The 72,089-nt window shown below is 42.0% G+C and overlaps 1 pseudogene; it reads right to left on the bottom strand.

The window, feature by feature from the left end:
• Positions 1–27,622: 27,622 nt before the first annotated feature.
• On the bottom strand, positions 27,623–53,147 carry LOC114225022 (dynein light chain roadblock-type 1 pseudogene; annotated as a pseudogene).
• Positions 53,148–72,089: the final 18,942 nt, after the last annotated feature.

Genomic DNA, 72,089 nt, shown 5'->3' with positions numbered 1-72,089 from the left:
ATTTCTTGTCCCACCTGCTTTTCCAGAACACAACCCTTTCCTCTTGCCTTGGAGTCTACTTCCTCTCTTTTTGAACCTGAGCAAGCGTTTGTAATTGCCTTGATGAATAGAACATTCTGGAAATACTGCCGCTTCATGACTTATGAAGCTGGGTTTAAAAAGGCAGAACAGCTTCTTACTGTCTCTCTCCTTGAGGGGATTCTTGCCCTTGGAATCCAAGTGCCATGCTGTGAGGAAGCCCAGGCTCCATGAAGAGGCATAGGTCAATTTTCTGACTAACAGTGCCGCTGTAGGTCCCAGCCAACAGCTGGCATCAGTCACCAGATATGTGAGAAAACAGGCCTTGGAGTCATTCTCATCCTCCCAGTCTCCCAGCTGAGGCCCCAGACCTTATAGAACAGAAACAAATTTGCCCCCATTATGCCCGTCCAAATTCCTGGACCATGGAATCTGTAAATGTGACAAAGAGGTGTTTTATGCCACTGAGTTTTGAGGTCAGTTGATACACAGTGATAGGTAACCAGCAAATCAAGGCACAGACATCTGGTAAGTGACAGCCCTTGGGTTTGCATGTGACTCTATCTCCAGAATCAACTCTTAGCCGGTAGGCTCCATCAATGGGAAGTCTATTGTATTAGTTTGCTAGTGCTGCCATAACAAAGTACCACAGACTGGATGGTTTAAGCGTATTTTCCTACAATTCTGGAAACTAGATGTCTGAGATCAAGGTGTTGGCAGGGTTGGTTTCTTCTAAAGCCTGTCTCCTTGGCTTGCAGATGGCACATGGTCTTCCCTTTGTGCTTGTCTGTGTCCTCATCTCCTCTTCTTATAAGAACACCAATCATATTGGATTACAACCCACTCACGTGGCCTCATTTTACCTTAATTACCTCTTGAAAGGCCCTATCTCCAAATATAGTCATATTCTCAGGTACTGGAGGTTAGAAGTTTAACAGTGGATTTGGGGAGAACAGAATTCAGCCCATTAAAAACTACCCACAGGACATTCTGGTGGTCTTGGGCCTGTAGCTCTGGCTCGTGTCTCATTTATCTACCTCCTGCCTTCATCTACGTGAGAGTCCCAGGGCAGTGGTTTTAGACCCTGGCTGCCCATCAGTATCCGGTGAGTTCCAAACAGAAGTTATAGCTGGGTCCTACCCCAGACCACCTAAATCACAATCTGTGGGGCAGGCCTGGGTATCAGCATGTTTTAACCATGATTCTAATGTGCAGCTAGGGTTGAGGATGACCTTTCTGGGGAGCAGAAGAGGTCTGACAAGAGCAGTCAGTGAGCCAGCCAGGAGAAGTGAGGGTCACTTGGGGCAGCAAATTGTTGTTTTGGTTAGAAGGGGAGAAATAAAAAATCACAGAGAATCCCTTCATGTTTCACAGTAGCTTAGGTATGAGGAGAATGGGGTAGTAAGTGGAATAAAAAGCAGAAGATGTGGGGAAATATCCATCCCACTAGTTAAGGTGCAGAATTTTATTACAGGACATTGGAAACCAGATAAAGGAAAACAGGAAAGCACAAGATATTTAATGGAAGTGAAGAAATGCACATGAATAACTAGGGTTTGTTATTGCTAGGGCTGCCAGCTCTGTTGTCGGGTCTTCATGATTTACTTTGGAAATTTGTAACTGAGCAGGATTTGACTCTATTTTATGAAATGCAAAAATCAACGGCTGGCGTTATCGTTCAGCATGGGAGCTCATTACCCACATGCCAGGAATCACAAGTTTCCATCTCTGCTCACAATCGGAAGTCAGAGCAGCCCCGACCAGTCCCCACCTCGCCTTGCCTTGACCACAGACACTCAGCAGACCTCGATTCCGGACAGATTTTTCTTTCCTCCTGACTCCCATTCTTCCCCTTCGGCTGTTTTTGGGGCTGTATGTTGCTTGCGCATCGACATGGGGGATGTGGCCTATTCCTGAAGTCATTTATATTGGTATTACTACAGTAAATTCTTTATGAAATAAAAATCAATAGTCACCGACATTCTGAGTAGTGAGGAAAATAATTGTTTATGGCACTCAGCTTAAGCTGTTCTGGTAATCACGTTGAAAAATACAATATTTATTCATTAGATCAAATTTAATGAGGCCTCCTGGCAGTAATTATAAAAATTACTGTAGCAGTAAATTACTAATGAGTTGTGATGTGCTTCCTACCTGTGAAGAAGGACTGGGGGTTGAAAAAGCCTGCTACCCAGATGAGGATGTGAGGGAGGGAGCCCCACAGGCCCAGCACTGCTCTCTCACCCAGGCAGGAAAGGATCAGTGTACCCAGACCACAAAAGCAAACAAGAGAAAAGACCTAGGGCACGCAACCGGAGGGGGGGGTGGTTCTTGCAGCTTCGAACAGGATCAAGATTAGAGCATTCTTTTCCCCAAAGGTGAGCATCATCTCAGCGACTTGGAGTTGCCGGCATGCTGGGGTCACAGAGGAGCACTAATCTTATGCCTGGGAAGGACAGAGCTTCTTATTAAGGCTGGAAAATGATTCCAGAGAAACGCCGCCCTTCAAGTCTGAGGGCTTGACTCTGACCGCGGAGGTGCAGGTTCGGCTCAGCGTTTTCAAAACCAGCCGCTGAGCGGGTGCCTGCTCTAATGCAAGCACAGTTGATGGTTTTTACAAGCTCCTGGGGGTTTCTTCCTCCTCGGAAGGCTCAGAACTAGGTAGAATCTTTGCTCTTCTATTTATAGCATGGAGCTAAGTTGTGTGTGTGTGTGTTTAAGGGATGTGAGTAATTTGATCGAGAGCCTATATGTAAAAAAGCCAAAAAAAAAAAAGTACATTGATCTGAGGGCAGGCACGGTTTTTAAAAAAAATACTGTAACAGTTAAATGGGAACATTAAATCTTGACAAGGTATGGTTCAACATAGCTTGTTACTATAGTTTTCTGGATTAATAGTAGACAGTGGATACCAGCCTTACCCCATAACGGGGATGCTGTGTCAGTTCACAACAGTAGCCTTTGTTCGCTAGACACAGAACCATGGCCTGCCCGTGAGGGACCAGCTACACCAGGTGAGGGCCTCCCACCAACCAGCAGCTGGAGTCTGGAAACCAGCAGAAACGCCCACCGAAGCCTCAGCTTAGCGTCCCCCTCAAAAGCACCGTCTCTGAATAGCAGGCAGGCTGTCGTCTGGAGTGACAGCTATCTATTCAGGTAGCGGCTGCTATTGTCTTCTTACTTGTAACACCAAGAGGATTTTTGTTTAACTTTAAGAATTCTGACAGCATCTCAGAATGTCGTACTCCAGGCGGGTTCAGCCCCTCCTCTCATGGGGAGGGTGCAATGACATTAGAGTGTACATTTTTTTCTTTAAATTGCAGATGCCTTAAAACGAGATTGTCAGGTTTGTTGGCTTGTCAGACTAAAGTATCAAGATTGTCACAGTGTATTATATCACTATAATATGATCATTGTACACGGAACTCATGAGTAATATTGTACTTAGTGGTGGGACTGAGTCACATTAACTTAAGAATGGTGAAAGCCTTGCATTTTACCAGAGAATCTGGGAGGGACAGCTGGCTACCTTGCGGGATGTCATCATCCAGGGCAGGGCAGGAAACCCTCTGTGAAGATGGAGGTGCAGTGGTGGTGGCAAGCCGAGGGCTGTGCTGGGAGACCAGAGCAGAAGGGAGTGGGGGGCTCCTTGGGGAGGCTGATAGAAGCACCTGATAGGAACTCAGGAAATGATTTTCGAAGGAAGGAGTAAATGTCAATTTGTGAGTTTTCTCCACAATTAAAATCACCTGTGGCTAAACTAGAAGCAATTTGGAGAGGGGTGTTATTTTAGTATCTGCCCTGCCCTCCTTGGACATTTATTCACTTAGTCATTCATTCATTCATCTGGCCATCCATCAGGTGTTAATAAGCCCTACCATGTGACAGGCACCAGGCACCCAATGGTGTGGGTAACAGGCACAGGCCTGCCCGCAGGCTCGCAGGGTAGGAGGGTAAGTGTTGAACAAGTACAAGTACAAATGAATACCCACCGTCCATGTGGAGGAAGAACTGGGGAGGCTTAACTTATTTTGAGGAAGTGATGGGGAAGCTGAGAACTCGGGGGGAGGGGCGGGGGGGAGGAGCAGGAAGGGTTAGGTTGGGAAAGGTGGGGGAGGAGGGCTTTGGAGGCACAGGAAACGGCATTCCTGGGCTGAAGAGTGCTTGGTACCCATGGTAACTGGTGGAAGGTCAGAGGAACTGGAGAGAAGAGCTCACCTCTGGGGCCAGACAGACTTGAGTTTCACTGGGGGCCAGTCAACCTGTCTTAGTTGTGAGGGACTAAGTCACAATCTGTGAAGGCCTCAGCACACAGAAATTTGGTGCAGGGAAACAACCAATCTTGCTATTTATTGCTATGTGGCAGTGTGAAGACACCCAACTACCTGTCCTGTGCTAGATGGACTTTGGGGGCAGGGGTTGGATAGACAAAGGTAAAGGCACGTGCAAGTAAGCCACCGCCATTATACCCAATCAGGATGCTCAAGAGAACAGAAGAGCAAGTACTTAACGTTGTTTCAGGAGAACAACATCCCAAACTAAACATTCATTTACTTTGTTGGCGTTAAGCAGCACCTTCACATATAGTAGGTTAGCTCGTACATCATAGTTTATTTGAGCGGTACCCCCTGGATTTGTTCAGTATATAAACTATACAACCATACTCAAAATTCCTGAATCCAGTACACTGTTCTTGAAGTGCCTACAAAGTGGTCAATTCGAAGTCTATTCTTTTTTCCAAGGCAGACTAGTCTTGTGCCTACTGCTATTGAAATGTTCCCCAAAACTGACAGGATTTACAGGGCTTATCTTTCCCAAAAGATGCATGTAGATTCCTTTCACTAATGTTATGGTGAGCTGTGTTCAGATTTGAAGAAGAAAGTTTTCCTTTAAGACTTACTAAAGTTAAAAATTTATACCCTGAACCCTTCTAGAAGTCAAAGATAGCAGTGTTCAGAGTATGTACAGTTGGTTTTTTGACACCCATGAACTCCATTTCCCCATACTCAAGAGTTACATGGTAAGGATGAAGTGTCAAAGAGTGATCTTGGCAGTCCTACTGTAACAGCATATCAAAGCATGGCTGAGATAATTTTCATGGGCGAGTTGTGAACATATTTATAAAGGACTAACCTAGGCCTGGTATTCTAGGAAACTGGCTTGGTTAAATGCATATTTTATTCCACTTGTCTTCTTCATCGATATCTTCCCCTCGTTTTTCTTCATATTAGTTGTTGTTGAGGGTATAATGTACTCCATTAGTATTCCTTCTAGGTGAGACATAGCTTTTTCCAGCCTGTACTTCCAGAAGATTATAAAGCTCTTACTTGCTGTAAATTTTTGTCTGGAGGCAAAGCATTCACTGATGAGTTGACTGAGCTTTGTAACCAAAATGGCTGAACAAATGAGATATGGGGATTCTATACTGGCTTATCACTTCAGAATGCGTAAAGCGGGGAGTTCTGGGGAGGGGAGAATGGGGAAGAAGCAGGAGGAGAGCAGAAACAGGCTGGAGACTCACCAGTCCTGCCAGGCACGGCTTTGTTTGGCCCGGACTGTCTGTGGTAGGCGAGGGCACACGCATATTCTCACACGGCTACATGCTCCCTTGCCTGCAAGCCCGCTGCCCCTGACTCTTTTTAGAGTGCCCGGTCTGAGTGTGGCTGAAAGAGCCGTCTGCAAGGCCTGCCACGTGCACATGGTCAGCTTTTTGTGGAAGCTGCTTATTGGGGGTACTTTAGAACTCAGCCTCTTTGTCCCACAAACAGCATACTTCTGTTGGTTTTTTCCCCCTAAATTGAACCACTCCTGTCCCTAATTGTGTCACTCCTGCTGTCACCTCCTAGCCATCAGAGCCCGTGGCATGGTTCTGATTGTGTTGCAATGCGTCCTTGAAGCATTCTTTTTGTTGTGTTCAATGGCTCTCCTTCAGCTCATAACACAGTGGTCGCAATGGTTTCCTAGGGTCACCCATTCTCTGCTGAGGACCAGCCCAGAAAAGCTCAGTCGTAATGAACGGGGCTTCAGACAGACAGACGCACACACAGGCTTGAGAGCCCTCCTGGCTTCGGCCACTCTAACAAGATTTTGTCATTTGTGGCTTTTGCACATTGGAAAAACTTTCATCTCTGAGTTTCTATGGGCTATAAATACTTGGTAGGTTAAAAAGGAATCATTCAGAACATGAAATAAACATAACCTGGCACGTACACAGCAACACACCTCAACGGAGCCCTTCAACTTGTAGGCCAGAGCTGCAGGAATCCGAGACAGGGTTTCCTTCATCTCCTCTCTCATTCACTTCCCTCCGGGGCTGGACACTGCTCTGGTTGATGACCTCTTTTGGTTGGATATTTTCCTAATGAGGCAGGAGGATTAGGTCTCCATGTTACTTACACCTTTTAACCATGAAGTGAAAACTGTTGATTTAGTTGAGATTGGGGAAAATTTTTACAATGTATAGAAAAAATGACATGGATAATCTACATCTACCGCCAATCCAGAAATGAGTCGGCCCGTGGGACACTCTATCATGATTCTGAAAAATCACTGCAATCCTGGTCTCTTTGACTTTATTTGTTTTCTCAATAACTGCTTTTTTAATTTTTTTCAGATTATAAAAGAAATAGGTAGCTCTTGTGAAAAATCTAATAGAGAAAGATAGACTATGAAAAATAAAAATCAACCCTATTTTCCAAAGATAGTATCGTTAATACCCTGGTCCTATGTTTTTTTTTCATTGACATATAAAATACATGTAGAAAAGTGCACAAATCATAAGTACACATCTCAATATTTAAAATATCTTTAAAGATAGTGTACATCCATGTCACCACCATCTAGATTAAAACATTTCTTGTGCCATAGCAAACTCTATTGTGCCCTCTCCTAGTCAGTACCATTGCCGTGGTCTCTCTTCCAACATGTGTAATAAACCTATCACATCTTTATACTCTGTTCTCTCTGTATTATACTGTTGATACCTTGTTTTACGTATATCAGACAATTTTACAAAAATAGATAAAATTCTTTATGGAATATTGCAGTCAGATCTCACTTTATGTAGTATAAAATGTACATTTTAAATATATAGTATTTATAGGGTAAAATATATATTACCTTATAAAATATCAATAAAATCTCATGTTTACATTATTACAGATATGTAATTTATATAATTACTGCTTTATATAGTGTCGTTCTATCTCAGTAAACATAAAACATCATTTGTAATGGCTGCATCCCATTATTGTACCATAATTTGTAAACTACTTCCCTATGGGTAGACACTTAGCATTGTTCTCTTATGATTATATTTACAAATTGCCATTAGGGCAGCATCTATGGTCAAACTTATTCCAAAGGCTTTGTAATCCTATTTTCTTGTTATTAAGTTTGAATATTCTTAAATACTTCCACATTTTTGTATTGTCCATCTCTTTTGTTCTTTTTCTAGCACTCAGTCATAGCACAGCCAGGAGGACCGTGTGCGCGCGCACGCGAGTGTGCGTTCTGTGCTTCTGTTACGCAGCAGCCCCAAGCCAGGCCAGTCCTGGAGCAGGGGACAGAAAGTGTGTTTGGGTCCACACACCATGTCAGGAGGTTTTAGAAGTCATTTAAAAATTCTCATCAGGTTGCATTTCCTTTCTTCCCAGATCATTCTAGTCTTTCAGTGCACAGGAGCAAAAATTAAAGTATCTGGCTCAAGTCCTCTGATGTGGTCAAATTGTTGTAATGTCACCTCTTCCACTTGACTGGAGAGCACCTCCATGGATACACACAGTGCACTTTTTTTTCTACTCTAATCCATGAATATCACGACCCTTGTTTCTCAAACCCCGCCCCCAGCTTTTGGTATAATACTCTTTGCTTTTTATTAGGACTTAGAGTCTCTCATACAAAACTCCAGTCCTGTGGGTTGGCACATTTGCCGAATTTTCAAATCAGGGGTTCATTTAAAAATTTTTATTTTTTAAAGATGTCTTTCATTTTCAGTCAAAGGACAAGTAAAAATAATTCTCAGAGATATGTGTTTAAAGTAAAAGGGGTTTTTATTAGGATGTTTGTTTATATTGACTCTACAGAATTCTTTTTAGTCTAGAAGCCATAGGGATTGTTATTTCTTTGTCGTGGAATCCCTAGATCTTTGTGGGAGGCCTACAATAACCAGTTTCTCTTCCATTTAAACAAATTCAATTCAATTCACTTGCATTGGCAGAGCACAGCAAAATCTTGATTTTTCTCAGCCAAGGAGAGCAAAGACTGCCTGGGAGTTTTTAAAACATGGATTTTTTTTTTTTGGCCCAGAGATATAGTAGGTAGGTAGATAGACAGACCGACCGACCCTCTTCTCCAAAGCAACAAAAGCACATGAATTTTCTCTCTAAAACCCTTCCTGTCTCAGAAGATTATGTATGAATGAAAGAAAGTAAAATTTTCTTATTGGCTTAAAAGAAATAGCCAAGCAAATAAATACTTGTCTTAAAAAATTTAAACATCTGAAAAGTAAAAAAATAAAATTTGTTCTTTCATGGTCTCATTACCTGAGGGTTAATCATTGTGAAGAGTTGGTATTTGTATCATGCTTTTGAAATCAAATATGGGATTGCACTATACATATCCTAAAGCAGAAAGCTGTTTTCACTCCACACCAAATTGGATACTGCTCTGTGGCAGTGAAGGGGAGCAGAACATGTCACCCCCAAATATGCCACTTTGGTATATGGATTATATTGAGCCTAAATACCACTGAGACCCAGGACACTCAGGAACAACTTTTACCCCTCCTGTGACTGCCTAAAAGAATTTAGATAGGGGGTCCAGCCCAGAAAGAGAACTATTATGAGAGAACTTTTTATCTGAAAGACCTATCTGCATGGCAGGGCAAGCTTCTAATTACCAAACATCTGCTCTCCTTATCTTCCTGTGAATTGCCTTCTCCCCCTTTGAAGCCCCAGGCCCCTGGCTCATTCCTTAGCTCAGGATGGCACATAAGGCTCAACTGCCTGACTTGCCCTTGAGTCTCCTATCTTTGGGGCTCCTGTATGTACAAAATTAAATTCTTCTCCTGTTAATCTGTCTTAGGTCAATTTAGTTATTAGACCAGCTAAAGAACCTAGAAGGGAAGAAGAGAAAATGTTTCCACCCCTATAGCAGAGAAGCAAGATCTACCTCATTCTTGAATGGCATAGGAAGATTCCATAGTATGAATCCCTATAATTGTTTAATCATTTTCTATCAGTGGACATCTAGGTTTTCTACAGATTTTTCTCTTTTAAAATATATATATATTCTAAATGTCTCACATGGCCAGTTAATAATTCTAGCCACAGATCTTAGCCAGGCTCAGGGATAGTCACAATAGGTGGTTAGTGTTTTTTTTTTTCAATCCATTTCTATTCCTAGAAAGAAAGGAATGGGGCAATCCACAGCCAGTGCCTGGCCTGCTTACCCAGTACAAAAATGTAAATACAAAATCTCTTCTTCCCTTCTCCATCCCAGCCTCCCCAACTTCTTCCTCCCACATGTCTTTCCCTTTTTTCCCATCCATCAGATGGGAAGAAAAGGTTCCAAGAGAAAGTTTGGGGCTTGAACTAGGCTGATGTATACAGACTCATTTGGAGAATTGACCACATTATATTTTTCTGGCTCCACATTCCACATAGTTTTCCCATATAATTCTCCAAAGTCTTTGGGTTGTTCTCCATCTGGAACGTGGTGACTCTCGTCTATGAGAGGATTGCCAGTTGTCTGGAAGGTGTTTGTGGTGGGTGATGTAACTTCGTAGCAATTTCATACCAAGCCCAAACATTTCTAACTCAAGGAGCTCTTAAACCAAATGCATGGCATTTCGAGTCTCCATGTTTGTGTCACCCTTCCTTTGTCATCAGTAAGCCAGTTGAAAGCTGCACGCAGAGGTCAGGTTCAGACTTGGGTGTTAAAATGGCAGAGTTCTGGGTGTTGTGTTTATATTGTCAACCCAGGAAAAACAGACAAGGTTTAGGAAAAAGGAAGGCTATTTACTAGAATAAAATACACGATAGTTCACATCACATATTTTCTTGATGGACGCAAAGTGACATCCATACTGATTGACTGTCGGCATGTGCCTCTGCTCTGAGCCAGGCTCTCTGTGATGGATCAGACTGGCTCAGGCAAGTGTCAGAAAGATGATCAAAAGAAAGAGCTGTCTGTAGTTGTTCCATTTCTGAAGAGATTGACAACTCACCCTAACAAAAGGAAACATTAGTGTGCTATTTGCGTCTCCAAAAGAGACTGTGATAAGATGACGTGATAAATGGTGGGGTGGGGTGGGGAGGGAGGTTGCCATAAAAACACTTAAGGTAGCTAAATGGTGAAGAGCAAAGAAAACCTCAGCTCACACAATTGATGAGGCTTGTTTATTTTAAGAACGTGAGAGGATCTGAACCTCAAGAGAGCCTGGAGATATCTCAGAAGACAGCCTACTTCTCTCACCAATGGTGCCCACAGCTTCAGGAGAAGTCTTAAATACTCCACGCCTCCCCCCCCTTGCAGGCTCCCCCCCCACCGAGGTGCTTTATTATGACCATTGATAGCTTGCACAAGAAGACACTGTGTACCATGGAGCAAAACCTACCCCTCCTGAGAAACCCAGAGTGGGGTGTGAGGCTGGCACAGACCCAGGAGTAGGAATTTGTATATTGGATTCACAGAGGGCGTTTTTTATGATTCTGAAACAAACTGGATGAACTTGAGTGTATCCAAATAGGAAATTGACCCCTGGAGAGGCTTTTCCCACACCTGCGGCCTCCGTTACCCCTCATTAATTGTAGGGATGGCACCAGTTTCCAACATTTTCAGGTCATCTTGGCAGGCTCGCTTCCAGAACGTGTGGGAGTAGATTGTGGTGAACAGGTTGCATTTGGAGGTGAGAATGCTTTGACAAACGGCTCAAGTCCCCCACAGGGCACCTGGAGCACCTGTTTTCCTGCTTGCTGACCCTGCGTTTTCACAGCATTCCCAGCCCCCACAGGGCTGCTAGAAGTTCTCCAGCCCTTGGCAAACTGGGCCATGTCTAGCAGGTGACGGGGCTTCTCCACCCTGGGCATAGGTGGTTCCCAATCTCAACTGCCTGCTGTAGGAACCCACCCTTGGGTCAGGCTGTTTCTACTCAGTGTCCTCAGAGTCTGGGCTTGAAGTGGGTCCTCAAGAAATGCTTGCTGAACTTGGCTGATTCAGAGGAGCTGAGGGCTCTAGAGTGCTTTGTTTAGCATGGATCTCAAGACAGAATTCTGACGGAGCCTGGGCCTCTTATTCTAGGCCCCAGGGATCCAAGGATCTCTGCCGCTCTTTCCCATTTGCACAAACTAACTTTTGCTTTTGGAGCTTAAGGGGGAGGCTACTAGTGAATCAAGACAGGTTCTTAAAAATGCAGCTGAAAGGCCAGGCACTAGCTGTGTGGAGAAGAAAGTCTTTTGAACTTTGTGTACTGTCAGTCATATAAGCACCGAGTAGGTGGGGAATGATATTTGTTGGTAGAAAACATGCTCACTATCAAATACCAATATATGACAATGGAGAAGAGTGGTGCTCTCATTTCTTAGAAACTGTTTCTTCCTGCTCTGTGGGTGCTGGCCTCTACTATTACATCCTATTTAATGATGTACTTCACTTTATTTTTGAAATGCCATACTTTCTCCTGAGACTTAAAGCAGTTTAATCTCAGTGTGATTAATCTTTAATCCCTGGGTGGTTTACATTCCATTTAAAGCTGTTCTGTTAAAGATGACTGGGTGGGAGGCTGCGGAGAGCCTTCTAACTCGCAGTGATGGGAGGGCTACGGTGTACAGTTGAGCTCCATCAGTGTGTCTTTGCTGGTCAGTGCGGGGGCGGGGGGCTGACATGATGAGTTTGTGTCAGTCACTAATCTGGTGCCTTCAAAGACATTGGGAAGCCCTCACCCTGCTCACAGAGGAGGCCAGACACAGGTCTGGGTCTTTCCACATTTAGGTGACCTCTGGGAGAGAAATGGACTCCTTTTCCCTGGGGCCAGTCTTTATCTTTTGAAAGATTCTTGGACCTGTCTGAGCCCCTAGAGAACCCACCTCACAATGATACCGCTTTGTCTTCTCTTGAACTTTGTCTTCGTGACCATGAAAAGCCATATTCTGTAAATAAAACCCAAATCTACCTTTTCTACCCTGGGCAGGCTCCTGAATCCGTGACAGGTAACGTGACCCTCTAACCCCTCGAGTACTGAGGCAAACCAGCAAGTTTTCAGGAGGGCCTACAACTAAAATGATTTAGAAACAAGTAGTTGAGGGAAATGGTGAATAAGCAGAAAGTCCGAGAAGGAAACTCTTGCAAGAATAGGAAAAAGAAAGGAGGCAAAGAAGCAGGCTTCAAAGAGGAATCAGGGATACTGGAAAGGAGAGAGACAGAGAACAATAAGAAGGGCAAGTAAAGAAATCAAATTACTTGAGTGAAAAATAAAACAAAACAAAAATGGCAACAACCAAACCCAGACAACATCAAACCTGAGTCCTCCCCACATTTCCTGAGGGCAGCAACACCCACCAGGTGATCTGACAGTGACACCAGGTGGCTGATGAGGCCACACAGAGGCGTTAGCCTAAATTATTTTACCTGAGTAAGCCAAACTTTGTTTTATAAACCAAGCTTCCGATTGCAGCAGAATTGTAAGAAACCTAGAAATCATGTAATTGTGTTCAAGTTCCTCATTTTGTAGCTGAGGACACTGGGTCCTCAAATTAGCAAAACCAACAGAGCAGCCAACACACACAAATGCAGAGCACTTCATTTTAACCAACTCCATGACAGCAGCTTTTGTTGCTATTAATCTTTAAAATATAAAAGCTACCTTTGGGGCAATAAGGGGCAACTAATATAAAAACACAAATTGTAATGATCTGGGTGTTATATTTGATCAATTTAGATGCACACAGGAGATTACCATAAAATGTTAAATCATGAGGAAGATAATCACAAACATATGTACAGTACCTGTTGAGATAAAATAGATTATTGAAGGCAAAGCAGAATTTGACTTGTATTGTTTTCTATTCTGGAAATTTACAGAGAGCTATCTGCTATTCTGGGAGTAATGACAGAGATAGGTCATGTGCTTCTGGTAGTTTTTAAAGAATGCTATGCAGAAGAATCATCAAATGTAAGAGAAAACAGAGGAATTCTAAATGTTTTTGGTGTTTTATGCAGTAAATTAGAATGCAGGGGTCTGTTTGTCCTAGTTATGTATGAAGATGGTTTCATTTAAATTATATACCAAATGAAGCATTTGAATGAAAAAAAAAAAAGCCATGTTCAATATTAGAATGAGAATCAGCAAATGCTGAGCATGCTGAATATCACCCTGGACTTTTATAAAACAGTTTGGCTCTTGGAAAAAATATTCTTACAGGGAGGAAAATGAAGAAATGAAAATATTTGGGGAAGATACACTGATGGCATATTGAGACCTGGTTCTCTACCTTAAACACAATTTCCTACGTGCCCATGTCTTATAAATTATTGAAAATAAAGGAAAAATCTTTATGATTTCAGAGTGGCTTATGTAGGTTGATTTGTTTTATTGGCTATTTTTTTTTAAGCTGTAAAGCCATTTCCTGCTTTGCTTTTGTCAAATTAAAGGGAAAAGAAAAATCAAGCAAGAAAATAGCTACATTAAATGAAATCAATGACCATACTGAAGAACACACACGCTTTGCCACTTTTGTGAACTATTTCCCATCCCTGTGTGTTTACAGATCTTTCTCTCTGAGCATCTCTATTCACTCACTGCCAGGGATGTCCCCTCATCAATGATGAGGCTATAGAACAGGCTACCCAGTGTCACTGTCAGGAGGGCAGTAGGGTACAGGACACACAGGGTCAGGCCCTCCTGAGGCACTCTTTCATTCCTGCACCTAGTTCAGCTCTGGAAACCCCTCAAAGAAGCCACCACAAAGTAGGATGGGGAGGGCAAGAACTCATTGCCTTGTCCAGCTCACCCAGCAAAACCCCAGGTTATTTTCATCATTGTTCACAGTAGGTGCCCTGGTCGGATGCACAAGCCAGTGATTCTGTTGGAGCAGTCATGTTGATAACGACCCAACATTTATAATATGTCCGTGCATGCCTAAATGAGTCCATATCATTAAAACAACGTGCATAGAACACAATCATGGACTTTTCATTGACAAACATTCTCACTTGGGCTGCTGCTGGTTCTCTGAACTGTCTTTTAGCTAAATTGTTATTAAATACAAACATGCCCCCCTTTTTTAGAGGGGGCACATGTTTCCTCTCTCATTTTTGAAGCACTATCTCATTGCAAAACATTATTATTCCATTTGTCCCAAATTAAGCAATTTAATATTTTAGAAAAATACTTTCCCTTATTTAAATGAAAACAAGCAATGTAGTTTGCAAAGTAAAAGGCAGGGTTTCATCTTTTAGACAAAAAAAAAATTAAAACAGAGAGAAAGAAAGACATGTATTGTCTATTTGACAATCAAAACACTCCAATAAAATAAAATAAAATCGTGGTATCATAATAATGAGTTCTCTTTCAAATGGTTCACTCTGAACTAAATTGTGTTCTTTATGTAATAGAATGACAAATGGTTTAATTCAGTATCAAATATTCATGAGCTGTAAATGTGCTGCATCACCAGAACGGGTGCAAAATCATAAACAAATACTGTAGCATGAAGAGAGATGGAAGTGAACAGAAGTGGACATCTGCGTTGGTTTTTAAAGGCATTGTGGCTTTAAGTCTAAGAGAGAGAAGAGAAAAAGAGTGCTGCTGTGGGGAGAAAGAAGTGTAAGAGGACCTAGGTACAGATTTCCATAGCTCCCTTTCAAATCAGAAAGCTACAAGCAGATCAGAGATTAGGCCACAATGTGACAGAGATTTTTAGACATTTCAGAATGGATCCGGATAGTATTTCTTTATTAGAAAAGGCACTGTGTAAACTCAGTTTTGGTTTTTTTCCTTTAAGGTTAGAATGGCTGATTACCATTACCAAATTACATATTCAAATTACCATTTGAATCTAAATGTAAAAATGAAGTGGATTTCTGACCAGTCAGGGATCTAGATGAGAGATCATCCTCCTTATCATCTACTTGGCCATATTGTTTGCCTTTATGTGGCAGAACTTTGTGGGGAGACGTGTCTGTGGAAAGAATGGAAATTGCAACTAGAAAAAAACAGCTCTATTCTGCAAGCTCTGAGAGTCTTCTTAGACCTCTGTGGAACAAATTGATTAATTTGGAATAACAGATTTCTTCTTTTAGCCTCAGCCATACTGTCTCAGTGCCACACAGGTCTGTCTGTCTCTCATCTAACAGTGTTTACCTCACAGCAGTGGAGGGGCAGCCGTTCAGAAGGAGAGGGGGGTATGTCAGTTGTCAAGGACAGTGTGCAGAGTCCCTTTGCCTCGCCTGGGGCCAGATTCCATCATTTCCCATCTGCTATGTTCACACTTTTCTAGGACTCTTAAGTTCAGAAAAGGTTAACCACCACCCAGTATATAAGGCAGTCCATTGGAGGAGTTCTGTTTCCATACTTGTGAGCAGTCATTTGGAGTTGCCTAAGAAATTCCTAAAACTCTACAAAATTGAAATCAACTCTCCCAAATGGCATGAAGAGTTTTTGGTTATTAACTCTACCATCTCCTCTTAGCTAAGCTCATTTGTTTTCCCTCCAGAGAGAAGAGCTCTTGCATCTAATCATACCTAATCTTTTTGCAAAGATGTTTTCCAAAAAAAAAAAAAAAAAAGTGTAAATCAAGTTTTTCTAAATCTAATCATATGTTTTATGCATCAGGGGAATTTGGAATGTAAAGGAATCCCATGGTGCATCCTTCTGTAAAATGAAGATTTGCTCCCTTATTATTCATTTTTGTAAATCTGAATAATTATTCATTGGGTTGAAGGAGGTATGCCTTTATTTAGGTTTTTGCATTTGGTGTCATTCCATTTCTTATTTTCAGGGAGCTCTCAAATGGGCACACATTCCACCTTCAGAGGAAGGAAACACAGCAAACATACTCTCTGATTCTAAGGTCTTAAGGAGCCTCCAAATTCTGTGTCAGTGGATTATCATCTGATGGAAAAAAACAGCAGAAAACCTTGCTTCTATCTTGCTCCATAAAGCTAGATATCCATTTCAGAGTGTCTTGGTTCTGTTCCTTCCTTGTTTCCCTCATCTTCCCTTTTGGAAAATAAAAAGATACACAAAGTTCTCAATTTAAAATAGGATGGTGTCTATTAAAGTTTTATCTAGTAGGAATTCTCCAAATCAAGGGTCATGAAATTATTCAACCACCAAGGATTCTGGAATATCTGGGCTCTGAAGATGAAGTTAGAAAGGAGGGAAGGTTTATTGTGCATTCAACTCAGAGACCACAGGGTCCCATGGCAAAGAAAGGCTTAGCAATCAGAGCAGAGTGAAACCAGATTCTCAACGTTTGTGCTATAGACCTCACTCCAAAGGGGAACTTTTTTGAGGTATTTTTCTAACCCCCATCTACTGGATCCCAATTAAAGGAAACAGTTTTTAAGATCTGTCTTGTTCCTGTGATAGAAAAGCAGGGCTTTTTCTTTCTTCTTTCTTTTCTCTATTTCTTCTTTTTTCCATCTAGATGGGCAATGAAAAGCATCTGATATTTGAGAAATGTAATTTTATAATTAGAAACCTGTCCTACAAGGACTTCCAGGCTCTAATTTGGGAAATTTCCCAAACCTAAATCCCCAGCCTAGAGGAGTCCGGTTCTATATGGAGCAGGCAAACTGGACAATCTTTGAGTAAAGAAGAAATGGCCAAGGGGAGTTAAGATTCACAAATGGCTGAACATCGATGTCAGCTCAAGTCCTTGGGAAAAGCCACGATATGAGAATAAAGTGGCTGACTGAAAACTGACTCAAGCAAGGCTTCTCACACTCGTGCAGGAATCAAGCAATTCCGGGCAGGGTTACTGGGTGCTTTGGATGCCAGCAGGGGGAGCTCTAACTCTGGAAACCTGTCAGTGGTCACGGAAAGCTATTTACTGGGTCTAGACCTTTCCATGTACTGTTGTTCAGCACTCCTGTGACTTCGGTCACAGAGGTCAGTAACAAGATGCACAGGTAATGTCACTGAACCAGAAACAGGTTTCCCTTCTCATGGTCCCTGGTTGAGGAAAATAGTTAATACCTTTATAGAAACAGAGCTGACTCCTTGGCAGAGTAAGAGAGGCATTTTAGGAGCTGGTGACCAAAGTCTTCCAAAGACAGCAAAGAAAAAGCCCCTCCTTCCTTCTTTTTCCTTCCCTCTGCCCCAGGCACAGCTCTTTCTCTGTCAGGTACTTGGGTCTGATCCGACAAGTAGAAAATCCATTTAGCAGAGGGGAGCCATCCCAGCTTGTGCAAGCTGCCTGTGGTTGGGATGAACTAGATTTCTCCATGCCATCAATCAGCTCCGGGTCACTGCTGGGTCCCTGCTGCTCTCACTTTGGGTTCCTAGGAAGGAGAAACAAAACCGTTAAGCTGTAACTGTATCAGGGCCAAGAGACTCCACCTCTTGTGTCTTCTGTGCTTGGTGCAGAAGGTTCTACAGAGAGAGGAAGAAAGCCCCACAGAATTCAGACACGTAGTATAAAAACCATTCCAGGCCATGAAATATCTGAGAAGCTGTGTGGCTCGGAGCAACATTTCCCCCTCCCCCATGGAAACTTTTACAAGTCCTAGGAATTCTATAGTTCAAATGAATAAATGAAAAAAAAAAAAACCCCACTGAATTTGCTTGAATCCAGCCTTTCCATGATTTATCTGACCATGAAATACCTTTTCCTCTCCAGAGAGTACCTACACCCCAGGCCCTTGTGTTCTATGGAGCACACTTTTGAGAAATGCTGAGTACGGATTAAAAAGCAAAATTCTAGGGGTGGAGAAACATGTGTATGCTGCAGATTGGCTCCAAATCTAACTGTTATTATTTTTGACCAGTCACCTAGCCCCTCTGGTCCTTAGTTCTCTCTTCTGCGGAGTGACCATTCCTCCAATTCTACAACCTGTGTAGCTCTCCGCTGGGAGGGGAATGCCAGATCTTCAAAGGCATTCAGAGTTCCCTAAAACTTGTGCTTCTGAACATGGAAATTGATTGCACACTTATGTTGGTGAAAGGAAGTTGTGGACTTTTGTTTATGAACAGACAAAATCATACGGCAAGAGGATATTCCTCTTTCTCTGTGTTTGGCTTGTAAACCATGCCAATTCTGTGGCTCCTTCTATCTGTCCGCTTTGTTTACTCCATAGAACAATTGTACACTCTTTGCTTTACATGTGTAAGACTGCAAGGGTTGTGTTCTAATTTATGTAATGAGTGGATTTTACTTTTCTGGGGACATTTATCCAGAATTTTAACAGGGATTCCATGAATCGCAAGGATTTGCAGGCTCCTCTGAGCATGATCCAGAGCACCTGCCTGTGGTAGTTAGGGACCGACATTAATGAAATGGTGCAGGTTGGAAGGCATACACCTGAAGGTCTATTTCTAAGTAGCTGTAAGGGACAATGGTTAGCATGATCGTGTCCTCTGTGTTAAAAGGACCTTTCTGCTCATTCCCCAAACCCTTGCCTCTCCTTCACTTGGGAGTGGGAATGGTATTACCTTGAATGCTGTTCCTTGGGGATGTTGATCCAGGTGCATCAGAAGGAAGAAGGGAAATGGGGTTTTGCAGTTATGAAGTTACTGGACATCCATCTGGCTCATCCACATGTGCTTGTTCAACAGTGTTGAACAAATCGAACAAGTATTGACAAAGTGCCTACTATGTGCCAGGTGCTTATTCCCATTAAGTGAGAAGTCCTCTCTTCCAAGCTGTGACTCACATTCTGGCTCCTCTCTGGACACATCCCTGATATTTCCAGCTTTCACAGAATATCTGCCAAATGCTAAACTGTTCTAGCTGGGGGGGTTGGTCACACAATTTAGCACTCATTATATTCTGCCTCGTTGCTGTGGATTCACATGAGTCCCTAACTAGGCAGTAAGCTTCACGAGAGCAGGGGCTGCATCCCAATACTCTTCTCCTTGCCTGTGGAGCCTCCCTAAATACAATTCACCAAATCATAGCAAATCACAACAGAATCTGGGGAATCCCTCTGACAACAGTCCTCTGCACCTCAGACTAATAAAATGTGCATTTAAGCCAGTGATATCTGGTGTGCAGTATGTGCTCATAACTATCTGTTATGTCTACTGTCTGTTTCAGTTGGTTTCTCCTTCAGAATTAGAGGGTCCGATTTGGAGTTGCTTCTGTTTGTTATTGATAATGTTGTGCATTAAGATTTGTTGAACTCCACAGAATTAAGTGCCTTCCTGGGTGGTCTCAATTCATCTGCAAAGGCAACTTCCACTGACGTGGTCTTTTCCCTAGCTTTCTGTTTCACTAGTTTGTGGCTAATTATGAGGGTTTCAGTCAGTTCAGCATAGCCCACAGATGGCACCAACACCCCAGGTGGCCCAGAAGAGGATTTGTGGGGCTGTGGCGTCTCGGCTCCTTCAGAGAGACCCACAGGGAAATTAATGATGTGGTTGTGGTTTTGTGTCTCTGTCCCTCTCACACCTCTCCTCCCGGCACCCTCATATCTGCCTCTGGAGCCTCACCTCTGCCTGTCCTGGAGCCCAGCTTAGGTGTTCCCTGCTACAGGGTTACTGCCTCCGTAAGGTGGGAGCTGGTAAGTGTTGACCAGTGGGACCCCTCCCCAGCGTGTACTTGCATGAAAAATTGATCTTGGATGTCCAAAAGTCCTTCACAAAGCTTAACTCGACTGGTCTTTCCCAGTTCTCTCAAATTGTAACCTCACACGTTTTTACAGTCAACAAAATGCTTTCATGCCCGGTGTCAGTTGAGCTGCCGAATCGCCAGGTGAGGTCGGGGAACTGGTAGGGAAGCCAAGGGCAGGTGACCTGGGCAGAGTGTGGAAGAGGTAGCAGGGCCAGAACCAGGTTTTTGTGAGCTCTCCCCCCACCCACCCTGCCTATGTTTTGCCTTGTATCGTGGTTCTTGACAGATCCATCCCTCATCCTCATAGCCTGTAATGGGGTGTAGTAGATGAGTGTTCAGTCTGAACACCTGGGACTAAAAGTAGGTCTGCCCCTCACAAGCAAGTGGACAATGGTGACAATGACAGTAACAGCTCCCCTGTATTCAGTACTTTCTAGGTATGAGGAATTACATGCACATTATCTCATTGTCTTAATCAATTTGGGCCACTAATCCCAGAGATGAAGTGGTTTCTAAGCAGCAAACATTTATTTCTCACAGTTCTGGAGGCTGGGAAGTCTGAGATCAAGGTATTAGCAGATTTGGTTTCTGGTGAGAGCCCGCTTCCTGGTTCACAGATGGCCATCTCCTCGCTGTGTCCTCACCTGGTGGGAGGGGCGGGGGGGGCTCTCTGGGGTCTCTAATAAGGGCACAGTCCTTTTCATGAGAGCTCCTAATCACTTCCCAAAGGCCCCACTTCCACATACCATCACCCTGGGGGTTAGGTTTTAACTGATGAATTTTGGGGGACACCAACATTCAGTCTATAGCACTCAGGTAATACTCCTGACAGCCCCAGAGGCATGTGCTGTTACCCTGTTCTATAGAGGAGCTTAGAGCAGGGTTTCACGGTCACTAACGGATGCTGCTCGGAAGAAAAGCCATGCTTTGTCTGCTTTTAGCTTGTGATTATCCAGTTTCTTCATTGGTCGTTGAGAGGTTTAAACAAGATAAACAAGTGTCTAGCATGGTGCCAGCCAGACTGACCCGTGGTGAGCTCACAAGAAACACTAGGTCTTTCCGCCCTTTCCCTTGAGCCTAGGGACTTAATCACGCTCCGCCCCCCACTCCCCCCACCCCCCGCCGCCCCCTGCCATGTAGATATTCCCTGCAGTATAGTGCTTTGCATAAGTTGGTTCTCAGTAAATGTTCATTGAGTTAATTGGAAATCAAAGCTGAGAGTGAGGAAATCAGTTTGCTTTCCTAAGTAGGTGGAGGAAATAAATGAAGCAGCCACACTACGGAGGCTGATGGTATCTGTGTTGGAGCACAGTGACACCAGAGTTGTGGCTTTGGTCCCTAACCACTGTTTCCTGGTTCTTTGCCCACTGCTCTGACTGTCCTTTCTTGGTCTCCTTGGTAGGCTTTCTGTTCACCTTCATCTTCCTGTATCTGATGGTTCTGTCTATGCTGATAACTCGCAAATCCCTTTCACAAATCCCTGACCTCCTTCCTGCAGGCTCATTTATATCAACACCTCCTCAGCCTGGAGCCCCACACCTCATACATAGCATATCCTGTATTGAGTTCATTATTCCCTCATCCCGCTTAGCTGCTTTTCATTTTAAGCTCATTTGAATCATTTCAAGTAACGATGGTTTTATTGTAAGGATACACATGTGAGAGAACCTGTTAAAGCTGAAAAAACAAAAAACAAAGCCAGGCCCCAGGGGAAGAGAAACCAGAGTGGATCCGGAAAAGGGGGACCCCAGAGCAGCAGCTCTTGGAACATTAACAGCAGGACCTAGCATGCTTTCAGTCTGGTTGCCATTGCTAACCCTTATTCAGCTATCCTCCAGACTCTGCCCTACTTTGTACTTGTTACTGTGTGGCTGGTCCACCCTACAGGCTGTGTGGCTTTTTTTTTTTTTTTTTAACCTCATAGCCTCTGTTAACTTTCCTCTTCCTCATCTTGCCCATAGTGTCTGCTTCTGCATAACCCTGGCTTGCCTTGTCCCTTCACTCCAGGTCGTGGAGTCTCTGTGCATTCTGCCAGCTTTAGCTCTCACTGAGTGCTACCACTGGATCCCCCTGAATCATTCTCTCAGTATTTTTGCAGTTCAAATTTGAGAGAATCTGACTGCCAGGCACATCTTTTCTTGCCAGGCCACCTTGCTAGCTGTTGACCAGCATATGGATTGTCTATCACTGGGTCAGATCCAATCCAGTCGGCTCTGGCCAAGGGTAGGACCTCGGGGCTGTGTTTCTCCAAGTGTGTTTCTACAACCCAGATGTCTTATGCTTAGTGAAAAAGTCAGTTGTAAAGGATTGCATATGGCATGATTCTACTTATGTGAAATGTCCAGAGTAGGCAAATCTATAGAAACAGACCAGAGATTAGTAGTTGCCTACGGCTGGGGGTAGGGGCGGGAAATTGGAGGATGATGGCTAAGGAGTGTGGCGTTTCTTTTGGGGTCATGAAAATGTTCTCAAATCAATTGTGGTGATGGTTGCAAAATTCCATGAACATGCTAAAAGACATTGAAGTGTACACTTTAAGTGGATGAATCGTATGGTAAGTGAATTGTATCTGAATAAAGGTGTTTTAAAATAAGAGTGTTTGGTAGGGCAGTTTTCCATAGAAGGGGCTGAGGTCTAGGCAGATATTATATCCTCCTTAGTTGTTTATCTTAATAAGTGCCTCCGCTTTTTACCCGTTTTGCTAAATCTTAACTCTGAAATTCATCCTGACATCCCCACCTCTTTCAATTTAATGATTACCTACTTCTCTGATGCCAACACTGATGAGTGCGGTAGTTGGGCCTCCGTCTGGATCAGGTGCCCATCCTCTGTGCTCCAAAAGCATCTCATGCTTGGGCATCTCATTTATTATTCCATATCATAACTGAGACCCTGCTAGCAAGTCTCTGAGGGCCTTTCATCTCCATTCCTATCATTCTACCTGATGATCTAGGTACCTATGAAATTTTATGTGGATGTGATGGGTGGATGGGTTGGAATGAAGGGATGAATGAAAGGAAAGGGCCATTGTCTCTACCCATGACCACTGCCTGCTTTTAGAAATCTTACCAATTCCCTAAAATATGTGTGCCAGTGGGAGAATGAATGAGGAATAGGTAGATCAGTGTAGCTCCACCATTGTGATCTACAGAAGAATCCAAAACACAAATGATGTTAGCGTGGTTTAGCCTGTTACTGTTGGAGTAGTTATCTGGGGCAACTGACAAACTTCCAAGGACTCAGTTTCCACTCACTGTGATTTGAGTTGAGTTTCCAGCGTGCCCTGTGGTTTGATATGCTCCTTGGGGTAAGGGCAGACTCAGTGCTAACAACACATTATAGACCCGATGTTTCCAGTCATTTCTCTTCCGTGCCAAGCCCCTTGACTGAAAGATCTGGGGCTTGGTGGAAAGGCAGGAGAGGGAAGAGAGGAATGGACTTCTCAGAGAACAACGATTGATTTGAAATACGAAACATCTTATTGATAAAAGCAAAGCCTAGACGGAAGGAAGCAGTTTGATATAGCACACTATCTGAAAAAAATCATGTGCATCTGTTTAGCACAATATACAACATAATGACAGCAATCTTCCCTGTTTGTATCTATTCATCTGATTATACAGAATAACAATTCTTTTAGTTACACATTTATTTACCCAGGGATTTTTTTAATGGATAATAAGTTAGTAAATCAGATAGCATGTGTTCTGGATAATACTTTAGTAAACTGTCTACCACACAAGACAGTTGCAATTCACATTTTATATAACATCCAGTGTTCCATTAATACACATAGCACAATGTGAGGCTATGAGCAGCTCTTCAAGAAGGACAAAGCAGATTTTAATGATTATTTAATATTGTTTGATCTAGACACATATTATGTTGAAAAGCTACAGACTTCAGTCCTGCAATGCACCACAGATGTGATGAGAAATGTGGACGTATTTGAAGTAGAATCCAGTGGCCTTCTTTTGATGCAGTTGCCATGGTTGTTGGTACTCAAGTTCCCTGTCTTTGACTCAACAATTACATTATGAGCTTTTTCTAACTGGTGAAAATGCAAACTTGAACCCCAAGATACATATATTGCTTCATGGCAAGATAATGAGCACTGAAGAAGAGAGGATCGTGTTTAACTTAAGTCATTGAAATATGATAATAAAAATATAAATAATTCTCTCTTTCTGAAGTGAACACAGAAGTCAACACAATTTCTGTTCCTTTCCAGAATGTTGAGTGGAGCAGGAAGTCTTACTGTTTAAGACTTGAATGGAAGATGGGAAAAGGGCCCTGCTAGGAAAAGGGCTTGCTGCCCCCCCTCCCCCGGGGTCGGGCTGCCAAGAAAACACAGCTGCTGCCCTTGCATGGCCCACATGTAAGGATGACCTCTGACTTACCCAATAGCATCTACTTCCTCTGTGCCTTGTCACAAAGCTCATGGGGCTTCTCAAGGTTATTAAAATGAGATCTGCTGTGGTCTTAATGCCACATTACATATCTTATTTTAAAGAAAATCCATTGGGTCAGATTCCCATTGCACCCTGGTATCACCGGAAGGGGATACTGGAACCGTTATTATTCAGCAAGTCATTGAACAGGGATCATTTGCAGGCATTCTCTGGGCTGCTCTGAGGCATTTCCTAAAGGGAGAAGAGTCTACATGTTAGATGTGATCAGATATAGACAACAGCAAGACCTTTTTGTTCCTCCCATGAGGAGGCACGTGACGGTATTATTGGATATGGACTCGTGGCTCCAAAATGTGGCACTCACACTTCGCTTGTTCTTGCACAATCCCACCAGACAAGCTCCTTAGCCAGGGACTCCACAGCTTCGAGAAGGCAATTCCTTGGGACAGGATGAAAAGACATTGGATATTTGAGCTACTTTCTTGAAATAATTTAGCAAAATCACATTTGTTTTAGAGTATTAAACAAATTGAAGATATATGGGGGGAATTTGGCATTAATAGTATCTCCTGTTTACCAAGCATTTGCCACATATTTTCTTATCTAATAGTCACAGTGGCCCTTGGAAGTAGGTATTATCCCCTTCTTTTTCCAGACAAGGAAACAAGATTCAAATCTGCACAGTCAGGGGCAGTGCCAGTCTCTGAAGCCAGCACTAGCTGCCTCCAAAGCCTGTGTAGTTTCTCTGTGCTTCAAGCCTCGATGCAGAGTAGTGTTCTCTGTGAGTTAAAAATATACCATTGCCCCTGTTCCACACCTAGAGATTCTGAAGAAATTGGTCTGGACTTGGGCCAGGGCATTGGCATTTTTAAGAAACACATCCAGTGATTCTACTAAGCAGCTAGGGTTAAGAACCACTGGGTTACAGCATACCACCCACAAAATCACAACCCCGCTATAAGTTACATATATTCACCTGAACTATGTAAGGTCACAATTGACTAATTCCATGCCATCTGTATTGGGGGACAGATAAGAAAAAGTGGATGCCCTTGGACACAATTATCATTCCTTTCTATAAACTCCTCATGCATTAGGCATTCCATAGGGAGATTTTGGATTGTATGGGCCTCTTTTTTTTTATCATTCCAATTCAGCAAGTGTCTTAATATGTTTTAAATAAGCTCATTGAGCTATGTTCTAGTAGTGGCTGTATTGTACCAAATCCATTCAAGAAACTCAGGAAATGATCAAATGAAACTGTATCTTTGACCACAGGGTCAAAAAATTGGGTTAAAGTTTAAAATGTAGACATTTCCGATTGTTAATTTCTTTTCTTCATTTTTATGATCTCAAAACTCTCATTTGATTGGATCTTTGTTTTAATAACTAGAATCTAGCTGTTCGCCTGGCAAGCTATTCTGGTGCTCCAGACGTCCATTCTGTGGATGAGACATGGTAAAACCTAAATGCTATTAAAAGTGGATTTGCATTGGAATCAAAACTAACTTCTTTTTGCTGGGTTTTTTTTTTTTTTTTTTTTTTGGTGCCATGAGTACTTTCTTTTAACACATTAATACCATTACTTTCCCCAAGGCCATGAGGTCTATTTCTAAGGCACAAAAATCCTCCACAAAAAAACCCCAAACCAAAAAAACAACCTACTCATAATCTAAGAGTTAAATGATGTAAGCAATATGGTTGTGGTTAGAAGTATTCATGCTTATTGGAGGAAATGCTCCAAAATGTCAAGAGTGACCATCCTTGTTGATTAGAGGTACATGTAAAAAAAATCCAAACTAAATCCAAACACAAACATTTCTTAGATTTTTAAAACCGTTTATATTTGTAGTCCTATTTATCATTTTCTTGGAAGACAATGGCTCTGGGTCATTTGCAAGAGTCTTTTTTTTTTTTTCCCTTTCCTTTCTTCCTTTTCTTCCTTCCTTCCTTTCTTTCTTTCTCTTTCTTTCTTTCTTTCTTTCTTTTTCTTTCTTTCTTTCTTTCTTTCTTTCTTTCTTTCTTTCTTTCTTTCTTTCTTTCTTTCTTTCTTTTTAAAATTTCATCTTAGTTCAATGACTTGCTCTAATAAAAAGCCTTTTATTTTAAACATATGGGAGTAGAGATTAAAAACACTGGCATTTTTGCTGAAAATCTTCTAAAATGAACAAAATATGCTTCCAAAGCTTTCTCAGACTTGAATTTCTTTGAACTACTCTGTTTCAATATACATACATACACATAGATAGATAGATAGATATGTATATTACCTGATTCTGATTCCAGATTTCATTGAAGAAATAAAAGCAAAGCATTATGCATGGTTTAACAAGAAAGAAGATAAGCAAAACTAAGGGGGCTTAATTCCCACAAAAAGCTTTTAACATCACACTATATCAGGATTAAGAAAACAGATACTGTAGCCAGAATGACGGTAGCTGATCCTGGTCACATGACTTGAGCAAGCCACTTTACCTCACTTGCCTCAATTTTTTCATCTGCCAAACGGGATTCATATTTGGAAACTTCCCAACAGGGTTGCTGTGAGGACTAAAGAAGTTAATATATGAAAAGTGCTTAGAACGCTACCTAGCACGTGGTAAGTTCTCAATATATGATAGATATTTTTGTTATTATTTTAGATGGAATAGATACTTAGATCAATGGCAGAGTTAGTTAAATTATACAAAGTCTAATGTGGCTAGCCTATGTTTTAAAAAAGATTTTCACTCTTAATTGAATGTTCCTAAGCAAGGAGAGGGCTCACAGGAGGCAGGTAGTGGGAAGTGGAGAGCCGCTCACTGTTTCCTCTCCTTGCTTCAGGGCAATGCAAAAACTTCAGTTGTTTTTTTTTTTTATCCCTGAATGCTGCCCTGGGAACTTCAGTAGATGCTGGAGACAAGTTCAGAGTTATATCCTGATGGTCAGCAGTTTATATTCCTGACCAGGGCCATAGGCTAAGAGTTTAGCAAGAAACCATATTCTGAGCCTAGACTTGGACAACACAAAGACCTTTTACTTGGGGTACAGAAGGGTTGCAGCACATTTTCTTCCCTTCTTCCTCCACTTCCTCCTTCCTCCTCTCTTTCCTTCCTTCTCCTTTCTTTCTCATTCTCTTTTATTTTTTAAATTAATTATTATTATTTTTTTTTAGCATTTCAGTTGTTTTTAAAGAAAAACAGCCGCTTCCAAGGATGACAAAGTGAATTGAAAGTCAGAAGGAAGCAGGGTGTGGGCTGCTCAAAGCTCTTGCTCCAAAATCTAGAGGTGAGAAGTCCCTCCCAAGAACTCAAGGGTGATTGGCCAGCAGAGGGGTGACTTTGATGACTTTGGTCACCGGATTGGTCTAAATAGACTCTAAGGTGATGTCCACCTGCCAGTTGGTTGACATTATTAACATTATTATTCTTGGGGGTATTAAATAAAGGAAGCCAAGAGAGTGGATTCAGTTAGATTCTGAATCACAATCAGGGAATAGTCTTAATCTGGTGCAACCATAATTTCATTTTTCTTGGAGCTAATTTGAAGGAAGGTGAGGTCATTCTGGGGGTTGATTTCACGCATGGCACTCCAGGCCTTCAATATGAAGTTGTGCATGAGTTTGGCATGCCGTGTAGTGGTGGACTTGTCTATGCTGCTCTTGACGGGAATGCTTTCTATGTTCACCATGATGATTCCCTGTACTCCCTTCTGTCTCTGAAGTGGCTTCAGTGTCTCCTCCGCCTTGCCATCTCTGACCGATCGGGTAGCTCTGTGTCACCAGCACTTAGTCCATCATTCTCTCTCTCTCTTTTTTTTTTAAAGATTTTATTTATTCATGAGAGACAGAGAGAGAGAGGCAGAGGGAAAAGCAGGCTCCCCGCAGAGCAGGGAGCCCAATGTGGGACTCAATCCCAGGACTCTGGGATCACGACCTGAGCTGAAGGCAGATACTTAACAGACTGAGCCAACCAGGCACCCATCATTCTCTTTCTTTAAAAAAATTATCTATTCTAAAAAAAAAAAATCCCTTTATGTCCCTGTTTGATCAATAAAAAGCAATGAATAAAAATGCAATGTTAACTAAAAAGTTAATTCTATTGCTAATGTAGCAAATAGCATACACTGCTTGTTCAATGTTGGTATTCTGTGCATGTATACTAGTATTGTGGGGTCTCCCTGGGAGATGAACTCCCAAACATGCATAAACATAGAGTTCATCCCCCCTTTCCTTTTCCTCCTCCTCATCCTCAGGAATCCTCCTTCAGCCTGATGGGGGGAAGGGGTGTTGAGGGAGAAGTTGCTAGCTCTTTTGCCTAGGATTTCTCACCTTGCTCCAGCTTGGAGGGCCCCGTAGAGCCCCTGGACTCCGAAGGAATGCATTTCTTAAATCTCTATCAGCTTTTACTTAACTACTGCATTCGATTACAACATTCTTTCCAGCAGCATTAAATATTAGAATAAAAATGATTTTCAAAAATACTCTTCATGTCTTCTTTTATAACTTGGACCACATTTTGAGTGCATGCAGCTAACTACAAGGCATTCTTTCCTTGGCTGTAAGTTCAGATGTCTTGTCTTCATTATGGAACAGTCCCACACAAACCCCAGATTGCTCATATTTCACTTTTATGTCTTTCGATTCACTTAGTATATTATTCTTAAATCATCTATTAAAATTCTTGACTAAGTTTCCTTTAAGTTTTGCGTCTACACTTTGATATCCCCTCTGCCCTAAAGCTTATACCTATTTTCTCCTTAAAGAAACACAGTAGGCCTAAATGATCTTGTTTTTGCATATTTTCCTCCCATGATAGGTTGTTCTTTTAGTGATTACCAGTCCTGGGCTTGCCACCTACCTTAGGATAGAGAAACTTAAATATCATTGCCTTATGTTTGGTTGAGGACCAGTAAATCTGATTAGTCACAGTTAAGTCATCAGACCAGGAACCAAGAAAAAGGGCTTAAAAATGATGCATGAAGCCATCTTTTATTAGAATATAGGTTTTTGGGGTCTGGGTGGATCTCAGAAATAAATGAGGTATGTCAGACATTTTCTAGATAAAGAAACCAAAGACTTAGAAGGTTACTTTTCTTGGTCAGGTGCCACACAAATCGTTAGTGGTAAAGTTAGAACTAAAGTCTAAGCATCCTGACACCTCCTAGCATAGCACTTTCATTCATTCATTCATTCACTATCTTCTTTCCTTCCTTCCATATTTATTCATGCCTCCTGTGTACATGTTTCATAATAAACAAGGGGCCAGTAGTGATTTATCTTTGGAATTAAAAACCTGGACAAACACGATCTGACAAGTCGGAGAGTACTAAATAGACACATAGAAATAAGAACAACTCTGGAAAATCTGATTAGTGTGGTCCCTGCCAGTATAACGTAATGTTCTGTTCTAACACATACTGCAACACTCTTACTGTAATACTATAGAACCTTGATCCAGAACAAGGCAAAAAGAACCAAAGGACAATAAGAAAGTACACATACACTTTCAAACCCATACACAGAGATGGAGCCGCCTCAGATGTAATTCAGCAGACAATTAGTACGCTGACATTTTGGCAAAATTTCCAGGCATTTCCATAAATCCTTTTTAGATTCTTTTTCCCTCCAGCTCAGCAAGACGGTCACATTTTTCTGGGCCTCAGACAAACAATAGCCTCCAAATGATATTTAAGAACAACCCCCTAACATGACAACGGAGGCTCAGCCCATCTCGGAAAAAGGAAGGTCACCATATGCCCTGTGCTCTTTGTGCATGGCCTCGCTGCCATTTTACAGCTGCCTTAGCCTTTGTATTTTACTTTGGGAGACAAGGGCTCAACTAAAATGCATAAAGGGGATTTAGGATTAAGCATTATCTTCTATCTCTCTAACCTGTAACATCTTTCATCCTCACAAAGGTGGGAGGAGCTGAGGAGAGAGCTGGGGCTAACAGGAGGAGAGCGAGGAGGAAACCAGCAGACAATGGGGGGGCAGGGGAGAGAGCCATCTTTTCTAAACTTGCTGTCTCTCTCACCCTCATTTTTTCTTCATCATACAGAAGCACCATCTGTTCACAGACTTGATGCGTTTGCATTTGTTTTCCATTCAGTAACAGCTTATATAGGAAGCAGATTATGAAGAGACCAAATATGCCACTGACTGGATCAGTGACTGTACATTGTTCATACCCCTTAAAACTTTGCAAGAACACTGCAGCAAGCTCTGTGTGGGTCCTGACCAGGGCCTAGCTCCGGTGTGCTGGCCTTGATTAGCACCACCTGACTTTGTTTAGCCCCTTTATGTCAAAGCCTCTCAGTGTTTATGCACTTCATTTATACTATATTCTAAAGTAGGCTTAAATGATGTTTTCAAAATTTTTTCTAGTGTGCTAGCTTAACAAGAGCATAAACAATTTGAGAACAGGGAATTTATGGTCTATTTTCTGCTGTATGCCCCTTTCTCTGGTCAACCAGAGAGTCGACTCTGTAATACATTGACATTTGGCAAAATATCCAGGCGTTCTTTTAAATGTGTAGACTTATTTGATCATACTTTCAGAACTAACATGTAAGAATAAATTACAGGAGAGAGAAGTGGTTATAGCTATCAAAAGATCACTTTTTGCTATCTCAAAATAGAAAAGATACACTGTACTGTCTTTGACATTTTTAGACATCCCTGAAGAAATGATCCAGTTGCAGTGATCTTCACACTGGGTCAGAGCATGTCCCAGTTATGTGACTCTGATATGCAAAAAGGGCCACATATAATTCCATTGAACTAATATACTCAAGATCATGTTCCCAACGTCACTGGACATTTCAGTTATTTTAAAACTTTCAACTATAAATAATAATGGGTCAAATCTTTGTGCACAGAGCGTTTTCTATTTTTAGAATTAGTTTCTTAGACAGTATTACCAGAAATGGAATCATAAAATCAAATGAGTGATATTTTGAATTAATCTTCAAACTCTACTGTTTAAGAAAAGTTTACTGTTTTGAGTAGTGATATGGAAGTCAGGACCCCTAATTTATCATTGCATTTATACATCTTCATCCAGACTTTGTTGAATACTCTTGATACATCATTTAACTAGAGTTTGCAGCTGTTCAAACAAAATTTAATCTTTATTTACCTGAAGTACCCCCTTTTTTTTTTTAAAGAAAAGATTTATTTCTTTTAGAGAGAGAGAGAGCATGAGCTGGGGAAGGGTCAGAGGGAGAGGGAGAAGGAGAGAAAGAATTTTAAGCAGACTCCACGCCCAATGGGGAGCCTGATGTGGGGCTAGATCCCAGGACCCTGAGATCATGACCTGAGTGGAAATCAAGAGTTAACCTCTTAACTGACTGAGCCACCCAGGTGCCCCTATTTACCTGAAGTACCCTTAAGATCTAAGAGTATAAATTTCTATTAAGATTATTCTTTAGGGGGTGCCTGGGTGGCTCAGTCAGGTAAGTGTCCAACTCTTGATTTCAGCCCCAGTCATGATCTCAGGGTCCTGAGATCAAGACCCGTGTGGGGCTCTGTGCTTGACATAGAGTCTGTTTAAGAGTTTCTCTCTCCTCTCCTTCTGCCCCTCCCCCCACTCCTGAGCACATGCATTCACTCTCTCTAAAAAAAAGGAGATTATTCTTTTTCTTAGAAATTCCATGAACATTTATTTTATTTTATTTTACTTTAAAGATTTTATTTATTTATTTGACAGAGAGAGACACAGCGAGAGAGGGAACACAAGCAGGGGGAAGGGGAGAGGGAGAAGCAGGCCTCCAGCAGAGCAGGGAGCCCGATGTGGGGCTTGATCCCAGAACCCTGGGATCATGACCTGAGCCGAAGGCAGACGCTTAACTATCTGAGCCACACAGATGCCCCTTCTGTGAACATTTAAACACTGCTAGAGGATATGAGTGAATGGATTAGATACTTACTTAAGACTTGAATATAGTATTCTGGTATTATAATACATTCTGTACATACCATAAATTGGCTAGACATCAGATTACAAAAGGGCAATAAAGAATTGTCAAATTTTAAACTTTAAAGGTCATTGATTAATGATTATACACTGATTTTTTTAACGAGCCAAATTTAACTGATACAATTTTTGATCCTATTTCATATTTCCTTGGGGACTTTTACTGTGTTTTAAAAATTTAGATTAGTGGAGCAGAAAAATCTCAGATATCCATTTCAAATTGAAATTGCCTTGTAGATTTCAAGAGTTATTTTATGTTGAACTACTTGTAGACTCAAACTTTTTTTTTCAATTAATGCACCTAATTGTCTTGTTTTGATAGTGTACACTTCTTGGTTAATAATTTCCCTTTCATTTCATTTGAGCCTAAACATTCTTTTGTTTGAATAGAGCTTTTGTTTTTCACTCAAAGTTATCTGTGCATAATGTGCACAGGACAACTTTTGTGACATATCACATTGGCCAGGCTTAACCACAAATACGCTGCTGTATCACTGGATCCCCTTCCTATGTGTGCTTCTGGCACAAGTACGTGCTCTGACAATCTACTGAGAAGCATCAAAATCCTTGAACTTCTCACAGAATGGCCTTGGCCATTCCAGTGTAAAGCTTATAATAATTAATGTAATAGCTCCCAACGATCAGACAGAAGATAGTCCTCGGGCAAGATTGTGAATGTCATTAAATCTTGTATTTTCCCCAGCTTGACTTTTCTTGGATCTGCTCTAATTTCTTTTGAATGCTGAGCCCATGCTAGTGTGCACAACTGAGATGGGGTTACGTAGAGCTAGGTGAGTTGGGGAGAAAAAACCTGGCACAGGTTCCCTACTGAGCAAAGAAGTGCAGACATTTTTCAACCAATCCTGCCAACGGGTTCCAGTGCTTAAACACAGGAGGGGATCAGATGTGTCCCTTTAAAGTCTTTCGTCTGTATCAGCTCAGAGCATACATACAGCCATCGAGGCAGGCCCAGGGTGTTATGGGAGCCTGGAATCACCTCTTGGGGTCACTCACAAACCTGCAGATTTCTTTTACTTTTCCAGAAATTTGGAAAAACAGAACCCCTTGTTCCCTGCTTCCATCCTAGCCTGGAGAGCGTTGCAAGTGAGAGTATGAATTCCTGCTGCTTAGCCCCATGAACAAAGCAACTGCTCTTTGGATGATGCCGCACAGAAGGTACTCCAGACTTCTCTACTCTTCTTAAGCCCAGTCCCTTTAACAAGCATTCCCCTTGACCCGCTTGAATTTGAGTGCATGTGATGTCACTTGGATGTTGTCTTCTCTGTCACTCACTCCCCTTTCCAGGCCTAACCTCAAAACATTCCCTTACCAACCTCACTCCCTCCTCTGCATTATAGCTCATTTGCTACAGGGGGATGGTGTGTGGATGGATTCTGTGGTGCTCACACAGATCCCCCTTCAAGGGCCTAGAATGTGCTGCTGATGACTCCCAGCCAGTCTTTTGCAGGGAATTGCCGTTGACCAAGGTCATGCATGCTTGTGCCTGAGGCTGCCTGTATGCAGTGACTGGCCAAGGAGAGGAAGAGGGAAATAGCCCAGCAGCCTTGGCCGGCTGCTACCACATCACAGTTCAACCTCTCCCCCTGCCAGTCCCTCTCCTCTCCCTCCCTCACAGGTAGTTGCTGCTGAGAACTGTCCCTCTTGCCTGCAAATCTGAGTCTTAAGGTCTGTTTCCAGGGAATCTGACCTGTGACAGGGCATAATTCAGGTGGTGCCATATGGTACTTTGTAACAAGATCATTTGTACTGATGATGTCCTTTTTAGGTGGTGCTAGAACTCGACAGGGACCAATAAATAGTTTTGAACTAATAGAGAAATAAGACAGACAAGTTAGGCAAGTGTGGGATCAAAGCATCACCTTTACTGCTGAGAAAGCTGATCGCAGAACTAGAACCTCTATCTACAGAAATGGGGTGGAAATGCCTCTGCTCCCAGCCCCTGCAGTGCTGGAGCCCAGCCTGCCCCACAGAACATGCATGGGTAGGTGCGAAGCAGAAGGCATGCTTCCTGCAGGCAGACCCTTCCTGAGGATGACTGAGGCTTTGTTCTTTGTCTCCCTCGCATCCCTGAGTACAACACTCCACCTTCCCAGGGGAGGAAGGAATTGAGAGGTGAGCCCAGGAATGGGATGCCAGGTAGCTTCCTACCCATAGAAAGTAAGGAGTGGGGAAACAATTCTCTCCTCAATAGGTGGCAACCTCTCTTTTGAATTCTTGGGAATTCGGTCCTTTAACAAATAGTTTTCCAGTATCCTTAGTACCTATCATGTGACAGGCACTGTTTTAGGGAACTCAGAGGTAAGCAACAGGCAAAAATCCCTGTCCTCGTGGAGGTTACAATCTAGTAGGGGGACACAGAGATAAACAAGGGAAATAAGGAAAATATGTAGTGGGAAGGGTAGTTATGAATGAGCAAGAGAAACCGTAAAGTGGGGAAGGGTGGATGAGAGATCGTGAGAGATGGTGCCAGAAGGGATGTGGAGAAAGCCTCCCTTCTGCTTGAGTACGATGGGACCAGGGGGTGAATATCTGCCACTGGAACTCTGCTGCCCATTCCAAGTCCCATCCCCTCCAACACTCTCTCTTTCACAGCCCCGCCTTCATCTCCAGCCCCACAAGATTCTTAATTGCTCGGTGAACATGAGCGTTCATTGCAGCCTTGCAGCCTTCTAGCCCATCCTCTTCAGGGGCAGCGACAGTCAGTGGCCTTGACTGTGGCCTTGACAATATGGGCATTCTGGGTGTTTACCCCTGGCAGAAGTTCAACATTCCTTCTCTGTCTGCAGTTTTGCTCTTTGCCAGAGCCCAGTGCTGGTCTAGCTGGCTGACTCAGAGCCAGCTAAAGGGACCTGTACCACCTAAATCCAGTTAGAAGTCGGCTCACGCAGCAACATTTGTACCTTCAGCTTTGCTGCTGTAATATGAACCCCGGAACAAGAGAGTCTGTCGGTGGTTGGGAACTAGGAATGGCCTGGGGGAGTCCTGGCATGGTGGATATTTCTTATTTTGTGTTCCTCCTGCCTTCTTGGAATAGCACCCCCTTTCTTTGGGGGAGCTGTTTTCTCTACCCTATATAGACCAAATGGGGAATTCATACTTTTACATGATCCCACTTGCCTGTACATAGTGTTTGGTCAAAAGGTAGGCTCCTGGCCAAGCTGGGCTAATCATGGAAGTCACTGCCATGGCCACAGTGACATGTCCTCAGTACGTGACTCAAGAAACCAATCAGAAACTCCCCTAAAGTGTCAGTAACTAGACCTGGGTGGTAGAGAACTTTTTTCTCTTGAAGAAAAGCTGGGAGATGTGAGCCCATAGTTGCATCAGCCGTGTCTCTGTTCTGTGAGGAAAACTGGGCTGTGGTAGGAGAGAGAGAAGCAGACCTACAGAGAGAGGAAGACCTGAGAGTCTGATTAGCCTGTGCCCCTGGCTCCAGGCATCTCCAGCCACACTCTTGCCCTTCAGGTCCTTGAGCCAGCACCTTCCCATCTTCTCCTAAACTGGGTCAGATTGGGTCTCAGTCACTTGGAGTCAATAGAATCATGACTGCTGCCATCCTGGGGGAGAACCCAAAGAGTTCCCGTTAGCTTCCCTACATCTTCTGCCTACCCTTCTTTGGAGGATTACTTCTTCCATGAAGCTTTTTCTGACCGTCCAAGTCTTCCTCCTTCCTTTGTGCCCACACAGCTCTCTATTTCTTCATTCTCATCTCTTCTTCTCTTTGTGGGGTTTATAATCCTTAGTGCACTTAACTGGTTTACCCATCTGTCCCCATGGAGAGGGTAGAGATTGGTCTTCCTCTTATTTGTATTCCCAGAGTTGGCACACATGTGCTTTAGTATATTTTTGTTGATTGAATGAATACGTGGATGGACCGATGGGTAAGTACCAGCACCACTCAGTGGGTACCTCTATATGCCAGTCCTTTAATGAACATTTCAAAATCCAGAGATTCTCTGGGCATTGAATTAATTCTGGGATTTTGGAAAGGATTTGAGGTGTCTCTCTCGCGCGCGCGTGCGCGCCCTCCCTCCCTCCCTCTCCCTCTCTCTGTGTTTCTCTCACCCCCCTCCATACCTCCCTCCCCCTCTCCACCTCCATCCCCCACTCCCTGCCTTTTTCCTTCCCTCCCACCCTCCCTCTCCTTCCTTCTCTCCCCCTCTCTCTCATCAGCACACGCATCTCATTTATGACATTCGCTTCTTTGTACCTGATTTTTTTTTTTTTTTTGTCTTTTGAATAGAAGCCATGTGCTTTTTAAGAGCAAGAGCCATATGTTATGCATCTTTCTACCCTCTAGGGCACCCAGCACTGTGCCTGGAGGAAATGGAGTTAAATGTTTTTTGAATAAACTCTCTATTTCCATATTTGGGTTTCTCTAGTTTCTTCAATTCGGATCATTTACACAGGTTTCTCCAAAGGGATCTATATGGGAGGGAAGTCATTGACTTCCTCATTTCCAGATAAATTTTATATGTAATAGCATTAATGAAAACTGTGAAAAGAAAAAGGGATCTATGCACAATACCACAGTATCATGTCCAATGTATGTATTACTACCATGTGGCGAGGCACTCATCAAGAAACATCAGTTGGTGGGACAGTTCTTCCTTGACATGCCTCATGTCCAGCATACTGACCTGTCCTTTCAAATGCCAGCAGATCCCTTCATCCTTGTGGCAAAGCAAAAATGCCAGTATAATTAATTTTTCAAAGTATTAACCACAAATACATCTTCTGCATTAAAAGAAAATTCATCAGGTGCTTATTTATTTACTTTTGCTATTTAAAAATGTTTGCCCCTTATTATTGTAAAAATAGTATACGCTTATTATGGAAAAGTCTGAAAAGACAAATAGAAATGAAAAGTATCCATTCTTCCACCCTTTTAAGGTTAGCCACTTTCCCACCTTGATGCATGTAATTCCACTTTTCCATCCACATGTGTGTAAACGAAAAGTGCATTGTGCTATATGTTTTGTTGTGTAACCTGCATTTTCTCTTAACAATATATTACAAACAGCTCTTTATTGCTGATAAGACATTTATCTAACATTATCTTTAATGACTGGCAGATTATTTTATTTTCTGAATATACTCCAATGTATTTTCTCAATCCCCTATTGCTGGACGTTTGGTTGCTCCCAACATTTATGATTATTAACAGTGGTACAGTGAACCTCCTTGTTCCATCTTTTTGTAACTTCTCATTATTTAGTTATGATGATAAGCTCCTAGAGTGGAATGTACATTTTAAAATCTTTTGAGACATACTGACAAATGCCCTTCCCCATAGCCTTTAGTTTGGGCTGCTTTTGTAGGTTTCTTTGTAGCCACTGAACGAATTTCTTGTCACCCTGTGGTGACTCCAAAGTAGTGCCAAGAGAACGCTGTTTTCCCCAGACCTCCTTAAAACCTCTCCCAAATCCCAAAATTAATTCTAGTTTTTTACCACCATTTTTCCTCAGAGTGACCTGTCTTGTCGTTTAAGGACCACCCTGAAAAATTGGGGTACAAAGGCACAAGAAACATTTTAAGTCAGGAAAAGTAGAAAAACCTATAGAGAGCCTCACAGGCATGCCATAAAATCAATGTAATTTGATCATTATGTCTCTTAAATACTACTTTGAATATACTCATTATGTATCTTTAAAATGCTATTTTGAAGTGCTACTTATTACTACTTAAGATGTAAATAACCAATTCTAGGTTAAAAACTGTATGGTTAGAAGGCTTCAAAAATAATGCCCTATGTACAGTTTTCGAAATATGGGACACAATGGCTATTCACCGGTCCCTTGCTGGCAAGCCTGAGGCCGCCAATACATGAAGCTGACACACATGTGTCTCTCATGGAAGCTTCTAGATCACAACCCTGTAAGGCAAGGCTTAGACCCTAAGTCCTATGCTCAGTTGACTCACAGCTGTGAGTCACAGTTGACACACAGACCCTACTTATCTCTATGTGAGGTCAAAATACAAATGCCAAAATTTCACTTTACCCAATTTTCTATTTTTGCTAATTGCATTTACCTTGCTCTTTTCCTTTATGTCCTACACACGTTTGACATTTTAAAAAGGTGTTTTAGCCTCTGCATTTAAGCAAATTTGTCGACAGAACTCCCCAGTGAGTCGCAAACTTGGAGTTAATATTCATGGTGTCCTAAATTTTAACACTACCATCAAAGCAGCTTGGTGTGCCTTGGCTCCAGCTAAGTTTAAACTGTATTTAGAGTTACTTGCCTTTTTTTTTTTTTTTAATGAGTCAGTTAACTTTGTCAGTTATTTCACTACTCTTCTTTACACAGGACAGTTAAATTATAATGTAACTTTTAAAAGCAGAGAATCCAGAGTAGGTTTGTGTTTGGACAAGAGAATGCTTTTCTGTCAGAGGTAAGGATCTTCTGGGCCTTAAGTTCTAGAATGCCTTCTTTAGTAAAGAAGAGCAAGCAAATCTCTGGAATTACTGGAGAATGTCCTTCATTTTTGTTTTTAAAAAACGCTTGCTTATTTAATACTCTGTTAATGAGAAGGCATAGAGGACCCCGAAGTTGAGAGGATTGGTCACAAAGTATGTAATATACTTTGACTTGAAAGTGACTCCGAAAAACAAGGTTATGATAACTTATCAATATGAAATAACAAATGCAGTTATCTCCAGGTATATATGGGGTTAAAATACTGCATATTACACATTCATATTTTTCTTGCTATTAATCCCTTCTTTGAAATTCCCACAACACATTCACAAATACCCGCTACCGTTCATATTGTCATCCTTGCCAAGAAGAAAAATACTAGACATTTCTATCAAGATGATATTTTCTTTAGAACCATTGCTGTTTCCTTATTTGTCAAAGAAATATATGAGTGATGTCTTGTATTGAATGTGTATCCCAAATGTTCCCAATTCATCGCTCCAGGGTTTCCATCACATCATCTGAGGCCCCATTCTGTTGAACAGTCTTTAATTTCCACATATCTCTTCCAGCTGTCTCTTGTCTAATCCAGTCGTCTGGCTCCTGACCACTGTTCTGCTCTCCCCCCATTTTGTGACCAGCTTCCTTCTCTGAAAGTGTACACAGACCCTTCCTGCAATCCCCCAGTGGAAGTTGACACCAGGCTGTAACTTTTGAGGGCTTGGGAATATGGGAAATGAATTAAATCCCAGAGGCCAGGACTGCAGACAGAATTGCTTTCAACATCTATCACCCCATCCATCACAGCGATACCCACCTGGACACCTTTCTTCCTAGACTCTGTCAACAACCACTTTGCAGGACCTACTTCTCTTTCTTAAAAGGGAGATAGTGTCCCCTTTCCCCACATAGCATGTTTATGTTTCTCTCACTGGAGTCCAGACCCAACCTCATACAGGTCAAGAAGAAGGAAAATGTTCTTCTTTAACTAGGTCTTCCTCCTCTTTCTTTGTGTAAGAATTGTTCCTTCCCTAGGTTATGGTTATTTGAATATGTTTACTTCTTTTAGGGGCCACTCCACCCCCATGACTTGAAAATTCACTGGTTTGATGTCATATATGTCCCAGATTTTGGGTTAGTGGCTCAGGTTTGGGACTTGGGCGGAGGGGTCAAGCTTAGGCTATGTCAATTCCAGTCTTCCAACATGAGGCCACTTTCTGTAGCCTATCTGGAGTCTATGTTGCCTAAATCCGTATTTACTAAGAAAATATTTTCCCTGAACAAAACCTAACTTCAGAAGCATAGGTCCTATTAAAAACCACATTCAACTGACATTGAAAAAGACACTGAACTTCGCAATCAGAATATGTGCATTCTGGTCTTTCCAAAGAACAGCAAGAGTATTTGTCTGACATTTGCCCACATCTGAGTGATGGGTCTGGAAGCATGTGGAGGCAGTACTAGAAAAGAGGTTTTATTGTCCGTCACTCTACAGCAATTTTTCCCCAAATGCAAACCAAAAAAGTTTCTGTAAATCAAGTAAGTATGAGAAATACTAGCTAAAACTAGATTTCTTTCAAATCAGATATGTCTCAAGACTTTTGATTTGCTCTGTCCATTATATATCCTCCAGGGATAATATAACATGTTTCTCAAAGTTTTGACCCTTAAATTTCTCCCTCCACAGAGAGTTACATTTCTAGAGTTCTAATCAAGATTGGATGGATAAAGATGAGACCCTCTGCCTTCCTTGGTTAAGGACACACAGTTTATATCCCATTACTAGGATATGCTTAGAATTAAATTTCTAGCCTGCCCCAGGGAATAGAGAGAAATCCCAGAAATCCTGTGATCTGGCAGCTTTAACATCGTGAAACAATCTGTTCCACTCCAGATGGCTTTTGTCCAGGGAGCCCATATGGCACGGCAGACCCAAGCATCCAGGATCTCTGGTTTCCTACCTTGTTCTCTTGTTCTCTCCTTTCTTTCCTCATCCTGAGAAGTTCAGGCACAAACACTTGAGAATTTTTCCCCCTCTTACTTATGACTTCAGAACCCTTCCTGATGGTTCATTGCATTTCATTGCATTTAAAAAAAATATTTTCTTTTTGAGGAACAACTCTGCCACTATTTGTCAGACTTGAGAAGATTTTAAAGTTTTGGTGAGGCAGTGATCATGTAATGTCTGGTTTCTGGTAATAATCACCCACAGTAATTTATCAGCAGTCAATAACCCATTCATGCAAAATACAAAAATGTAAACATTGTCATACTATAAATGTTAATGTATAACACTTTGCTTCAGGATTTCCTCTACCATCCTTCATCTTTAGAAAATGAATCTTGTATAGTGACCATAAATGCTTCCTCAGTAAAAGTTAAACATTTTATCAGAGAGGGTCAAGTTAATTCCATGTCAAGAAGGCATTTGGTACTAAAAGTGAAATTTGTAATCATAGCTGCTTTACTGTAACCTCTTGGAGACCTGTAAAATGACCTGTCCCCAAGAAATATGAATGAAAGACTAATGTGAGAGAACCTATCTGTGCTAATAAAAAACTGGGGAGGAGCATCACGGTTTACTTCTTTAATGCATGTGGTCCCAGTATGTACATACATTCATCACAAGTATTTTATTTAAAGAAGTGGGAAAACAAGATACCTACTGAGTAGATGTAGTCTCAGTTAGACCACAGTGGACAAAAATGAAAGTGAAAAGGAAACTCATCCATCAGGTTGTTGATCTCTGTCACAGTGTTGGAGGAGTCCCATCTACAATATTGTTTTGTGGTGGGATTAAGGAGGGAGAATTGTTGTGGGAAAGAGAGAGAGAAAAGTTGTAGGAAAGTCAGTGAATAAATTTTCAAGAGTAAACAAGCTATTCACATAATCACTTAGATCTGCTCTTGTAGAGTCAACTGGAATAGAACTAATATGTTTTTTTGGTCCTGAATTTATAGAGCTCATCTATGAGGAAATAGAACAGTGAAGACTTTATTTCACTTATTTGTTATTGCCCCAGTGATATTACTTCTAAAATTTGCCAGTGACAGAGACCGAATGAAAACAAGAGAGTTTATTCTCCACTATCAGAAGGAAACAGAAAGTGGCAAGAGATCAAGGGGGTGGGGATTTCCCTGTTGCTGAAAATAGAGAGTGCAACACATGTGAGATTGCTCAATATTAGTAGTAATCGTGTGTGTGTGTGTGTGTGTGTGTGTGTGTGTGTGTGTGTGTGTGTGGTGCTCTCAGAACAGTTTAGCGAAACCTCCAGGGTAACACATAACCCTTTGCATTAAAATCTTTTATTTGCAGTCCTCAGATAGCTCTGTGAACAACTAGGTCATATCGAAAGACTTAAGATCGAAATTTGTAGACCTAGAAAATCTCAAGCTTTCTTCTCCATGGGACTATGAAGTCTCTCAATACTATGGAGATGCACGTGTAGGAAAGGTGTGACTGAACACAGTAGGTGGTAAGGAGGCAACAATGAAAAGAATATGATCCCTGTATTGGTTAGGATGTTTTTGGCTGCAAGTAACAAAACAACCTGACTAATGGCGATTTAAACCAATGGGGGTTTGCTTTCCTCACAAAGCAAAAGGACAGAGACTGGATGTCAGGTCAGCAACCCAATATGTATCTAGAATGTTCAGCCTTTCCTTCATGGTGGTAGGATGGCTCCTGCAGCGCCAGCCACCACATCCACATTCAAGGTAGTGCCTGGACAAAGTAGTGCAATTGTTGCTTCTAGCAGTCATTCATTCATTCAACAAATATTTACTGAGAAGCTGCCATGTGCCAATACTAAAGTAGGCACTGGGAATAGAAAGATGCTGAAGACCAGGAGTAGAAAGGAGAACATTACATGTCTTCATCCTCTCTGTCAGGAAATCAGATGCCTTCCTAGAAGTCTTCCAGAGGCTTCTCTTATGTTTCATGGACAGGAAAGAGATAAATGCCTCCTCCTAGTTCAATCACTGGGAAAGAGTAGTTGGAAGATTATAGCCTTACACCAGTCATAATCTTCTGAGGCTAAAGGAGGGACTGTTCTTCCCTAAAACATATGACAATCATAATTCCTGGATTTCATCTGCAGTTGCTGCCCCTAGTACCATTAATTCGTTTATTCAACCAATAATTATTGAGCACGTGCTCCGTACCAGATATAACCTAGGTCCTGGGAATAGAGAGGTGCATAAGCAGTTCCCAATCTCCTGGAAATGAACACAGTGCAAACAACTCATTGTAATGCAATGTGATAAGATGAATTAAGGTGATGTTGGGAGTGGAGAAAAGCCCAGAAGGGGTTATGAATTTTCAAGCAGAGAGGAGAGGGACGGATTGAGATAAACGAAGACTTCCTAGAAGAGGGCATATTACAGCAGGCCGTTGGGGAATAAATGGGATTCCATAGAAGGTTTGAAGGTGGAAGAGAGGTGGTGAGGGACTCAGGAGTCTCTGACCTAGTTTCAGTGATCATAGGGTGTTTGGAACCTTTATTTCTCCATGGAAGTCAGCCTTTGCCCAGTTCTGTATATTGGTTAATCCTGCCACTGGTTCAAGGAGTGTGAAACAATGAGTAGTGGGTTCAGGGGAAGGTTGAATCTACCTTGGAGTCTCCTCTTTGAACAAAAATCTCTTCTATTAAAGTTGTAATCTCTTTAACTTTTCCCTTGTCCTGCCAAACTAAGAGATAGAAGAGTTAAAGTTCTCCATGTGGCACCGAAAGATCAAACCTTTCAAAGGATCAGAAGGGAGGGGACAGCATTCCCTTCATTGTTCCTGATATATTTCTAACCTGTCACCCTCACTTCAGTAACTTTATTGGCATGACAAGGCACACAAAGAGCTTTCCAGCTGCAGGCTCTACTGCTCACAAGAAAGGGGAAGGCCTGAGGTTCCCCATTATATTCATGAGGGAGCTTCAGAGTAGGAAGGGGCCCAGTGTCTGTCTGCATTTTAGGCGAGTCCAAACAGTGCCCGACAAGGAAGACTTCCAAGTTCCCCCCAGTGCTAATCGATAAAAGACCTGGTTGGTCTTCTTTATAAACCTAATCCTTCTGTCAATAGCAGTTAGGAGTCTGAGTACACAGCTTCAGAAACACTGGGTTTACCAGCCCCTTTAGTTGCTGAGCAAGTACACAGCAAGCCCTTTAGAAAGCATGGGGTTATGACATCTGACCTTAGAGAAACCAAGTGACATAATCCAACTCTACACAACTCTATTTTGGGTCTGACTAATGAAAATCCCCTACTGTGGAAGAAGAAGGATCTCCAGCATTAAGATGTATCTGAGGGATGTATCTGAGGGCATAGGAAGAGATTAACTCTGACAGTTTTATTTTGACCTAAAGATATTGTAGCTTAAAACATATTCTTGATCCCTTTGAAAGGTAAATTAAATGCAGTTTTGGGAGGAGTATCTTGAATTGGAGTAAATATTGGATGCTGTAACCTGGTAGGCTGATGCCAAAGCTCAGACTCCCCGCATGCTTTCTCTGAGCTGAAAGAAGGGATGCCAGGCTCACTAGTAATGGTCCTTAGTTAGCATCAGAGACTATAGATGCCTCCCAACCTAGTGGGCAGGAGATTTCGTGGAGACCAGAGGCACCAACTTTTCCTTCCACTGCATGTTTGCAAGAGGCCACATTTTCCCTCAGTGCATCTGGTCACCATCTAGGAAGTTCAACTGGTAAGGGAAGCAGAAAGAAGACTGAGCAAATTGAGTGTCTGAAAATAGTTCTTTCTTAAGAGAGTGAATAATATTTAAAGGGATTTTTAGTTAAAAATAGAACTACACTATGAACCAGCAATCACACTCCTAGGTGTTTACCCAAAGAATACAAAAATACTAATTTAAAGGGATAAAAGCACCCCAGTGTTTATAGCAGCATTGTATACAATAGCCAAATTATGGAAATAGCCCAAATGTCCATCGACTGATGAATGGATAAAGAAGAGATGAGATACACACACACACACACACACACACACACACACACACTGGAATATTACTCAGCCATAAAAAATGAAATTTTGCCATTTGCAATGACATAGGTGGAACTAGAGAGTATAATGCTAAGCAAAATAAGTCAGTCAGAGAAAGACAAATACCATATGATTTCACTCATATGTGGATTTAAGAAACCAAACAAATAAGCAAAAGGAAAAAAAAGGCAAACCAAGAAACAGAGTCTTGGGGCACCTGGGTGGCTCAGTCAGCTGAGTGTCTGCTTTCAGCTCAGGTCATGATCTCTGGGTCCTGGGATCAATCCCCGCATTGGGCTCTTTGCTCAGTGGAGAGTCTGCTTCTCCCTCTCCCTCTCTCTCTGTGATCTCTCTTGCTCTTGCTCTCTCTCAAATAAAGAAATAAAATCTTAATCAAAAAAAAAAAAAAAGAAACAGACTCTTAACTATAGAGAACAAAGTGATGATTACCAGAGGAGAGGTGGGTAGGGGGTGGATTAAATAGGTGATGGGCATTAAGGAGCATACTTGTGATGAGCACCGGGTGATGAATGGAGTAAGGAATCATTATATTATACACCTGAAACTAATGTAACACTGTATTTAACTAATTGGAATTTAAATGAAAACTTAAACAAAATAAATGATGAACACACCAGAAAAAAAAATATAAAGGGATTTTTAAATGGTAGGAACAGACTAAATTTTGAATGACATAAAACAAGAAGTTATTTTTCCCACCAGAAAAAGTAAGAAGTCAAAAGGAAGATTAGCAAGAGCCAGAAGGACAGAACTCTACTCTCTTTGCACAATTGAGGTATGCATGAGTTACATTTGCAAACATGATAGAAAAAGGTGAACAAAATCTTATACAATTCCAAATTCTACAGATCTGTTTTTCAGATTTGAAATAGGAAACCTTAGAATAAGTTTTTTTTTTTTAAGATTTTGTTTATTTGAGAGAGAGACAGAGAGAGAGCGCGCACAGTCGGGGGGAAGAGGCAAAGGGAGCAAGAGAAGCAGACTCCCCGCGGAGCAGGGAGCCCGACGCGGGGCTCGATCCCAGGACCTGGGGGTCATGACCTGAGCTGAAGGCAGACGCTTAACTGACTGAGCCACCCAGGCACCCCAGGAGTGCTCTTTTGATAATCATTCTCGTAGGTTTTGTTTCACTCTTGTCATTTTATATGTCCTTTTCCTTCCTCTCAGTAGGAGCTTGGAACTCTGTGCACAAATAAGAGAAATCTGCTTTCCATGCTCTTCTACTTGGAAGTTATAAAAAAGAAAAACCTTTTGGCACTTTGTAAAAGAGAATAGAAGCAATTACTTTTACTTAGAGAAGTATCTAAAAAATCTCTCTGCACATGGACTAGGACACATGGAATTTACTATAAGGCTGGAAATTGGATCACCATGATGATAGCTATTAATGGAAGTGGCAGTGGGCCAGGTGATGGGGTCATTACCTCTTCCTTCAAGAGTGTGGACCTTGAGGACAGTGCTGGGGTGATACTTCATTATGCTTTCCTGGTATTTGAGCATTTCTGTAAACTAATGCTTGGTTCCCACTTTTCCAAGAACCAGCTGTAAGATATTGGGTCAATCATTTCACATTTATTTGTTTGTTTGTTTATTAATTTATCATTTATGGTGGGGGCAGAGGGAGAGAGAGAGAATCCCAAGCAGACTCCATGCTGAATGTGGAGCCCAACTTGGGTCTGGATTTCATGACCCTGAGATCATGACCTGAGCCAAAATCCAGAGTCAGATGCCTAACCAGCTGAGCCATCCAGGTGCGCCTCATTTCACCTTTAAACCCTTAGTTCCACATTGTCATATAGGGATGCTATTACCTATTTTACCAACTTTAGTGCGTCTTTACAGATGCTCATGAAATTTGTGGGTGATGCTGCATTGAAAAGGATAATATAGGTGTATAAGCTCTTAGCCATAACTCTAAAATTTAAAAAACATTTCTAAAAACTGAAAGTTATTTTATAACTCCCTTGGCAGCAAAACATGGCATGACCTGATATTGATAATTTTTATTTATTTCATTTAGTACAAACATACATTTAGTTGCAGAAATATGAGTGTGTTTAATTATGGAATACTACCCATAATGCAATGGAGATATTATATAATATATGACATATGTACTCAATTATAGTTCCAAATTCCTAACATTTCTGAATTCTGAAACACACCCGGTGCAAAGGAGCTCAGATAAGAGATTGTAAATCTCAGTATGTCAAGGTATCATTATTACTTCCCGTCATTAGGTGGGACTTCTCTACTTGCTTTTTTTTTTTTCTTACTTTGTGGAGAGTCATAGTAAACTTCTCTATTTATATTTTCATTTGTGGTATAGTCTCAAAATTCTTCCATATGAAAGCTAAGAGGTATAAGGTAAATGTTATGGTTCTAGATTGTCAGATGGGTGCTTTCCCACTAGTGGTGACCTAGGGCCCAAAGCATGTGCACAGAAGGTCACCTGGCAGTAAAGAGGTGTCACATTAAGTCAAAAAGTCACCTGACCCGCACTCCCACATTCTACCTCCTGGACGGCACAGACTTCATTCCTAGTTGGTAATCTCTTCTCTGTGATTCAATCCATTTGATGGTACATTTTAAATCAGCTTTAATTGGACGCTTGCTGTGTTTTCAAAATACTACTCTCCCTGGGGCGCCTGGGTGGCTCAGTCGGTCAAGTGCTGGACTCCTGATTTTGCCTCAGGTCACGATCTCGTGGCGCTGGGATTCAGTCGGGCTCTGCGCTCAGCGTGGTGCGCTCGGGATTCTCTCTCTCCCTCTGTCCTACCCACTCCCACTTGCTTGTGCCTTCTCTCTCTCTCTCTCTCTCTCAAAATGAATAAATAAAATCTTTTAAAAAATACTACTCTCCCTTATCTATGTAATTTTTCTATCTACCCTATCATTTTTTTAAGCAGAAGAATTTTTATGTGTGTGTGTGTGTAGGTGGAAACAGTATATAAATTTGGGGCTGGTTCATTATTATCTGGAGGCAAATTTGTTTTCCCACTTACTTGGTTAACTTCACCTGTTGATAGTCTGGGAAGCATTATAAATGTTTTTAAATCCTATGTAAAGAACTATCTTAATTAAATGCAGTGCATCCCTTAGAACATCAATGAGCTGTAAAATCAGCTCTTCACCTTCAAATGCCTGATAGCTAATTTCATATGATATGCTAGCGTTAAAAAGTTAAATAAAGTTGAAACCAAAACAGGGTCCTAGAAGCGGATAGAGAAAAGTTTTATGTTGCTTTTTTTTTTTTTTTTAAACTTTCCATCTTAGCTCTTAATTTTATATGGCAAACCGGATATGATTTGACCTCTGAATTTTATTCCCCTTGTTTTGCCTTCCAGATGGCTCTGGGTACAAATAATAGAAGCATGAAAGAGACACTTCTGATTAATAATTTGTGCTTTCTAGTGAACAAATGCATCAAAATGTGGATGGGAATGTAAAGGCCACAGTAGATCTATTAGCCCCATGTATTCACAGGAGGAGAATTGATTGGAACTAGCTCTATGAATCATGTGTAGATTATGTTACCCTTGAGTGGAGTTATATGTGTGTCCTAAATATAATGCTTTGTTACAGTTTATTGGCCCTGATCCTACTTGTGAGACCAGAGTTAAATTGTTCTCTTTTAGGGGGGCATTAACTCTTTCAGTTTGCCTTGATGAATCATAAAGCAAGTAAAAACACAGCACTGTATTTTTCTGGATTTTTACATACACATTTATACTCACTGCTTGAGTCTCTCTAGGGGCCTTTGTATATTCAGAAATTCCTAAATGACAAGGTAAAATCACACATAGGTGGGAATAGCTAATCTGTTCCAGACAAATTCTTTAATCAACCACATCCAGCTGGTAAGAAAACTCCTTCCTAGTGAAATATTTTTAGCTAAGGTCTGAGTCAAGAGGAGAGTCTTACATTTTGCAAGATTACTCCCATTTCCCACAGATCACATTGTGTGTGTGTCTGTGTGTGTGTATGACAAACACAAGTATTCTGGCCAGAGATCACTGAGATAGTTGTGAAAATATAATATACTGTCTGTCATCTAAAAAGATGATGCTTGTGACCCTCTCCCAGAAGGGTATGTTCTTTGAGTTGGTTTTGCTGTAATGGAGGAGTAATGGAGGAGAAAGGTGTTTCTCTGATGTGTCCACGTATTCTCTTTATGTTGTCCCCATGACCACCTCAGGATGGTCCTAATGAAGTTTCTTGGTGGTTTCCCCATAAGCATCTTTGCTGCAAACATTTTTGCCCCATAACTAACTGGCATAAGGCAACTGTGCAATAAGACATTGAGAAGAGCTGGTTGACAGTTGGTTTGACACTTTGTTGGTTCCATCAAGCGGCTGGCAGTTTGGTTTCATTTCTCTATTGGTGCAGTTACACCCATTTTGTGTTATATAAATCAGCCCTCATAACGGTCTGTACGGTGGCACAGAAGTTTTAACCTGCATTTCCCATAGAACTTTGGAAAGTATATCAACAGACACGTGGTAATAGGCCAAGAACAAAGAACAGTGAAGAAGGCTTTCACAGTGCAATACAAAGCTCTGTTGCAAATATGCACCCTAGTATTTGTAAGCTGATACTTCTCTTAACAAAGAAAGGAATTTTAGTAAGAAAAGAAAAAGTGTGATGCACAAGGAGATGCATCAACAAGAAAAACATGCACATGGATATAAAACACTAGGAAAGAAAGACTCTGAAGACATGTGCTTAGGTACAATCCACATTTGCACAGTATTGCCGTGAATCTACACCCATTTTAAATGTGTTCAAATATTTTGTGTTTCACAGTAAAATCTTTTTAACTTTGTTGTTCCTGTTTCATGTTTCGATATGTCCTTTTCAATGAATGACTCTTATATTTTGTGATTTTTTTTCTTTGATGGCAGAATTGCCTTACAGCCAATTAGTGATGTGGTAAACATGCTTCTGGAAAAGATGCTGTCTGTGAAGATACTGGACATACCTGAGGAAGACTGAGGGACACAGACTGAGCCTCCTTGGAGAGGGTCCTGGGGTGGAAACTTAGGTGGCTCTTGAGAAATAACAGAATGTACAAGGAAGAAAATTCCAGAAGAAACTGGGGCTGGCAAGAAGCTGCCAAATCATGTTTTAAAGAAATCTTTGACTTCTTTCTTAATTCTAAGTATTAGTGATTATCATACATTTTATTTATTTTTTATTTATTTAAAAAATTTTTTAAAAATTTTATTTATTTATTTGAGAAAGAGAGAGAGCACAAGTGGGTTGAGGGGCAGAGGGAGAAGCAGATTCCCCACTAAGCAGGGACCCCAATACGGGACTCGATCCTGGGACTCCAGCATCATGACCTGAGCCAAAGGCAGATGCTTAACCAACTGAGCCACCCGGGTGCCCCAATTTTTATCATATGTTTTAAAACTACCCTCCTCCTTTATGAAATTAGAGTTTTCATCTTTTGTTACTACAAAGCATCCCTTTTGCATGTTGATTAAGGTACTTTCTTTTCTTTTCTTTTTTTTTTACTTCTACATTTGTTACTCTTTCATACTGGAAACTGGAGAATGAGGTGAAATAAATTCAGGCAGGAGTCTGAGAAATCTGAGACGTCAAAACAAGCATAAGAACCTTTCCCTCCCTGAGCCATCCACACATCCCCTTGCAGGTTTGCACCCCAGAGAATGGTACACGCAAAGCTAAGGGCGGAATGATAACACACGCTGATTTGTATCCATCTTGAAATCTGATGCTAAAACCATCCATGAATTCGATGTGGATGAGGAGGAGGAAAGTTAGATCCTAAGCAAGCATGGGGCAGCAGCTCCGGGACTCAGTCATTACAGTGAGATGCTGGTGGAAAGGGCTGTCATGAGGAGTCATTTCTGGACTATGCAGAGATCTATTTGGGCAGCTCCCAGAGATCTCTGGTTTGCTCTTAGGTCAAAGGCTTCGTGCAGCCTTGCCCATTCCTCCTGTTCAAATGTCTCGTAATGTTGCAGTGGGTGTACGGGCAGTAGGATGTATTGTTTGCCAAGGGCACTCAAAAGTGAGGAGGGGAGAACCACTGTCTTCACTCTATTAGTTTCCTAGGACTGTCATAACAATGTGCCCCAGACTGGGTGGTTTAGAACAACTGAATTTATTGTCTCACAGTTCTGGAAGCCAGAAGTTCCAAACCAGGGTGTCAGCAGCACCACACACCCTCTGAAGGTCCTAGGGAAAGACCTGTTCCAGGCCTTTCTCCTAGCTGCTGGTAGTCCCTTGTCTGTGGTAGCCTAAACTTCAGTCTTCACATGGCCTCTTTCTATGTGTGTGTCCCTGTGCCCAAATTTTCCCTTTTTAGAAGGACCACTGGTCATAGGGATTAGGGGCCCACCCTAGTCCATTTTGTGTTCATCTTGTTTAATTACATCTGCAATGACCCTATTTTTAAAGAAGATAACCTTCTGAGGTCCTGGGGGTTAGGACTTCCACATAAGCATTTTGGCCGGGATACCATTCAACCCGTCACACTCATCAAGTAGATTTCCTGTATATGAAACTTCTATTCAGACCCCTGCTGCTACATTGGGGTTGTTTCCAGCTTCTGCAATAGGAAAACATGCCCAAGGAAATTATACTGTGTGGAGGGAAGGCAGGTGGGGGACTCCTCTGATAGCTGAATTTTCAACTGGATTTTGAAATCATCTTCCTTCTTGGTGAGTGCAGACTGAAACAGCAATAAAGAGTTTTCAAACCCATAATGTCAGTCTTGTCAACAGAGGAAACATGCATCACTGCCCTTCCAACTTGATCATCTCAAGGGCTTTAGCTCTTATTTTATGGCTTCTGTCGTTCAATTCCCATTTGACTTTAAAAGGGAAATAAAGCTTTGTTTTGCCCTGTTCTTGAAATAGCTGTGGGAGACTAGAGAAATAACCATTTGCAGAGGGAGCGTTTGGAATTAGTGGACCAGGGTTAATACCTATCAGGAAACTGGGATAAAAACAAGCTCACTTGGAGGGCAGAGGGAGTCCTGCTGGTAGATGGTGGGTTCCTTTGGCGGCTCCTGTCCAAGGGTGGGAATTTCTTCCCACTGGTGACATCTAAGGTCAAAGTGACACAGAAAAGCCTGTTCTTTTTAGGATGTTGCAGATTCATTCGCCTCTATGAAGAGCTTAGCTTCTCTTTCTTTGATAACTGGCAGAAATTACTCAAAGTGATCTGGAACCAGATTTCAAATTTTCATTAAGGATTCGAAAGGCAAAAACCAGTTTCTGGTAAAATGTACAGCTCTTATTTCCTATCCTGTGCAACTAGAAGCAGAGTGGAAAAAACACAGCTATACAGAAAACTAAAAACAAAAGCAAGAAGTAACCCAATTGGACAGATCATGTTGGGAAAGTAAGAGCAAGAGGGACTGTGAGTAATGGAGAGGGTTCATAGGAGGAGTGAAAGTGTTTGGACAGAAAGCTGTTACTGAGTAAGAGGTTTACTCGATGGCAAAATTGTAACCAAAACATAAAAATGTTAGTGGTCCTTTCCCAAATCTTTGCCTATGGTGAAGTCACTTTTTATAATCAAACCCTCAAGGAGTGTGAATCAAGAGGGGCAGTCCCAGTACATCCAATAATGAGTGACTGTGCAAGACTCTCTAATCCAAAACTTGAATCCATAATCCAGACACTCTGGGTGTGCTGGTAGCATCAGAGCGCCTTTCCCCAGGGATGGCCACATGGATGCGAGAGGGTTAAGGCTCACATTTCCAAGGAATCTGTGGTTCCGCACCCCCCCCCCCACTCCGCCCTAGGAGTTTTTTAAATCCATGTCTGCTGTTGAATCCTTAAGAATAGGAGTGACCAGCAAGAGTGGTGGGGGTGGGAGATAGACATTGGGGAGGGTATGTGCTGTGGTGAGCGCTGTGAATTGTGTAAGACCGTGGAATCACAGACCTGTACCTCTGAAACAAATAATACATTATATGTTAAAAAAAAAGAATATAGCAGGAAGGGAAAAATGAAGGTGGGGAATTGGAGGGGGAGATGAACCACGAGAGACGATGGACTCTGAAAAACAAACTGAGGGTTCTAGAGGGGAGGGGGGTGGGGGATGGGTTAGCCTGGTGATGGGTATTAAGGAGGGTACGTTCTGCATGGAGCAGTGGGTGTTATACGCAAACAATGAATCATGAGACACTACATCCAAAACTAATGATGTTATGTATGGTGATTAACATAACATAATAAAATTAAAAAGAAAAAAAAAAGAATAGGAGTAGCCAGCAAGATCCAATCTGTCTGCCTTCTAGTTGTTCGCAATTCTCATTCGGAGGCTCTTGGGAAGAACATGCTCCCAGGCGTGTTCGTGTTGGCAGAATTCAGTTCCTGTGGCTGTAGAACTGAGCTCCCCTTTTCCGTCAGGGCAATTGGCAGGATCTGCTTTCAGCTCCTGGAGACTGCTCATATTCCCTGCCACTTACTTGTTCTCCTCATTTTCAGACAGCAATGGAGAACTTTTCCATGTTGAATCCCCGTTGTGCTTCTGATCTTGGATTTTCTCCATTTCTGCAACCAGTCAGAGAAAACCTTCTACTTTGAAAGAGCTCCTAGGATGAGGTCAGTCCTAAAATATGTTAATTAGAGATAATCTCCCTATCTTAAGATAGGCTGGTTTGGAAGCTAAATGACATCTGCACAATCCTCTCATTGCAGTGTTTGATTGAATAACTGGGAGAAGGAGTTGGCACCTTAAGGGCTGCGAACCTTGAGGGGCTATCTTAGAATTCAGCCTGCCACAGGGTCCTTCTGCATTAGTACTTCTGCTGAAATAGTAGCAAGCCAATTTGCTACATGTGTAGACACATTAAATAGCAGAAGACTGCAATAAAATTGCATGATAAATTTTTCAAAATTGCTGCAGTATTTTTTAAAAATTATTTTCTGTTTACAACAGTTCTTAACAGCTTTGCATTAACAGGGTGATTATAAAACCAAAGTTGTAGGGTATCTCCAGTGTTGGGGAAGCAGACTGTGGTCACTGTATGGAGGCCAGTTCTTAGGAGTCATTGTAGGACTTTGTGTGACCCCACTATCAGGCCAGCCCCGTCCAATCTGCTGATTGCATAGGCACCTTGATATGACCATTCTAGTTTGAATCTGAATTTTAGCAAGAACATAAACTCATATCAAGGTTTAACTTTTGCTAGCATAATAATGAATCTTAGAAATAGAACTGAAGGGGTGCCTGGCTGGCTCAGTCGCAAGAGCATGTGACTCCTGATTTTGGGGTCATGAGTTCGGGCCCCGCATTTGGTGTAGAGATTACTTAAAAATAAAATCTTTATTCCATTGTATATATGGACCACATCTTCTTTATCCATTCATCAGAAAGGATGAATACCCAACTTTTACATCAACATGGATGGGACTGGAGGAGATTATGCTAAGTGAAATAAGGCAAGCAGAGAAAGTCAATTATCATATGGTTTCACTTATTTGTAGAACATACGGAATAGCATGGAGGACATTAGGGGAAGGAAGGGAAACATGAAGGGGGGGGATCAGAGGGGGAGACGAACCATGAGAGACAATGGACTCCGAGAAACAAACTGAGGGTTCTAGAGGGGAAGGGGGTGGTGGGATGGGGTAGCCCGGTGATGGGTATTAAGGAGGGCACATACTGCACGGAGCACTGGGTGTTATACGAAAACAATGAATCATGGATCACTACATCAGAAACTAGTGATGTATGGTGACTAATATAACATAATAAAATAAAATTAAAAAAAGAATAAAATCTTTAGGAAAAAAAAGAAATAGGGGCTGGGCGGCTCAAGTGGTTAAGCGTCTGCCTTCGGTTCAGGTCATGATCCCAGGGTCCTGAGATTGAGCCCCGCATTGGGCTCCCTGCTCAGTGGGAGCCTGCTTCTCCTTCTCCTGCTCCCCCTGCTTGTGCTCTCTCTCTTTGTCAAATAAGTAAATAAAATCTTAAAAAAATAATGAAATAAAAAGAAATAGAAATGAAAATGAATGAACTCACAAAATATTTTGGAAAAGATTGTGATTCACAAAGACCAACATGAAAAAGATCTTTTATCACACCAGAGTCAACTACTGTTAAGTTTTTGCCTTTTTGTCTCTGTTTTTTCCTGTCTTCCTGTACATAAACATATGTGTTAGTCAGGGTCCAATCAGGAGACAGAAATCACACAGTAATTTGGACAAGGACAATTTATTATATAGAACTATTAACTCTAACATAGGGTAATTAGGAAGATGAAAAGAAAACGCTAAAGAATATCCTAGGGCTGAGAAAGAACATCCAAGGGAGGAATAACTTTGAAGTGGGCGGGGGGAAGCTTTCTCAAAGTGGATGCAGGCCTTCCTGAAGAAGATGACAACCCCCCCTGGATGGTGACATTCTCTGGGTTACCTGAGCCAGCACTGGGCTACTGTGGCTGGGCAAGCAGGGAACATACCTCCGCAGGGCAGGTGCCCAGAGCCAGTTGGGTTACCAAGAGTCAGCTTGCTGGCAAGACAAGTGGAGGCCTGGGGTGATGGTGTCCCTACTGGGAAGGCTGCTGCAAGGTGGTCCCTGGCTGGCCGGGGGTGGGGGGCACTGAGCACCTGCTGAGGGACCGTATGCTCTGGTGTGTGGCTGGGGCAGAAGCCTCTGGCAGTGGTGTAGGAGCAAGAAGAAAAACGAAAGAAAAGTCTTGGAATCAGGAGAGGAAGCTTCTTCTTCCTGCATTGTCTCTCCTCTGCCCTCTACTGACAAACCTAACATCACACTTGCTGCAAAGGAGAAGTGAGTAAAGGGCCGGGCCTATTAAGGCAGAAGGGGTAATGGAGTAGATCTGGGAGAGGGGAGGCAATATATTGCCATACTGAGATTGGCAGCATATATCTCATTTTGTAACTTGCTTTGTTTACTTCGAAATATCCTAAGAACATTTTCCCATGTGGTAAAAATATTCTTCTACCACATAATTTTTAATGGGTAGTGCTATTCTCTATTATGGATGCCCTGTAAGTTATTTAGCCAGTTCCCAGTTTGGGGACATTGAGGTTATTTCTAACGTCTAGCCATTATAAACAGTGCTGCAATGAATATTATAGTAGTGAATCCTTGCCATGTTCTTCTTTCCTTAGGGTAAAATCCTAGCAATGAGATTCCTGGGTCAAAGTAAATACACTCAATGCTCTGAAATTTTCCTTCAGAAAGATAACTGTGTTTTAAAGCAACAAGTCTTAGTAAGATTTCTGCACTTCATTTTTTAATGTGTTCTAATTTAAAAACATGCTAATTAAATGAATTTTATGATGGTAATGAAATAGTCTTGGGGAAAACAATTCTTATAACAACATTTAATAATGAGTGATATGAAAGAATTATCTTAAATGATAATGAAGTGGCTATTAGTACAGTATCAAAGAGGGAGAAATGCTCAGAACTTACAAATGAAGACCCTGATTATTCTAAACATAAATTTCAACTGTAAACAAAGAACTTATTGTAATGAACCATTTTTGTATTTTACAAAGGAAAGGACAAAAATGGGATCGTCTGTTCCAAAAGAGTTGCCTTTAAAAAAAGAAATCAGTGATAATTAGATTTCTACTCTTCACATAGGAAGATGTGGTGGAAAAAAAATACCTCGAAGGAAAAAGACATGGAATGAAGAAGGAGGGAAGGAAGGAAGAAAGAGAGAAAAGGAGGAAAGAAAGAGAACAAGGAGTCAGGTTAAAAAAAACAAAACAACAGGGAGGGTACAGCCACTGTGGAAGACAGTATGGAGGTTCCTCAAAAAATTCAAAAGAACTACCATATATGATCCAGTAAGCCCACTTCTGGGGATTTACCCAAAGGAAATGAAAACAGAATTTCGAAGAGATATCTGTCCTTGCCATGTTCATTGCAGCATTATTTACAATAACCAAGGCATGGGAACAACCTAAGTGTTCATCCACAGATGAATGGGTAAAGAAGATATGAGATATATGACTTAATATGCAACACACGTACATATATACACATATGTAAACATATATAGGCATGTATGTGTGTGTACATGTGCATCTATATCTACACACACACACACACACACACACACACCTGATGGAATATCATTTCGCCATGAGAAAGAAAGACATCCTGCCCGTGGTTGTGACAACACGGATGGACCTTGAAGGCGTCATGCTAAGTGAAATAAGCCAGACAAATACGGCGTGGTATCATGTTTATGTGAGATCTGAGAAGAAAAAAGATAAATTCCTAGAAATGGAGGGTAGAAAACTGCTACCAGGGCCTGGCGTGAGGAGGGGGGATCAGGAGAGGTTGGTAAAAGGGTACAGACTTCCAGAGGTAAGGTGAGAAAGGTCTGAGGATGCAGTGCAAAACATGGTGACTGCAGTTGATAACTACCATACGGTATAATTGAAATTTGTCAGGAGAGTAGAATTTGAAAGCTCTCCCCCCGCCCCTAAAGATAAGTATGTGAGGTATGGGTGTGTTAGTTAATTCAATGGGGAGGGTTCCTTTCACAGTGTATACATACATCAAAACACCATGATGTTCACTTTACATATCGTATCATTTTATTTATCAGTTATACCTCTATGAAGCTGAAATAAAAATAAAAGGAGACAGGAAGGAGAGAGTAACAAAGAAACAGAAAACTAGAAAGGAAGAAAATATGAAAGAGCACAAAAGTAGAACACAGGCAAAAAAGAGGAAAACATTCTAAGCAAACTCCATCTCTGGGATGGTAACATTTGAGGGGCTAAATAGCAAAACATTTTTGAGGGGCATCTGGGTGGCTCAGTCATTAAGCGTCTGCCTTCGGCTCAGGTCATGATCCCAGGATCCTGGGATCGAGCCCCGCATCGGGCTCCCTGCTCAGCGGGAAGCCTGCTTCTCCCTCTCCCACTCCCCCTGCTTGTGTTCCCTCTCTCGCTGTGTCTCTCTCTGCCAAAAAAATAAATAAAATCTTTAAAAAAAAAAAACATTTTTGAGTACTAGGAATACGTAGGTTAAGAAAGGCATGCCTGTGGGAAATGAGCCTTAATTGCCCACATTGCTAGAGAAGTAGGGATGGCGGTGTTTTTGTGACCCTGTGGTTGGCTCCTGTCATCGTGGATGTACAGACGCACATGGATTTCTGCATTTCCACACAGTCTCCAGTGCTTTCACTTGTTACAAAGGGCCTCAAAATAAATGGCACAAGTATCTCAACAAAAAAGATTTTGGAGTAGACCCATCAAGCATCTCCACCTTGGGGCAGTAAAATTTATTTGCTGATGGGTTCATCATGGTGACACGGGAGTCTGGCCCGCCAAGCAGCCAGTGCGACGTCAAAACCCCTGAGGGAAGGCAAGTGTTCCCGCGGGTGTCCTGTGTTCACAGTCCCGCTAGAATGTTCTTTGGAGGCCACAGATTCATTATGTTAGAAAGGATAGAGCAAGAGACGTGGAAAACATTGGAAGAGATCCAACACTCTCTGGGCTTAGAACGTGGTTGCTGCCCTGAGCTTGTGCCAACAGGTATTTTTTTTTGTTTTGTTTTGTTTTTGCACAAAGAAGCTTCATCAAGTGGAGTGAAACTAAGTCGTTAAAGTTCGGGTATGGATGTTCCTTTAGAGTGTGGCGACTCATGCTACTCTTTGGAAAAAAAGAAATTCATTGCTACTCCTCTACTATTTCCCCTGATCTATTTGGGAACTGGCAACCTGATTTGATAAAACAGTGATAGATTTGTCGGATTAAGATAGTAATTTACTTCCATTAATTTGAGAGACATCAGTGTCTCACAGTGAGAAGAAATATGGCTACCCTGGTGGGATACATTTAAATTCATTAGATTTTCCAGCTTTCATCTGAGACACTGAGACTTTTTCTTCTCAACCGATAAATCCTTTCAATTTTTACTTCAAATGGCACTAAACAAGCACTCATCAATTTATATTTTAAATTCTCCTAATAATATCCAGTTGGATAAATCTGTTTAATTAGCGGTGGGTTGATGCTTTCTTGGCCCACTGCAAGTCCAGTTACCAGAATAAAAGAAAGGCAAGGAGAGCTCTTGGTTGGAAAAATCTGCCTCCTGCAATGGCGGGGAACAAGAAGAGACATTCTCCCAACAAATGTTAACCCAGGGAAAAAAATTTGAATATATACAAAAGATTAAATTAACAATAGCTGAATGGCAAATGAGAAAGCTGCCAGTGACCAGACTTTCTCAGGAGCCAACCTTTAACAATATGGATTATTTCGGATAATTCGTGGTTTGCCACTCTTTATTCTTTGTCTCCTCTGTAATATCCAGGGCACATCTTAGACGGATAATTAGGGCATTATCATATTCCTTAACTAAGTCGGACAAATTGCATTGTGCTTCGTGGTACACCAACCTAGGGCTCTATCATTAGCATTGTCTAATTGTTCCAAATAAAGTCTTTGCCTTTTTTATTGCATCAACTTTATTTGTCAATACTCAAGAAAGAGTGATTGTTTCCTTTCCTGGAAGGCTTTGTGAATATGTTAGTCACTAGGTACTCTTACAGTTAACACAGGCCGCAGCATGGTAAAATGTAAGAAAATGTAAAGGTCAAAAACATGTTTCTATTATGAAAAAAATGAATGCTAATGACATAATTTTTTCAGCTCATCAGGCTCTTTGCTAAGTGCCGCTGTTATTGCCAGATCAGTAGTGTGTGACAAAGAAGTGCTTTCTGCAGCCTGCTTCATTAGTCTGCCCTGTAGGACCTCACCTCCAGACCTTTCACTAATCTGTTGGCCAGCTCAATAGTCTTGTTAGTTCTATTCACTTCTTCCTGACGGCGGATTTTTCTCAGCTGTAGCCCTCCCAGAGGCTATGGCGAAGGCAGCCAGGTTTGTGTCTAGTTCCTTTAAATAAAAACAGTGAGAGACAACTTTGGACATTGTCAGAACAAGTAAAAATATCGCCTCCGACTTATTTTATATTGCAGAAAGTTAAATTATACAGTGTGCCCCAGAAGTAAACACAACCGCGTTCGGGAGACTGTGCCAATTCGCACAATGAGAAGGTTCAGTAGGGCAAATGGAAGAAAAGGATATTCGGCAGTTTATGTAATTTTTGTTGTTTGTTCAGAACAGCGCCGAGGGGGCAAAAAGAACATACACACAAATTCAAAATCCTAGTGGGAAATGGAGAATGCCATTTTCCCAGACAAATTACCTGAAATCATGAAGATTTAATACAATTGATTTGTGTGTACCATTAGTGCCAATAACACACTTAATACAAAGTGTCCCCAAACATTTTGCATTGAGTGCTGACGCCAAGATAAAACCCAGGGGAAGCTTTTAAGGTGAGATTTGAAGAGCTGTGATGAATCAACAGCTCAGAGGGAGGGAGCCAGGCCGGGAGCTGGGGCGGTGCCAGCAAGAACAGGACTTCCAGCTGGGGATGTAATGGAGAAAGGGGGCCAAGGAGATTGGAGGTCCCATTGAGCAGGCTGCGATGACAGTGGAGCTCACCGAGAATAAGTGGAAAGAATGGGTAGGGAAATGAAGGTTGCACGGGTACGTGTGTTCCAGAGCCTTGGCTGTTTTTTGGAGGAGAGGAAGGCGAGAAGAGGGAGATTTGGAAAAGAAAAGGCAACATTGGAGAAGAATCATTGTCCAACTAGTGTTCAAGTAGCAAACGAACCATTTTCGTGTGTGTGTTTCAGATGGGCTGCTCTCCTTCAACAAATCATCTGCTTGTTTAATGTTTGTAGAGTACGTCCATGAAGACAGGGAAACTGTGCTCTTACAGTAAATTGGGAAGGCATTTGTAGATACGGCATTGTGCAGAATTTTGCTCATGACATTTTTATGAAAAAACACATTAACCCTGGAAATAGTTAGTAAGAACCGGAAAAACTCTCTTCAGATATGGAACATAGGAGAATCTCAAAGTTCCTTTGGGATGACTGCCTGTTTACGCAAGGGTTGCTGAGCTAGTATCATTCTGTTTTATTATTACGGAATCTGAGGCCAAGAGCCTGACTGCAAACGGGACAAGAATTTTTTACAGAACCTTAGGGAAGAAACTCAGTCAGTGTTTCTTGGGCCTGTGGAATTATTTTTTTAGACTGGCCCTGATCTAGACACTACTTAAAATTCCTCAAGCCAGCTAAGCAACCCACCCCCCTCCAACCTTCTGAATTTTCTACATCCCTTCCTTTTTCCCAAACAGCTGGCTCATGGTTACAGACCTACAAAACCAATGTAGACCATTAAAATTAATTAGGAGGAAAGACTAGACACTGCAAAGTCTATCCCATATCTTATATTGTTAGCTTGCATTGATGATAACACAGATGGCAAAATGGGCAAACTTTCATCAAGCGAACAATTCCCCCTTACTTTCTAGAACCCTCCGATTCTGTTAGCAGAATGGCTACTGTATGCCAGGACTGCGTTAACAAAGTTCCACAGACTGGAACACTGGACAATAAGCAGATATTTATTGTCTCCAAGTTCTAGAGTTTGAAGTCCAGGATCAAGGTGTTGGTAGGGTTGGTAACTTCTGAGGGCTGTGATGGCAAATAGTTCCATGTGTCTTCCTGGTAGCTGCTGGCAGCCTTTGGTGGTTCCTCGTTCACCCTGATCTCTTCCTTCACCTTCACATGGCATTCTCCCTGTGTGAATGTCTTCAAATTTCCCATTTTTATAAGGACACCTGTAACACTGGATTAGGGCCCACTCTAATGACCTCATTTTAACTTGATTAACTCTAGAAGGACCCTGTGTTCGAATACAGTCACATCCGAGGTGCTAGGGGTTAGCACCCCAACATAAGAGTTTTGGGGGTGCACAGTTCAACCCATAACCGCTGCCAGGTGCCAGACACTGGGCTGTGAACTTAAAGGGGAAGGATGGTACAAAGATGAATAAGGTTTGGCCCCTGAACTCATATACTCACAATGTAGTAAGAGATCTTGATGGGTTGATGTGCAAATAAGGGCAAATAAAAGAAAGGAATTTATAGCCAATTGCAGCTCCACTGAGGCTGAGGGGCTAAGAAGCCTGGGTCACTTGTTTCTGGGGTGAGGGAGGGTGAGGAGTGCAGTGACCCAGGCGTTTTTTACTTAAATTCCCCCTTTATTCTTGGGCCTGAGGAGAGTATGTCCCCATCCTTCCTGGAAGTTGTTGCTGTGGGTGCCCTGCCAGCCGTGAGCCTAATAGGGGCGCAGATTCTCATCACCTCACTGTCAGGTGTAGATGATCCTCCGGTTCTGTGACTAAGGTGGGTCAGAGGGCAGAGCACATGATGTTTGGGGTCGGGAGGAAGAGAAAACACTGAGGGCAGACACCTGCAGGGTGGGAGTTTTGTCTTCAGCACACGTGTCTTAGGAACCCATGGGGACCCGGTGCTGGGGCTGGGGAGAGGGGTCCCCTCAGCTCTCCTCAGCTTCCCAGCCCCTGGGAAAAAGTGGGCCCAGGAGGTCTCTTCAGATGTCGTCCCATTTTCTAACCTAAGTTCTTCCAGCCGGAAGCCATTCGCTGCCTCCCTCTCCCTCCTCCTCAGTGAAAATGGAGAAGAGCAGTGAAACTTCTATGGGAACAGCCCTACAATCTTGAGACTTGGACCCTTTGTGGGCTGTTACCAAATTTCAAAAATGTATGGTTCAACAATTCCTTAGAAGATCATTTGAGTTCGTTCTGGAGGGAAAGAAAAAAGGTAGGAGCGGGAAAGCAGGGAAAGGACAGAAAAAAATTCGGCGGGATCGCAGGAAGCCCCATAGGGAGGAGGAGAGGGAGGGGAAGGAAGGGACTTCTGTGAGGACAGCAGAAGCCAGACCCTGGGCTTTTATCCCTTTCTTGCTCAAATCTTCCCCTCACACCGCTTGTCAGAGTTACATCTCCAAAGCACAGACTGACCCCCCCCCCGCAAAAAAAATTCATTCCTGTTCCCCATCATCTCTAGAATGAAGTCCAGACTCCTTGGCATAGCACACAGGAGCCTCTAGGGCCTGGCTCCTGCTTGCCTCTCAGACTTCTCCCCTGCCCCCACCTGCAGCCCTGCCTCACAGGGTTTCTTTCCATTCCTAGAAGAAGTCGTGCTATTTCACACCCTAGAACCTCGTAAATGCTGTTTTCTCTGCAGAATCCTCCAGGCTTCCACACTTGCTCCTCATTCGAATATGTCACCTCCTTTGCAAAAGCTTTCTCTGAACCCCAGGCAAGAGTAGGCACACCTCCACCCTCCTCTTAGTTCCCACAGCCTTGTTGCTCATCACAGTACAATACAAATAACATTATATTATAATTATATATGTCTCATCTGTCTCTCCCGCCAGACTGCGAACTACTGCTGGAGAGTTTTGTCTTACCTCGGAGGTGCCAGCCTTCGGCACATGGCCTGGCATGTAGCTGATGCACGGGTAAACCTCTGCCAAGTGAATACATATTTGTAAGGCTTAGGAAAGAGAAGGGAAGACCGGAAAAAGCAAGAGGGAAAGGCAGAAAGACTAGGTGTTGGGAAGAAAAAGACAGGAGAGGAAAAACAGAAGCATCGCGATTCTTCAGCACGCTAAGACACCTCCCTCCCCCCCAACACACTTCAGTTCACTAGTTCATTGAATAATTAGGGCGTTACAGGGCCAGCCACTAGGCACAACTTCAGGAACTGCAGATGATGGAAATGAGGAACTTAGGGTCTGTCCTCCAGAAGCCCCCAGTTTAGGTGGTGTTGGGGAGGGGGGTACAGGAGGAGGTAACCAGTGAAAGAACAACCAGTGAGCAAAATCAGTGTTTACCACATAGTAACACGGGGGAAGGGCAGAGGGCAGGACTCACCACCAAGTCTGCAGGAGTGGAGGCGTTCTGACAATAGAGTAGGTTTCTTGAGTGAGGATAATGAATGCAAAGCAAGGAAACAATAGGAAGGGAACTACTGATGTTTAATGTGTAGAGGGAAGTCTTTAAAATTTAGTGCTTTCAATTTTTATTTTTGCATCTGAACCTAGCAGGACTGTCAGTGTTTCTTGAGGTATCGATCTTCTGGTTCTCTTTAACATATTTACCGAACTGATTGAGGTATTTGAGGTTGGCTAAGGAATATAAGATTCAGCCACCAGAGCAGTGTCTTTAGGTGTGATATTGATCACTTAATCAGGAGGAAAAGGCTTATAATTTTATGTTGGAAACTTTGCTTCATTTTTTTCTGGATTCATTTGGGTTTTTGTGAGTGAAGCAACAAACCACTCCCTGAGACCCAGGTCTGTGTCTCTCCAGGGCGTGTTGGACCCTGGAGATGTGAAGGGAGGTGCCCGTGCTCCCTAGGTGGATGGCGGTGCCAAGGCTCCTTCACGCTGCATTTCTTTTGGAAGGACTGGAGACTTCAAGCTGTCATGGTTTTCTTTTCGCCTCTCTTTTCTGAGTCTGTTTTGTTGGACTCTATTTTTTTCTGACATTCTGAAAAGAAGTGCTAAACAGATAAAAGACAACGTCATTATCCCCCCCAACTTTCCATGCGGTGGATAACAAGACCTACCCCTTCTCCTACAGTGCATATCGATGTGATTAATAGGAGAACAACTGTAAGTGTCCAAATCCCCTTCTTTTTCAGCCTCCCTCTCTTTTTGTCCCTCCTTCCTTCCTTCCTTCCTTCCTTCTTTCTTTTTTTAAGCGCTGCCCCTTTCAAAACAAGGGGAGCTTCAGCGTAGTGCCCGTGCCCCAGTGATCCAGTGGTGTCACATCACTATGGCAATTGCTGCCCAGGGCAGGAATGCAGAGCAGCTGTAATTGTGTAACGCCTTATTGCTGGTGCATGTCAATCAGAACCTATGAATTGAGAAAAATTTGCTCTGTTCATTCTGTTAAATGATGTATCCAATTAAACCTGTTAGAATTCATGATCTTCAGTCAAGGTTAAATGAAAGTAGTTACTCCTGTCAGCTAGGTGATTAAATGCTGCCTACATCAGGCACATTTATGTGCAAAATTAAAATTTTGGTATAAAGCATGAATCTTTATGCATGCCAGTTAATTATCTTGCGGTTCCTCCACTTATTAAATGCCCACTGCATTTCTTCTTAATCATCGGCTTCCTTTCAAAACTTATTTCATACTTCACATTACACCACATTTCAATGTTTAAATGAAATGCCTTACCAATGAAAACTTTCTCTTTTGGAGGGCTTGGCTGTCCTATGCTGCTGAAAATCATCATTATTAACATTTTCTCATTATTATGTACAAGTATTTCTAGAAGTCAGGTTGACTAATGCCAAGGCATTCTGGAAGTGATCCCTGTTCAGGCTGCACCACGGCGTGGTTGTAACCTTGGGGTCGGCTTCCTGCACACCCCTTTACCTCAAAACCACTGCAGGCTGCCCGTGTGCAAAGCCTCTGCTGATTGTAGGGTACTATTTCTTTTTCCTTTCTGATCTACTTTGAGTAGCTACAAAATGAGCACAAAGGTGATGATGAAATGATTTACTGCTATACATCAAAAGTACATTAGAAATAGATGGGGGGGAATACTCCTTCTTCCTTTTTAAAAAAATAAAACAAAGACTTAACCACTTCAGGTTTCAGGCACACACAAATGTTGCCTCTTCTGTTGGGTTTTAAAATGGACGGAAAGTACAAAGTGGTGATGGCACAATCCCGCAGTCCCCGCGGCTCCCAGAGACAGCGTTCTGGAAGCGGTGGGATGCCACAAAAGCATGCCATCAAATACTTCTCTTAAAAGTGTTTCACACTATAGAATCCATCTTTTTGGACCTTTATTTATTTTTACTAAGAAAAACGCAACGATGTTTGCATAGAATTAAACATTTTGCAACAAGCTTTCCCCTACTTATGTTCTTTATTTCAGGCACCTCTCTTCTTATGAGGCAGATGCTACCCTGACAAATTTTTAAACTTAAGAATAAATTCCTACTATTTAATTGTTTGACAACAAATAATACCAACAAAACCAGTGTCACTGACGTCAGTTTCCATTTTATTTCATTCTCTGTGTCATGTTTCCTAGTCTTACAATCTTTACAAAGCATCCCAGAACCACAAGGAAAAGATCTTTAAAGATGAAAAGTGTAAGTTCTCAATTTAGTTGTTGCAAGTGTTTAAATAAAAATACCTCCCATCCTCGAAAGTTATGAAATATTCCTCTTAACTGAACTTGAAAGGGACTGATTTCCATGAGAATGAAAATAGATTTATTAACAAATGAAATGGAAGAAATGTTTTTCACTGAATAATATTAATGAATTAACCAGTGGTTGGTGACGCTGAGCAGCCGCCTACGTGGGAATGTGTTGGAAACTCATTTTCACTGCAAATATGCCCTCAGACACACCTCGTATCAGTGACAATGCCCTGTTATCCTTGATTTTACCACCCTCAGTAATACACACCAATATCCAATGTAAAATTTTTTTTAACGATGAAACTTGAACTTCAGCAAATGTCGGTCCCTCCATTTGCTGCAGAGCCCAGCCTCATATAGTAATGTGGGTGAATGGACCTCGGGGGGTGGGTGGGGGGAGGGAGTGGGCCCTCTGTGTGGTGGAGGTGGTTACTGGGCCTCCAAGTGCTGGGGTCAATTTAGGCCCCTGCAGTGACTGCAAAGCTGATCCCAGCAATCAGAGAATGACAGGTGGCTCTGCACCCTGTTAATCCCCTTGTTTGGGATCCTAGTTGACTCTTCATCTGTTCTTCTGTAGCTGCTCAGGTCCCTTGGTCCTTCGCCATCATCGGATCGATCCACGGCTTGGGTCAGAGCTCCGCCTTACTCAGAGATGAGGCAGGACGGATCATTAGAGTTGAAGTCAGTTTGAGCCAGGCAGGGGGTACTGGAGGCACCAGCTTACAAGGGTTTTGTAAACATAATTGAAATGTAAGGGGCTGGAGAGGCTTGCATTCCAGATACATTTCAGAGAGCATCACGCACATAGTTGGAAGAAATCTATTGTTATTCCCCTCAGGGTGGGGGAAGGTTTGGAGAGACCCCCTGTGCGAGGAACGTGCTTGAGCAACAATAGGCGGTAACCGAAGTGCCACCTGAGAAGGGGACCACCAGCTAAATTTGGGGCTTTGGTTTTATTCGGGGGGGGGCTGTCCCCTGTGTCTTCTTCGCTCTTCACCTGTTCGGTGCTCATCTTGTTTCCACGAGATGAATGCTAAAGATTCTTTAAAGGACGTTGATGTAAAGTGGCCCCTAATGATTACCCAGGGCACCCACAGCTCTCATTCTGGCTGTGAGGAGGCTGCTAGGTGGGATTCCAGTACAGAAAGGTGTAAGCTGGAGCTCTCCTGAGTTCTGTCTTGGGGGCTTAGAGGCTGGGAGAGAACACACAGCACTGTTTGAAACAAAGCATGAGGATGAAGCAGGCAGCAGGTGAACAGCAGAGTAAGCAAATCTCTGTTTGAGTTAATTCTTACAAACTGGTCTCTTTTTGTGTGACCATGTGTGTGTTTTATGGGTTAGATGTCAGAAAAGCAGCATCTTTCCTGGGACCTTTTTCTTTTCTTTCTTTCTCTCTTTTTAAAAAAATCATTTAGAAACAGGAACAATTTTCTGTTCAAACGGTCGCTGTCCCTAAGTGGCTTAAAAACTCCCAGTGGGAAGGACAACAGCCCTCTCAGAGGCAGAGTGGCCTCTGTCTGTGAGAAATATTCCCCTACGGGGATGCTTTTCTGGCTTGCTTTATCGCTAGCTTTGCAACTTGGAGATGTAACGTAGCTTGAAATCAACCGTGTGTTTAGCCCTGCTTTGTCAGCCCACCTAGCGACAAATCGGGCTGTTTTGTAGCCCTGCTGCTTTGCCAGGTCACACAATGCCATGGCAAGTAGAAGGACTGGGTCCGATTTAATCAAAGGCTTTTGATTGTACAAAGCTTAGAGCTTCGTTCCAACAGGGAAGCCTCTTCTGGGACAGGGAATGACGGGGTTTGGTATATGTAGCAGACGCACATGGGTTTGAAGCTCCATGCAGAGAGATTGATTCGCCTAAATCTGCCCGGCAGCAGCATGGGCAGACCACCACCACTGCAGATGGTTCACACTGGGGATGGCGGGAAACCAGAGGAAGGACTGCCACTTCCTTTCAGGGAACCACTGTCCAGAGGTTGTGGTTGGCTGCACGCAGGGTCTCCTGCTGCCGCCATCAGTCTAGTTAACCGCCAGATGGGGGGTGGATTAAGTAAGAATAGGTGGCGCAGCACCTCGGGGCTGGTTTGCAGATTGGCAGAGAGAGGCTGGCTCCCCACTTTGCACTGTGTGTCCAAAGGGGGTTGACTTCAAAGGCACGCTCTGGTACTGGGGAGATGTTATGTTTTTACCTTGACAGTTTCCTGACCTGAGGTTGGAAAGGGGATTTAACTAATGGGTGCCTCCCCTTTTCCTCTACTTAAAATAGAGATGAAAATTTTTCCTCCTTCCCAGTCTCAGGTGTGAAGAGGATGATGTTTCCAAAATAAAAGCATGGAGACTCCTATTGCCTTTACTGATTTGCTGTGAATAATTTCCCAGTGAGCAAGAAATTTCCTTTGAATGTAATTGGAGGGAAAAGAAAAAAAAAAGAAAAAACCAAAGTCTACACAAAATTGACAGCTGGCAACTTTCTCTGGTGGCCTTTGATTCATCTCATGAGCTCCTGGTTACCTGAAATGATATCCCTGTGTGGGGGCTGTGTGGCTTTGTGGGCCAATAAGACAAGACATGCCCCATCTTCATTTCTGCATGAGGACTCGTGTGCTCTTGAGTTTGCCGTAGTCAGGGGTACTAGGTGTGTAGGGACATAGAGAACACACGAAATGTGAGTTTGGTTTGAGATACTTCATATCATAAAGACATTTACTAAAATAATTCCCTTCATTTAACATGCAGACAGCACAACAGTGGCTACAGTGGAATCTGCATTAAAAGTAGCCTACATTACCTTCGGTCTTTTTAAAAAGGCTTTTTAGCCAATTTGGGCAGGCATGCTCCAGTGTAAGGGAGAACCAGTGTTTTAATCCAGCTTGTATTGTTTCTGTATGTTCCAACAAATTTGGCATTGGAAAACTGTTTGGAAAATTAATTGAGGAAAGAAGAAAAGGCGGAAAGGTGTAAAGAAACGGACAAATGCCAGTACATTGCTGCAGTAGCTAATAAACAGCAGAAAAGACTAAGAATCAGTGTGAAGGTTGTCTTTTAGATAGGTGTTTAAAAGAGATGGATGGCATAGTCCATTGATGTAGATTACTTTTTTCTCCAGAATACTGTGACAGGGATAGCAGAATAGCATTTCTCCCTTCCTGCGTCTCCTCACACTCACTCAGTCCATTAGGTAGGAGGCTTTCTTGGACGCAAGGCGCGGGTTGGTGCAGAGTAAAATCTTTAGCCATGCAGACCTACTTCAAGGTCTGGATACGAAACAGGAAATATTTGGAAGAGAACAAGGTCTGGGGGAAGCAGTCCCTGTCACCACCTCCAGGTCCCCAAAAGAAAGATTTCCTGATTAGAGGGAAGAGGGGGGAAAAAGTTTAGAGAAGAACCAACTAGTTAGAAGTTAGTAACTGTACTCCCCAAAGGGGCTTCTCTGCCACGCCTTCTGCTGATTGTGTGCATGCGTGTGAAGGCTGAGGACCAGATGCCTCCCCTACATGCTGTGATGCTATGCACTCCTGGGAACATAGATGGCATGCTTCCTCTGGGAGAAAGGGAGGCCTTAAATTGACCAATTTACCCTGAACCAGTGAGGCAAACCCTTATTTGATTATGAACCGGAAAACGTTTTCTGTTAGAGGGTGGGATGAAGGCTTCAGTTTCTATTGAAACTTAGGTCAGTTACAGAAAAGTAAAGGGAGTTGCAGTTTTTGAAAACCTGACTGGTGGATTAAGAAACATACTTATTTCAATACCTGAGAAACCAAATGCCTGACCTAATCTTAAACTTCAGTACTGGGAGCAGAGGAGACGTGGCTAAATGTTTAAATCACATCTGAAAACCTTGGAAAACGCATGATTAGTATAGCCTTCAAACTGTAATCTGTATCAGGCCCGAACTTATCTCCCATTGTTCTTTGAATTCTAAACTTTAAAAAGTCATTTATATGTTAAAATATTTATTGAACACTTATTGTGTGCAGATGTTTGTCCAGATATAGGGAGGATAAAGTCATTTAAAATGCCTTCCCTGACCTTACAGAGCTTGAAGTTTGCTGTTTTACAAATAGTATGTAGGTATTTTACTCAAGACATTTGTGTCATTAGAGTAATATTAAAGCAAAATGAGGAAACAATGATCTTTAAAGATAACGAAACTCAGAACCTAGTTTAGGCTTCATGTATGTGTAATGCATTAGCTAGCCAAGTTCATTAGGAATTACAAGGATGAGAAGCGGCAGAGCAGCATTAAGTGCAGAAACTCTGAAGTCAGGCAGTCTGGGCTTGCATCTCTTCTCCATCACTCACTAGCTGTGTGGTTTTGAGCAAGTTACTCAACCCCTCTGTCTTTCCATTTCCTCAGGTATAAAATAGGAATAATAATAGCTTACTTCAATAATATATCCATAGGGGTTGTTATGAGAGTTCAATGAGTTATCATATATGGAGCACATTTTATGGGACCTAGTAGAGAGAAAGCTTGGTATATGTGTGTATTTATGCATTTGTGTAATACACAATAATGCACGCGTTTCTTAAATGCTCTCTTTTTGCTGAAACCTAAAAAATTCTACTCAGTTGATGCTGTAGTGCAGAATATAAAAAATGTCTCTTTAAGTTTTAAAATTTAATTTAGCAAGTGAATTACATTAATCTTATACATTAAAAAATAAAATGGACGGAACAATCCTCTTAATATTGTTTTTGCAGTTACTCCATCCAATGTGAAGTCTCAGAGTATGGGAATTGCCACAGACATTAAGGAACATACATGTATAAAATACTTGAAAAATGAAGCACCAGATTTAGTTAAATATATGACTTTTTGAATTGGCTGTGTGATAAGAGGGAGCCAGTTGATAAAGGACAAGAGAAATGCTAAATATGCATCGTGACAAACAGTGAAAAATTAAGGATTGTAACTAACATTAATTACATTCTAGTAAGATGAATAGGCTGCTCATCATTAATGAGAACATACACCTTTGTCTAAGTTCCACATCCACCTGTGATTAATGTGCTAATGGGGATAAAATACATCATAGTAACATTTGAATTAACAGCACACTAATAGATTGACATATGAGTGTGAATAAAGCATTTAATCATATAAACTCTACCACACCCAAGAGCAAATTTTTCTATATTGCCTACATCACATCCAAGTGAGGGTAGAAAACATTACAGAGTCTTATTTTAAATAATATATTTAAGATACTGCTCATAGTGTATAATGTTCTAGAAAAAAGGGTTGACTCATTACATTCCAGTGAACTTAACTAAGGTGAATAAAAAGATTCTTCAGTCTAATTCTGAAGAGGTAAATGGAATTCACCCACTGTATGCACTTCTCAAGTTACTCTTTTAACTTTGATTCCTAGTTATCAATTTGTTATCAAAATGGTATCAATTTCATGCGAAACAGAACACGTACTGAGATAAAGTCATTCTCCTGTTTTGGGGAAAGTTCTATGAAAAGTCAAATATGCCCTTTTGGTTGATACCTGGTATCATTTCTATGGCAGTAGAATAGGACCTCATAAATAAGGCAGTGCCATGTTATTTTGATGGATGTTAGATTTCTCATATATTAAGTAATATTATTTAAAGCCTTACCCACTGTGATTAAGTATTCTTGGAGGACAGCAATTATGCATATATCACAACAATGGGGATAACAAGTGTATGTTTATAATCTAAATTCATTCCTGTTAGAGAAAATGTATGCTGTGTGATATTTTCAAGCAATCCCAAGATCACATACAGACCACTCTAGTTCTTTTTTTTAAAATTTTTTATTGTTATGTTAATCACCATATATTACATCATTTATTTTGGTGTAGTGTTCCATGATTCATTGTTTGTTCATAACACCCAGTGCTCCATGCAGAATGTGCCCTCTTTGATACCCATCACCAGGCTAACCCATCCCCCTACCCTCCTCCCCTCTAGAACCCTCAGTTTGTTTTTCAGAGTCCATCATCTCTCATGGTTCGTCTCCCCCTCTGACTTACTCCCCTTCATTCTTCCCCTCCTGCTATCTTCTTCTTTTTCTTTTTTCTTAAAATATGTTGCGTTATTTGTTTCAGAAGTACAGATCTGTGATTCAACAGTCTTGCACAATTCACAGCGCTCACCGTAGCACATACCCTCCCCAATGTCTATCACCCAGCCACCCCATCCCTCCCACCCCCAACCACTCCAGTAACACTCAGTTTGTTCCTGAGATTAAGAATTCCTCATATCAGTGAGGTAATATGATACATGTCTTTCTCTGATTGACTTATTTCACTCAGCATAACACCCTCCAGTTCCATCCACGTCGTTGCAAATGGCAAGATCTCATTCCTTTTGATGGCTGCATAATATTCCATTG

The sequence above is a fragment of the Eumetopias jubatus genome, unplaced genomic scaffold, assembly GCF_037043125.1.
Source record: "Eumetopias jubatus isolate StellerSeaLion01/CBP00866 unplaced genomic scaffold, mEumJub1_p1.0 scaffold_3, whole genome shotgun sequence".
NCBI classification, from domain to species: domain Eukaryota; kingdom Metazoa; phylum Chordata; class Mammalia; order Carnivora; family Otariidae; genus Eumetopias; species Eumetopias jubatus.
The sequence above is the reverse complement of the archived record's forward strand: the minus strand, read 5'-3'. Positions and strand labels throughout refer to the sequence as shown.